Genomic DNA, 71,840 nt, shown 5'->3' with positions numbered 1-71,840 from the left:
GACTGTGTGTGACTACAATGCCTACGTGAAATCCCTCTTGGAAGACCTGCACTGTGCCATGGCACTGGCCCAGAAAAACTGCACAGCGGAGCAGAGACATCAGAGTGACCAGTATAACAAACGGGTCAGGGGCCAACCTCTGTCTGTCGGTGACCAGGTGCTGCTGGCGAACAAAGGCGCCAAGGGAAAATGCAAGCTTTCTGACAAGTGGATGCCTGTTGTGCACACTGTGGTGGCCTCAAAACCAGCCCTCCATATCTACCGGATCAGGGATCCAGAGGGACATGAGCGTGTTGTTCACCGAAACCTGCTGCTGCAAGTCAACTTCCTTCCGCTGGAGGAGGCCTCGGATGGTGAAGATGATGCTCCTGTGCCCGCACCTACCCCTAGCATGACCGATACCGCTCCGGCATCTGATTGGCATGGGACAGAGGTGTCCGAGTTAGACACAGCAGCTGCAACAGCTGGGCCATCCCTAGCTGGTTCCCTCTCGGATGTTGACGGGGAGGATGGCCGCACCGCCTCATGGGTCCTTGAGCAGTCCCCTTTTGATGACTCTGTTCATCCAGACCACCCACCACCTCCTTCTGTGTTGGTCACCCCCGTTTCTAGTGACCCTGCAACTGCTGTAGAGACCCCAATGGCTTTCCCAGCTCCTCTGCCACAACGGCCCCCTGCCAATAAGCGTCAAGCATCACATGTAGATGGCCAGGTTACCTCACGATTCGGCAGAGTCATTAGACCTGTGCGCCGCTTCATTGAGTCCATGGCACAACTTGAGTCCCTTCTTGAGGGTTGAGATAAGGCCGCGTGCTGTTATTAATGTGTGAAATGTGGCGTGTTAGCCATTATTTGTGCTCTGGTGATATACTGCTGTATTGAGCCTTTTTTTATTTTATTTTTCGCTCATCCACATCGTTTGGCCAGGGTGTGGGGTGTAAACTGCACCTCACCTTGTCTGTAGAGTACTGTGGGTTCTTGCTGGGCCCAAGCGAGTCCCTCATTCTCTTATCCTTTAGGTAGGAAGCTCTTATTGCTGTTTCATATGGTTTTGTTGCTTGTTGTAATGGCCAGTGTGTTTATATGTGGATTGTTTTGCGACCCAGAATTTTGCATAATTCTAGCGGGGTGAGTGTAACAGGGACAGTTATGTCTCATTTGTATATAATATATTATGTAAATATGTCTATATAATTACACAAAATCTGTGTTTATTCTTGTTTCATCTTGTGTTAATACCTGACGCAGTAGGACTCACATCAGTATGTGGAACTATAATTTTAGCGTGTACCCCTACGTTCCTTATGTATGTGACACTGTTCCCCTTTTTTTCGCGGGGTTCATGCATCGTTCTCCCCTTTTGATACTGATCTCTGTGGGAGAGGTAGGCGGCTCTTCAGCCAGAAGCAATTTCCGTGTTTTAGTGTCGACTTTATGCACTTTAAGTTACTTTTTATTACTTATTTTTGTTGTAGTGTCTCACGGGTGTTCACAATGTATTTCTGTGTTGTTTAATTTGTATAGGGGCACGTTAAAGAGAGTACTGACTGGAGAAATGTTTTCTTTCTGTCGCTGTTTCGTCAGGTATGTTGTGTTACTTTTTACGTTATGCCCTTTTGATACTGATCTCTGTGGGAGAGGGGCACGTTAAAGAGAGTACTGACTGGAGAAATGTTTTCTTTCTGTCGCTGTTTCGTCAGGAGTGAAAATAAATGTACATTCCTGAATGAAGCTACACGTCTGGGTCGTCGTCTTTCTACACAACACAACGCAGAGTCAGACACAGCCGGTTACACTTGTGTCATTCAAGCTCGCGGCTCTGTGTGTGTGCGGAAATAGCGCATTTAGTGTGTGTGAGAGAGGGGGAGAGAGAGAGGGACCGGTGCCAGCAGCAGGGATCGTGTTGTTAGCATCTGGTTAGCTAGCTGCACTAACGGACATACGGAGCTGTTTGTTCCACAACAAGCTGGAGGAGAGCTCTCCTCTCAGACTGAGACGCTCAGGTGAGCTAAAGGACTCTCTGAGTGTTTAGATAGTTAACTTTAGTCTAAGTTATCTCAGTGGGTCTCAAACGGTTTGGTCAAAAAATATTCAAAAGATTATTTCCGCGGCACACCCTCACATGATCATTATAGTTATAAAAAAAATAAGAGAATAAAGGAAAAACAGTTATGAAATACTATATGGCAGTAAAACAAGAATACAGTTTGAAAGGGGAGTGATTTGTAAAATATCCATAAAGAAAAAGAACATCTGCTTACAGTTGTGTTTCATCTGGGTGTTGAGAGATGTATCCATAGATCTCTTAATGTTGCTCTCAAAGTGCACCAGATTGATGCTTTTAACTTCAATATTTAAAAAAAATCTTCCCGGGGGAGCATCCCCCCGGACCCCCCTAGAGGAGGTGAGGTCCGCTCCCCACTCGTAAAAAATAGCACTTTACCCCTGCCTATATGCCGTGAGCTGATTATCGAGCCTTCATTGTAACAGTCGCGGGTTTACTGTGTGTTTGCGTGTGGGGAGTTTTTTTGTGCGTGCTCTATGGTGCCCGTAATACTGTTCACTGGAGTCCAGCACCTCCGCACCCCCACTCAAAATACCTTCCCGCGCCTCTGTCTGATTGGTTACTTTTTTTTTCTAACACAAAACCAATGAAATGCGTAGTTCATGGACCGAGAAGGACAAACAAATCAACATAACACTGTAATATTACAGATCAACAACACAGATATGATTCTAATTTATTCATTTTACGTATGTTATTTATATAATTAAATCGATTTTTTTGGGTTAAGTGTTCCAGGGTATTCTCTGAGTACCTTGAAGGCCCTGACGGTTCGTCACTGGTGCATGTTTATATAAAAGTTATTTCATTTGGAGCAATAAAAAGTGTGCAACCCTCTGACCTTTGAATGTTCTTCCTATGTTTGACGTGTAAGTGCATTAGCAAATTAATAATGCTCTATTTGTTTAACTACTGAGAGTAGCAGTGCAGGAACTCTCAGGTAGGCTAACCGATGATTTGGACGAGATGGTCATCTTATTTTAGGTGACAATGAAGACTGATCTGGCTGGCTGGCAGTGTAGATGGCTTACTGATGATCTGGGCATCCGCAAAGATGGCACGGTGAATGCTTTCTTCTATGAAGAACGTCCTGCAAATGGCAAGATTAGACATGTTGAGACATGGCCGAAGGATTTCAGGCTTACTGGTCAACAGGTCGACTGAAGGCTCGCATTGTTCAGAAAATACAAGATCAGTCAGCAAGTAGGTGGGCTAGCTGGCCCAGGGAAGGCATGGCAGAAGGCATGATCCGAATGGCTACCGAGGCCATCGGCTTCCTCTACTGCACATTTCCTGAGATCAATGTTATGCTTTTTTATTTATGCATTTTATATCTAATCCTTAGGTAGATTTCTTAAAAACCAAAACTGCTTACTGAAGTTGAAGCTGCCAAACCTAAAACATACCATCCAGGCCCGCCCCTCCCTACAAGGAGATCACGCAGACTGCGTGGGGCCTCATCTGAAGCACAAAAGCGGCGCAATTAAGCTCGCCAAAGTTCTGGCGCAGCGAGGCTCCTGCGCTCACAGTTCACGCGCATGCTCCACTAGCACTAGCTGGCTTCAACTATAAAAGGCAACTTGGAAATAATTCCATGGATTTTTGGTTAGAGAAGTTTCAAGATAGGATCTTTTGAGAAATAATTGAATAATAGTTGTTTTTTTAGCAGATAAATCGAGAGCACACAAGTACCAGTACGTTTGGTAAGGCAAATAACCCTTTTCCTGTTTGGCGCCTCCTTCCTTTGCCCCCAAGTCCACAGAGATAAAACATCAATGTTCCATTTTTCTTTCCCAAGTTTCTCCAAAATATATAAATACAAGTGCCCAATTTAAATTTACATTGGGGTTCATGTGATGCCACTGAATTGTGTTGGCTCACTCAAACAGTATGTCATACACACAGAGGTGGCCGGAGCAGGGATGGGCACTCTTACATCTGTTGCTGATGGCATCTTTCTCTCAGGCTGAGGAGCCAGTGTGCACACAGAGAGGGGACCCTGAGATCCCTCAGATGTTTAAGGATGGGGACATAATGTTGGGGGGAATCTTCTCTTTCCACAGCAGCTGGAAGAACAGACGGGATTCATACATGGACAAACCACTGCCACTGCAATGCACCAGGTAACAGTATACCATATCAATATTTTGCTTCAGATTTCTGAAAGGGTATAACATTGAATATTTAAATGAGGATATACTCCTGTTGTGTTTGATTTTATCATCAAAAACTTCCATGTACTGTGTCACTCTTTCTACTGGATGGACCTTTTGTAACTAATTATTATTAACTGTTTGCATCAAGCTTGAATTTCAGAGGGTTCCAGTTTGCCCAGGCTATGCTATTTGCCGTAGAGGAGATTAATAACAGCACAGACCTATTGCCTGGCATCTCTCTGGGCTATAGGATCTATGATTCCTGTGGCTCAATTGCCAAAAGTGTGAGGGTTGCATTGGCCTTTGCAAATGGTAATGAAGTTGTATCACAACCTTCTGAAGTACCATGTACAAGACCTGCCCAAGTGCAGGCCATTATGGGAGAAACTTCTTCCTCTCCCTGCATGGCTATGGCTACTGCCATCGGACCCTTTCATATTCCAATGGTGGGTAAGATTGTTGGTTATTATTAATATTCAACTATTGCAACTATGTATAGCAAAAGGGATTGTAGTTGGCTGTATAACTACTTTATATCCTGAATCTTTACGTTGGGATATAACTTGTTTTTTTTGTTTTAGATCAGCCACTTTGCTACTTGTGCCTGTCTCAGTGATAAATCCAAGTACCCATCCTTCCTCAGAACAATACCCAGTGACTACTACCAGAGCAGAGGCCTGGCACAGCTGGTTAAGCATTTTAGTTGGACTTGGGTTGGAGCTATTAGAACAAATAATGATTATGGAAACAACGGTATGGCCACATTCACAGAAACGGCCCAGCAGCTTGGCATCTGTCTTGAGTACTCGGTGTCCTTCTTTAGAACCGATCCACCAGACAAAATACAAAAGATAATTGACATTATCAAGGCTTCCACTTCCAATGTGATCATTGCTTTCCTTTCCCACAAGGATTTGGATGTGATAATACATGCATTTTCTCACCACAACTTGACTGGGTACCAGTGGATAGGCTCTGAGAGCTGGATCTTTGATTCACAAATTGCAGCCTTGGATAAGCGTCACATTTTAGACGGTGCTATAGGCCTGTCCATCCCCAAAGCACATGTCAGTGGCATGAGGGAGTTCATGTTGGATGTGAGGCCGCTCAATGTATCTAGTAATGAATTGTTTACAACGTTTTATGAGACGTTATTTAGTTGTAAGTTCAAGCAGTCAAAGTCTTCATCAAGAAATCAGAAAGAATGTACTGGACGTGAAGATTTGACTGAAGTGCAAAACAGCTTCACCGATATGTCTCTGATGCCTATCTTTAACAATGTCTATAAAGGAGTGTATGCTGCGGCCCACGCACTTCATTTGATCCTCAGCTGTAACAAAACATGTAACACCAAGGTGCAGCTAGATCCATTTACGGTGAGTTGAACACCAATGTTACTGAAGTTTTTACATCAAATCACATCAACAAGGAACATGTTTACAATAACGTAAATTAAACTTTTGCTGTCTATCATGCTGTTAAAACACTTGGACCACAACACATTCTTCAAATTATGTTCTGCATTGACAGATATCTGTTTTTCAGATTTTACAGCACTTAAGAACTATTCAGTTTAAAACAAAGGAAGGAGAAGAGGTTTACTTCAATGAAAATGGAGACCCAGCAGCAAAGTATGAAATTATAAATTGGAAGCCAAGAGAAAATGACATTGTGGAGTTTGTCACAGTTGGCCTTTATGATGCATCTTTACCTGCAAACAAACAGCTACATCTGCAAAATGAGTCTATAACTTGGACACAGAACTCCCAACAGGTAAAATACTGTAAGATCACTGTCGTTGCTAATTACATTCTTTTTGTTTCATTATAAATATGAAATTGACACTGTTAGTCATGCACGTCATAATGTGTGTTTGTTATGCATAAACATTTTAAATAGAAATATGCAAAGGCAACACATTAATCAAAGTGAAGGCCAATCTTTTTCTTTCTTCTCATAGTCGATTTGATCCCACAGGTGCCTGTGTCAGTTTGCAGTGAAAAATGTCTTCCAGGAACTCGCAAGGTTCTCCAAAAAGGAATGCCTGTCTGCTGCTATGACTGTATAAGATGTGCAGAGGGAGACATCAGCAACATTACAGGTGTAGTTACATGAATGCAAGACAAAACATGTGTTGTTCATTTTAAGAAATTGCAGTGGGTTTTTGGGGGATTTCAAAACCATGCAGTCCTTTAAGAAGAAAAAAACACAATATCGTTACTTATTACATGGCTTAGTTGAATACTCGATTCTGATTGGTCAATTCAGAACATGTGACACGTTGTTAATACCGAACAGACAGACCGCTGTCAAGCACTTATTGACCGTTGTTAAGGACGCTCACATCTGCACAAACAAGTCCGTTCGATTTAACTGTATACAGTTTGGCTGAAAAGCAAACTGCATGCAGTTTGCTTTTCTAACTGACAAGACAAGAGCGACAAGAAAACAGCGGAGAAGTAACGGGCAGAAATCCTCCCTTACGCAGCGGTCCAGACATAGACATCAAACGGCGACACATATTCAGTTGCCAGTTACTTTGGCATTAGGGCAGGGATATCTAGATACTTTCCAAGGTTTGACATTATGAATTTTGCTACTTTTAAAGCAAGCAGCGATGTTTTCAAATCTGTAATCAAAAAGCTCCTCAAAAACGCTATCGAAGCAGTTCCTGCCGTTGCTACGTTAGTTCAAACGGTAACAAAGGACTATTTGTCTTAGTGGATGCATGTCAATTTAAATCAATAGCCTACATACAACTATTTTTAAATCAATAAAATCATTTTCTAAATCCACAAAAGCATTTCAATTAATATTGGGAGTCAAAACAGTACTTTGTTGAGAATGTGGCCATGTAATAAGCGGGATAATGTGCAGCGACTTGGTCATTATGGGGAAAAGAACACCTTCATGCCGATCTAGATCCCTCCGCTTCGCGTCGGGCTCCTGATCAGCCTGTCGGTGTTCTTTTCCCCATAATGACCGCGCCACAGCACATTATCCCTTACATAACAAATAATTGCAAATGATACATATACAGATACTGAGACAGAATTCTGAAGTCAGCTATATAAATATATGCAAAAGTCTTACTAAGGATTAATGCATTATGTCAAAGCACCAATGGAAAATAAATGTTTCTAATTCAAGTCTAAAAATAAATCATTTCATTATTCATAGAAATCCCTGGGAATAACTTGTGATTGTACAAATAAGCAAAACATTGGATATACTTATTATGTGCTGTACTGTCTTATGTTTAGAAAATATCCAACGTAGGGACAAATACAACATTAAAAAAGAATTATTCATAATGTTTACCACATTTTTTTTTTAAGATTCTGTCACCTGTGTGCGGTGTCACCCCGAGTTCTGGTCAAATGAAAGAAGAGATGCCTGTGTAAAGAAGGAGGCAGAGTTTCTGTCATATGGAGAGATTATGGGAGCGCTGCTCACTGCAGCATCCTTATTTGGAACATGCATCACAGCTGTTGTGGCATTGATTTTCTTCAGATACAGGAAAACTCCAATTGTCAGGGCTAACAACTCTGAGCTGAGCTTCCTGCTGCTCTTCTCCTTGACTCTGTGTTTCCTGTGTTCTCTGACCTTCATCGGTCGGCCCTCAGATTGGTCCTGCATGCTGCGACACACAGCATTCGGCATCACCTTTGTCCTCTGTATCTCTTGTGTTCTGGGGAAAACTATAGTGGTGCTAATGGCCTTCAGGGCTACACTTCCAGGCAGTAATATGATGAAGTGGTTTGGGCCTGCCCAGCAGAAACTAACTGTTCTGGGTTTCACTCTAATACAAGTAATGATATGTATCCTCTGGTTAACAATTTCTCCTCCTTTTCCTTTTAAGAATTTTAAAGACTTCAAAGACAAAATAATCTTAGAGTGTGCTTTGGGCTCAGCTTTGGGCTTTTGGTCTGTACTTGGGTACATAGGACTACTGGCCATTTTATGTTTCATTCTTGCTTTTCTGGCTCGGAATCTGCCTGATAACTTTAATGAAGCCAAGTTTATAACCTTTAGCATGCTGATATTCTGCGCTGTATGGATCACTTTCATCCCAGCGTATGTAAGCTCTCCTGGAAAGTTTAGTGTTGCTGTAGAGATATTTGCTATTCTGTCCTCCAGTTTTGGACTGCTGTTTTGTATTTTCATCCCAAAATGTTATATCATCTTACTCAAACCAGAGAGGAATACAAAAAAATATATAATGGGAAAGGGAGCCCTAAAATAATTATGGAACCCTACAATTATATTTGTTTATTTTAATGTTTCCAACTGTGAGTTATTTTAATGTGTAACGTAGCATATTGAGATGACTCCTTTTAATAGAATGCTATGTACAATTATTTCAACCAATATGTATATATGCAAATACAAAAATAATACAATTATATGCAGACCCAAAATACCAATCTCCTATGTGATTTCAGATTAATTGCCAGAAATTGTTATTCAAATAATAAAATCAAAATTGTCTCGCATAAAACATTTGACTAAACTTAAATTTCATCTCGTCTCCTGAGGCTTCTTTTCAAGCAGGAAAATGCCCTTCTTGTTATTGATTGTGTATAAAGGGGTGTCATGAGATCTCAAGCAGATTGGCGTGACCTGAAGAGCACCGCCATGTCCTTACTGAGGCCGCTCCTTTTGGTTCTGCCAGCGCCATATAGACTGAGAGTTACGTCATCTCTGTTCACTCCAATGGACCACTTTTTTACAGCAATGGCGGATCGTGGAGTCTTTTAATCGTTCCCCGGAAGTTAGCGCCAAGGCTAGCAGAGCTGTAGAGTTGCAGCATAATAGACCGTTCGTGACAGACTTTTAAAGGTGTTTAAAGATTTATATTGCGGATATTATCAGTACATCTGATTCAAATTAACATGTGTATTAAAGGATGTCAGTGGATTATCACTAAATTAATAGATTTAGGGAACGTTTACAGATAACATATAAAGCTAGGATACCGGATCAAGTTAGCCACACACGTTGAACAGCCTTTTAATTGTAAATTCCGTTCTCTTAATGTCATTTCGTCCAACGTTGTTGAATTAGAGAAGAGGGGCTTCTAAACGGGATTGTATGCGTGGGTGGAGGGAGTTAAATATTTGATAAATATAACTTTGGTGCGTGTAAGAGTGAGTGTTTTTAGCAGAGCCATATTGTGTCCTTGTGATTATGTTGATTATTACCTGTCTGTATAATGTTGCAGCTCAGCTGATTTTGGATTGATGGCAAAGGGAGAGGGACTTAAGTGAGAGTGAAAACACAAGGTAAGTTTAATACTACTGTTTTATATAAGTAAGCATACTAAACATGTATTTATCACTGTATTATATAAGTAATCTTGTTAGTAACCTACTGTATGGCAGGTGGAGGGGCAGTGATGTTACAGGTGGAGGAGCAAAACTGCAAGACTGCAAACTCACAAGACAGAGAAATCAAAGTTTGTTCTCCAGAGAAGAGGTTGATTTCACTTCAATTTTTTATTTCATATTTTCTAAAGATGTGGAAATGGCACAAAAAAAAACTTGAGAGCTGTAACCAAGACAACTGTAAGAACATGAGTAGAGAGCCACCAAGGTTTTTCAAGTCCCTCTCTTACTCCATTTTGCCAACCCAAACTTCCAGGTACATGACGGGACACCTTGCTTGTTTTTGTTGTTTGCGCTCCTCTGGCTGGGTGCTGGCAGGTGGAGGGCAGTGATGTTACGGGTGGAGGGGCAGTGATGTTAGCTGTTACACACCAGGCCCAAACGTAATACATTGCATCCTTCTTTGCAGTGTCCTTATTCCTGGAAGGGGAATCTGCAATTCCTGCAGAGTTTTGTAACCCGTTGGTCCGCACGCAAAGCGAATTTTTAAAGCGTTCTTAATTGTCTCATTGTTCCATTTCATCCCCTTTGTGGTGAGTCTGCCTAATGCCTTAAGTTGGTCTTTTGAAAACGTTTTCTTATATTTCTTGTCCCTAATTTTTATTTTTTTCTTGAGAGCTGCATTTTCCTTCCTGATTTTTCTTAGTGAAGCTTTTGCTTTTTTGGTGATTCCTTCTTGGCTCTTTAATTTTCTCTTTAATTTTTTTAATAGATCTGTTTGACTGGCTGCTGGTTCCCTCGTATGCTGACTGGCTGCTGGTTCCCTTGTATGCTGACTGGCTGCTGGTTCCCTCGTATGCTGACTGGCTGCTGGTTCCCTTGTATGCTGACTGGCTGGTGGTTCCCTTGTATGCTGACTGGCTGCTGGTTCCCTCGTATGCTGGCTGGCTGCTGGCTGAGTGGGTGGTGTCCGCCCTCCCTGTCTCTCCTCACTAGCCATGTCCTCTCTTTCTTCACCCTCACTTTCCTTTCTCTCAGTGTCATCATCCCTTCTTCCCTCAATCTTTGAGACTAATGTAAGTAGAAGACATGGCACTTTAAATTTTCGAACATTTAAAATATTATACCACTTAACAATAAGAAATATTACTTTTGTTACTAAGAGTTCATACTTATTATACCTGTGTCACCTTTCACACTATAGCTGTGATCATGAGCTATGGGCTTTTTAGATACAGGTCCCGGGGTGAATCGTGGTGCAGGGGCCCTTCTCTTTTTGACCACAGGGCGATGCACGAAGATGGTGGGTATAGCCTCTGCTCTCAGCCTAGTCTTTCCCTTTTTTGTCTTGACAAACTGGTCTGCATCAAAATGTGCCTGCGGATTGACTTGAGGTTACTTCACACACAGAACAACTCAGTTTTGTACATATAGCCTACTGTATATAAAATATGACCAAGAATGTGAGACAACTTTATAGAAATTCATATCACATCTGTTACTGATGCCATTTGTCATACTTTGTTAAACTCACAAATAATAAAGTTCCATAACTTCAGTTGGGAACAAAGACCACACCTTATCTCCCCAAGGCAATTTCCCCTCCAATAGGTGTGCTATATAGGTGTGTATAACCCTTTCTCCTGTCTGTTACTCCCTCTTTCAGCACAAGAACCAGAGGGGGATTCAATGGAGCCTGAATACCTGCAGTGAGACCCTCACCCTGCACCCTGAGTCTCAACTCTCAGTGTTTTTCAAGCCTTTCCCTGTGTTTTTGTATTAAACAAAACATTAAGCTTTCCCAATGGTGTGGTTTTCGTTTTGTGAAAAAGTGCAAATGCAGTGTTTGTATATAATTACCTCACATATTTTTTTGCTTTTGGTCGTGAAATTGCTCCTGCTGACTTGAGCCAGCCATTTTTTCCTCCGCTCTGTGTCAGTGGGGAAGCCGTACATTCGTACTCCTTTCTCGGAGCGATTTGAGCATCCCCAGGCAGCACAGCAAACCAGGACAACACGGAGGAAAAGGCACAGACAAACTGCATGATATGCTATTCAATGTTTATTGAATTCCATGTATTTGCAATGGATGTTCCTAAAACAACACATTTAACATCATCATCTTCATGCTGCTCCTGCTGCTGCTAGTCCTTTGATAGTCACCTGTAAGTCTCCTGTCCTTTCTGAAAGCCATAAAGATGACATTAGTCATTTAGATAACTTGTGTCCTCAATTACCATTGGATTACTGAAACACCATGAATTTAAGAAAATGGTAGAAATTAATCTAATCTACATTTTGAAGCATTCTTTTAGATCCCCTCCTTCTAAATATATCAATAAACATTAGAAAGTGATGCTCCTGACTACCATACAAGTTTAAGAAGATAATATTGGTTTTAAAGAATTCAAAGCTATAAATAGCAACAGGCTCTTTAACCAAGGCACTGTTAGCCTAACATGTAAACTAGTTGTTCACACTAATCCTAATATTATCAATTAATATTAGCAAATTCAATTTTATTTTTTAAAACATATTGATGTAAATACATACACATATCGATTTGTTGTATAAATATTGCAAATCAAAACCTTTATTCACTAATAATTACCAAAAATCGTAGTTCTATCTCCTGTTATCAATGCATTCACATTGCCCGCCATGAACTTCCGGGGAACGATCCTCGTCTACATGAACCACGTGACGATAACCGTTTTTGGACTTCCGTTGTCGTAACTCTTCTATCTATATGGCGCTGGGTTCTGCTAATGGGGAAGAGGGACTCTGTGTACCGACTGCAAGACTCAGCACAACCACCTGAACTGTTCCAAGATGGTGACCTTGTTATTGGAGGCATTTTTTCCTTCTGCACAAGGCAGGATTACGTAATTAACACATTTCAGAAAATTCCAGGAGTACGGAAATGTAAAAACTATGGATTGTTAGGCAGATTTTCAACGTTGTATGTTCATTGCAACGCGGTATCACGGCAAGACATGAACATGTGACAATTTACAATGCTGGGAGACGTGAAGAAGTCATGATTTCGTCCCTTCAAACGTGACAGTTACACGGTATTGTTAACCCATGTTAACCAGTGGAGAAATAGCCGGAAATGCCGAGTAAATGCTACCCCGACGGTCGGTTGTTATTGTCAATATTAATATAATAATGATTTATTTTTTAATAGTCACACTCGATTACACCGATTTTCGTGTTGCCCCAGCTGGTCGACACCTCTTTTAGCAGAAACAAAGGCTACATTAATGTATTAAATTGATGTTAATCCATGCGTGTGGATGTGGAATTAACTAACTTGATGTTGTGCGATTGCGTTGCCAGGCCTGCTTCGGTTCATTTTAATTGACAAACTCTTCAACTACAACCGTAGTTATATTTAAAAACATTTTATAAAGGCCTCACAAAATACTTTAATGTAAATTAAAATGTAAATGTGAAGGAATGTGTGTATGAAAATAAATATATCCTTCATAAACAAAACCGGAAACAGACGCAGGCAAGATCCTCAGCTCGATGGTTTAGCCGCAATGCACGCTTGGATTTGGTGTGTCTGCGATGTGATGTTATCGCAGGTTCCTCAACAGTGCATTACAAGACATTTATCAATATGTGTGTATACCTCCACCATTAAACTGTCATATTCTGCACATTTATTATACTATCTACATACATCTTATAAGAGTACGTATAATATCAGTTCAAATAAGTGCTTAAACATAGTTAACATTGCAGGAAAGCAATATATTAGACGTTAAGTACTTTGTCAGGCTTAATATTTATCTGTAGATACAAATGTCACTCTGTGTGCTGTGTGCTCTGCATGTGTGACCATTAAAGAAGGTTTCATCCCTCAATATTCTTCTTCTATACACCCAAAGCTTCTTATTCAAAAGAAGACCTTAACCTAAAGTATTCATTAATGTTTAAATCAAGCCTTATTAGTTTGTCTGTTTTGCACACCCTCATATTAATATATAATAATACAATTTTAAAATTCAATAACGTGCTTTAACCACCAGGTGTCCCTTTCTATCAGCTGTGCACCATTATGGTGTAAATACAGCCTATCTACCAATTGGATCAAATATGAAAGTCAGCCGAATTACTGTTGATATTGCAAGGAGACGTATTGTGTGAAAAGAAATGTAAGATGTTGTTTAATTGCTTATATATTTATTATCCACGTCATTTCAGTTTTGGCGGCAGTTCTCCTGTTTGTCGAGAAGTCTTCTCAGCAGGGCTCTTAGAGAATTACGGCAGATATGTAATATGTAATGCAGCCGAACCATGCAATACAATGCCGTTATGTGATGACTTTCAAAGAGAAAGACAAGCACAGTCGGAATAAAGTATTATTTTATTTTTAAAAAATGTTTTCGGATTTCACATCGCATAAACACCAAGTCCCAGCATGCATTGCGGCTAAACCATCCAAAATCATCGAGCTGAGGATCTTGCCTGTTTCCGGTTTCGTTTATGATGGAAGTATTTTGTTATACACACATTCCTTCACATTTACATTTTAATTTACATTAAAGTATTTCTTGAGGCTTCTAACATGTTTTTAAATATAACTACGGTTGTAGTTGAAGAGTTTGTAAATTAACATGAACCGAAGCAGTTGCCTGGCAACGCAATCGCACAACCTCACGTCCGTTAATCCCACATCCACACGCATGGATTAACATTGATTTAATACATTAATGTAGCCTTTGTTTCTGTTAAAAGAGGTGTCGACCAGCTGGGGCAACAAGAAAATCGGTGTAATCGAGTGTAACTATTAAAAAATAAATCATTATTATATTAATATTGACAATAACAACCGACCGTCGGGGTAGCATTTGCTTGGCATTTCCGGGTATTTCTCCACTGGTTAACATGGGTTAACAATACTGTGTAACTGTCACGTTTGAAGGGACGAAATGTTGACATCTTCACGTCTCCCAGCATGGTAAATCGTCACATGTTCACGTTTTGCCGTGATACCGGGTTGGTTCATTGTACTGTATTTGAGACTTAACACAAATTTATTATTTTGTTCTATTTTTCACAATACCCTAGTTTCAATTTTTGAGAATTCAAATGTCCTCAAGCATTGATTTTTGCTATCAATGAGAACAACAACAATTCTGACATGCTCCCGAAAGTTAAACTTGGCTACAGTATCTATCATAACTGTGGAACTATGGACATACTGAGAGCTGCACTGGCACTGGTGTCTAATTTGCTTCAGACCAACCTCAGGCTATTTCCACTCGAAGCACTTTAACAAACTAACAAACTTCCTCTGTAGTTCAGTGTCCCCAGCCTGCCGCCACACCTGTCCCCTCTGCCTATAATGGCAACTTCCCCTCAGGCCTGTTGCATCATGATAATCATAATTGTGCCCTGGAGGATTTGACCATGATGTTGACTTTCGATATAAAACTTTCTACCCCTGAGTAAAGAAAGAAAGACTCATACTTTAAGTTTATATGCTTATGTTTTTAAACCTTTGGAAGCAATTAAGTTAGATATCAAATCATTCCAGACCACACTGTTAGGCTTTGACAGGAACTTCACAATAAGATACAAGTGAAAAATAAAAGTGATGGAACATTGACCAACGTTATAGTATTGGTAATGTTTCACAATGTGTGCATGTCAGTATTGAACCGTGTCTATCACAACTGGACCTTCTGTAGACACACACACACCCTCTGCTGCCGCGCCCCGCGCCATTATACTGTCCGTCTTTTCACTGAATTGTCGTCTTGAAAAGGGTACTCACAACAATTCCGCAACAACATCATCTTCACCTGTTGCACTTGCCATTTCAACGTTAAAAACAATAAAACGGCAAATTAATTGCTTCGTGGCATTTATCTAGATCCTCCGTCTCGAGCCAGTGAACTACCGGGCCTTCTAGAATACCCTGGAACCAGAGGCGAGGGAAGGTATTTTGAGTGGGGGTGCTGAGGTGCTGGACTCCAGTGAACACTATTACGGGCACTATAGAGCACGCACAAAAAAACTCCCCTCACGCAAACACACAGTAAACCCGCTACTGTTACAATGAAGGCTCGATAATCAGCTCACGGCATATAGGCAGGGGTAAAGTGCTATTTTTTACGAGTGGGGAGCGGACCTCACCTCCTCTAGGGGGGTCCGGGGGGATGCTCCCCCGGGAAGATTTTTTTTAAATATTGAAGTTAAAAGCATCAATCTGGTGCACTTTGAGAGCAACATTAAGAGATCTATGGATACATCTCTCAACACCCAGATGAAACACAACTGTAAGCAGATGTTCTTTTTCTTTATGGATATTTTACAAATCACTCCCCTTTCAAACTGTATTCTTGTTTTACTGCCATATTTTATAACTGTTTTTCCTTTATTCTCTTTTTTTTTTTTTAAACTATAATGATCATATGAAGGTGAGACCCACTGAGATAACTTAGACTAAAGTTAACTATCTAAACACTCAGAGAGTCCTTTAGCTCACCTGAGCCTCTCAGTCTGAGAGGAGAGCTCTCCTCCAGCTTGTTGTGGAACAAACAGCTCCGTATGTCCGTTAGTACAGCTAGCTAACCAGATGCTAACAACACGGTCCCTGCTGCTGGCACCGGTCCCTCTCTCTCTCCCCTCTCTCACACACACTAAATGCGCTATTTCCACACACACACAGAGCCGCGAGCTTGAATGACACAAGCACACTTTTATTTCCATGCAACTCTCTGATTGGTCTGGTGTCTTGCCTCTGTTGCATTCACTGAACACGGGAAATTACAGTCCTGCCGTCCTTTCTAGTGTCTTGATGAGGTTCACGTAAAGCACGGTTAATGTATTATATTATTGAGGTAGAATTGTCCGGGGCTACAGAAAAAACATTCTGGGCAGGCCAAAATTCTTATTTTACCAACAATGTGGAATTTAGATTATGCACAGCGGGAGCAGCAATAACCGTCAAATAATAATTCAGACAGGGGAGCTCCGCACCCACTGCCTGCCGCTAGGGGGTGCTGCAGCGCCCTCAGCACCCCCCTTCCCGCGCCCATGCCTGGAACCGAGGAAAACTCTGAAAGAATACGACCAAATGCAGCAAATCAATATATGATTGGCTGATCAAACTGTCAATCCAAAGGTACGCTCTCATTCAGTGCAACGGCCAGGGCATTCTATCAAGGATATAGAATACCTTGGTTGAAGAATATTCTACCCAGAGACCCAGAAAAATATCTGATTGGTTACTTTTTTTTTCTAACACAAAACCACTGAAATGCGTGGTGCTTGGTCCGAGAAGGACAAACAAATCAACATAACACTTTAATATTACAGATCAACAACACAGATACAATTCTAATTTATTCATTTTACATACGTGTTATTTATATAATTAAATCGCTTTTTTGGGTTAAGTGTTCCAGGGTATTCTCTGAATACCTTGAAGGCCCTGACGGTTCGTCACTGGTGCATGTTTATATAAAAGTTATTTCATTTGGAGGAATAACAAGTGTGCAACCCTCTGACCTTTGAATGTTCTTCCTATGTTTGACGTGTAAGTGCATTAGCAAATTAATAATGCTCTATTTGTTTAACTACTGAGAGTAGCAGTGCAGGAACTCTCAGGTAGGCTAACCAATTATTTGGACGAGATGGTCATCTTATTTTAGGTGTCAATGAAGACTGATCTGGCTGGCTGTCAGTGTAGATGGCTTACTGATCATCTGGCTGTGCATCCGCAAAGAAGGCGCAGTGAATGCTTTCTTCTAGGACGAACGTCCTGCAAATGGTAAGGTGAGACATGTTGAGATATGGCCGAAGGATGTCAGGCTTACTGGTCAACAGGTCGACTGAAGGCTCACAGGGTTCAGAAAATACAAGATCAGTCAGAAAGTAGGTGGGCTAGCTGGCTCAGGGAAGGCATGGCAGAAGGCATGATTCGAATGGCTACCGAGGCCATCGGCTTCCTCTTCTGCACTTTTCCTTAGATCAATGTTATGCTTTTTTATTTATGCATTTTATATCTAATCCTTAGGTAGATTTCTTAAAAAACAAAACTGCTTACTGAAGTTGAAGCTGCCAAACCTAAAACACACCATCCAGGCCCGCCCCTCCCTACACGCAGATCACGCAGACTCCGTGGGACCTCATCTGATGTGCAAAAGCGGCAAAATTAAGCGAGCCACAGTTCCGGCGCTGCGAATTACCGGCGCTCGCAGTTCACGCGCGTGCTCCACTAGCACTAGGCAAAACTTTAAAAGGCAACTTGGAAATAGGCCATGGATTTTGGGTTGGAAAAGTTTCAAGATATGATCTTTTGAGAAATAATTGAAAAATAGTTGTTTTTTTAGCAGATAAATCGAGAGCATACAAGTACCAGTAAGTTTGGTAAGGCAAATAACCTTTTTCCTGTTTGGCGCCTCCTTCCTTTGCCCCCAAGTCCACAGAGATAAAACATCAATGTTCCATTATTCTTTCCCAAGTTTCTCCAAAATATATAAATACAAGTGCCCAATTTAAATTTGCATTGGGGTTCATGTGATGACACTGAATTGTTTTGTCTCACTCAAATAGTATGTCATCCACACAGAGTTGGCCGGAGCAGGGATGGGCACTCTTACATCTGTTGCTGATGGTATCTTTCTCTCAGGCTGAGGAGCCAGTGTGCACACAGAGAGGGGACCCTGAGATCCCTCAGATGTTTAAGGATGGGGACATAATGTTGGGGGGAATCTTCTCTTTCCACAGCAGCTGGAAGAACAGACAGGATTCCTACATGGACAAACCACTGCCACTGCAATGCACCAGGTAACAGTATACCATATCAATATTTTGCTTCAGATCTCTGAAAGGGTATAACATTGAATATTTAAATGAGGATATACTCCTGTTGTGTTTGATTTGATCATGAAATACTTCCATGTACTGTGCCACTCTTTCTACTGCATGGACCTTTCGTAACTGATTATTATTAACTGTTTGCATCAAGCTTGAATTTCAGAGGGATCCAGTATGCCCAGGCTATGCTTTTTGCCGTAGAGGAGATTAATAACAGCACAGACATATTGCCTGGCATCTCTCTGGGCTATAGGATCTATGATTCCTGTGGCTCAATTGCCAAAAGTGTGAGGGTTGCATTGGCCTTTGCAAATGGTAATGAAGTCGTATCACAACCCTCTGAAGTACCATGTACAAGACCTGCCCAAGTGCAGGCCATTATGGGAGAAAGTGCTTCCTCTCCATGCATGGCTATGGCTACTGCCCTCGGACCCTTTCATATTCCAATGGTGGGTAAGATTGTTGGATATTATTAATATTCAACTATTGCAACTATGTATAGCAAAAGGGATTGTAGTTGGCTGTATAACTACTTTATATCCTGAATCTTTACGTTGGGATATAACTTGTTTTTTTCATTTAGATCAGCCACTTTGCTACTTGTGCCTGTCTCAGTGATAAATCCAAGTACCCATCCTTCCTCAGAACAATACCCAGTGACTACTACCAGAGCAGAGCCCTAGCACAGCTGGTTAAGCATTTTGGTTGGACTTGGGTTGGAGCTATTAGAACAAATGATGATTATGGAAACAACGGTATGGCCACATTCACAGAAACGGCCCAGCAGCTTGGCATCTGTCTTGAGTACTCGGTGTCCTTCTTTAGAACCGATCCAGCAGACAAAATACTAAAGATAATTGACATTATCAAGGCTTCCACTTCCAAGGTGATCATTGCTTTCCTCTCCCACAAGGATTTGGATGTGATACTACTTCATCTTTCTCACCACAACTTGACTGGGTACCAGTGGATAGGCTCTGAGAGCTGGATCTTTGATTCACAAACTGCAACCGTGGATAAGCATCACATTCTAGACGGTGCTATAGGCCTGTCCCTCCCCGAAGCACATGTCAGTGGCATGAGGGAGTTCATGTTGGATGTGAGGCCGCTCAATGTATCTAGTAATGAAATGTTTACAGCGTATTATGAGACGGTATTTAATTGTAAGTTCAAGCAGTCAAAGTCTTCATCAAGAAATCAGAAAGAATGTACTGGACGTGAAGATTTGACTGAAGTGCAAAACAGCTTCACCGATATGTCTCAGATGCCTATCTTTAACAATGTCTATAAAGGAGTGTATGCTGCGGCACACGCACTTCATTTTATGTTCAGCTGTAACAAAACATGTAACACCAAGGTGCAGCTAGATCCATCTACGGTAAGTAAATGGATCAACCAACCAATGTTACTGAAGTTTTTACATTAAATCACTTCAACAAGGAACCCGTAAATTAAACTTTTGCTGTCTCTCATGCTGTTAAAACACTTGGACCACAACACATTCTTCAAATTATGTTCTGCATTGACGGATATTTGTTTTTCAGATTTTACAGCACATAAGAACTATTCAGTTTAAAACAAAGGAAGGAGAAGAGGTTTACTTCAATGAAAATGGAGACCCAGCAGCAAAGTATGAAATTATAAATTGGAAGCCAAGAGAAAATGACATTGTGGAGTTTGTCACAGTTGGCCTTTATGATGCATCTTTACCTGAAAACAAACAGCTACATCTTCAAAATGAGTCTATAACTTGGACACAGAACTCCCAACAGGTAAAATACTGTAAGATCACTGTCGTTGCTAATTACAGTTTTTTTGTTTCATTATAAATATAAAATTGACACTGTTCGTCATGCACGTCATAATGTATGGTTTTTATGCATCAACATTTTAAATAGAAATATGCAAAGGCAACACATTAATCAAAGTGAAGGTCAATCTTTTTCTTTCTTCTCATAGTCGATTTGATCCCACAGGTGCCTGTGTCAGTTTGCAGTGAAAAATGTCTTCCAGGAACTCGCAAGGTTCTCCAAAAAGGAATGCCTGTCTGCTGCTATGACTGTATGAGATGTGCAGAGGGAGACATCAGTAACATTACAGGTGTAGTTACATGAATGCAAGACAAAACATGTATCGTTCATTTTAAGAAATTGCAGTGGGTTTTGGGAGGATTTCAAAATCATGTAGTCCTTTAAGAAGAAAAAAAACACAATATCGTAACATAACAAATCATTGCAAATGATACATATACAGATACTGAGACAGAATTCTGAAGTCAGCTATATAAATATATGCAAAAGTATTCCTAAGGATTAATGCATTATGTCAAAGCACCAATGTAAAATAAATGTTTCCACTTCAAGTCTACCTAAAATAAATCATTTAATTATTCATAGAAATCCCTGCAAAGAACGTGTGTTTATACAAATAAGCAAAACATTGTATATACTTCTTATGTGCTGTACTGTCTTTTATGCTTAGAAAAGATGCAACGTAGGGACAAAAATACATAAAATAAAAAAAGGAATTATACATAATGTTTGCAACATTTTATTTTCTTCAGATTCTGTCACCTGTGTGCGGTGTCACCCTGAGTTCTGGTCAAATGAAAGAAGAGATGCCTGTGTAAAGAAGGAGGCAGAGTTTCTATCATATGAAGAGATTATGGGAGCGCTGCTCACTGCAGCATCCTTATTTGGAACATGCATCACAGCTGTTGTGGCATTGATTTTCTTCAGATACAGGAAAACTCCAATTGTCAGGGCCAACAACTCTGAGCTGAGCTTCCTGCTGCTCTTCTCCTTGACTCTGTGTTTCCTGTGTTCTCTGACCTTCATCGGTCGGCCCTCAGATTTGTCGTGCATGCTGCGACACACAGTATTCGGCATCACCTTTGTCCTCTGTATCTCTTGTGTTCTGGGGAAAACTATAGTGGTGCTAATGGCCTTCAGGGCTACACTTCCAGGCAGTAATATGATAAAGTGGTTTGGGCCTGCCCAGCAGAAACTAACTGTTCTGGGTTTCACTCTAATACAAATAATGATATGTATTCTCTGGTTAACAATTTCTCCTCCTTTTCCTTTTAAGAATTTTAAAGACTTCAAAGACAAAATAATCTTAGAGTGTGCTTTGGGCTCAGCTTTGGGCTTTTGGTCTGTACTTGGGTACATAGGACTACTGGCCATTTTATGTTTCATTCTTGCTTTTCTGGCTCGGAAACTGCCTGATAACTTTAATGAAGCCAAGTTTATAACATTTAGCATGCTGATATTCTGCGCTGTATGGATCACTTTCATCCCAGCGTATGTAAGCTCTCCTGGAAAGTTTAGTGTTGCTGTAGAGATATTTGCTATTCTGTCCTCCAGTTTTGGACTGCTGTTTTGTATTTTCATCCCAAAATGTTATATCATCTTACTCAAACCAGAGAGGAATACAAAAAAATATATAATGGGAAAGGGAGCCCTAAAATAATTATGGAACCCTACAATTACATTAGTTTATTTTATTGTTTCCAACTGTGAGTTATTTTACTGTGTAACTTAGCATATGGAGATTTCCTTTTAATAGAATACAAGTTTAAACCAATATGTATATATGCAAATAAAAAAATAATAAAATGATATGCAGATCCAAAATACCAATCTCCTATATGATTTCAGATTAATTGCCAGAAATTGTTATTCTGTGGTGCAGAGAGACGGGAGTCGGAGGCGAGGTATCAAAGGTACAAGCTAAACTTTTATTAAGCATCTGCAAACACATGTAAACACTTCAAGCCCGGGAAGCGAAGACCGGCGGAAACAGGAAGTCCGGCTCACTCAAATGCCCGTCCAGAAAAATACCCCAACCCATAGATCCGCGGGTGAATAATGTCGATCACCACACAAGCCCCCCCAGTATTCACCCAGAGTCAAAATCCTCGTGCCTTGGAGGAAGTACCACCCGACCATGGCGCGTACGGACCACAGGGTCCGAGGAGGGCGGGGCCGCAGGTGAGTGCAGGGGCATAGGCGCCAACGAGGGCGAGGGCTTCCCACAGGGGGCGGGGGGCGGGCCATGGGAGGGCGGCCCCGACGTGAGGGCAGAGCCAACTCCAACTGCCTGGAAACGTCCACGTGAGCAGGCTTAATCCGATCAACGGACACAGTCTCAGGCCTGCAACCAATGTCCACCACCAGGCTCTTGTCCTTGTGACGTATGAATCTGAACGGACCGTCGTAAGGGGGCCGCAGGGGACCGCGGTGGGCGTCGTGGCGAATAAAAACGAAATCCGCCGACCGTAATCCGGGGGATATCCGGAAAGCTGGGTTGCTGTGCTGCGACGTGGGGAAGGGCGCAAATGTCCCGGTGGTCTCCAGCAGGGAGGAGCGCTGCCCGGCCGCAGACCAGGGCACAGTGGCGGTGGGAATGAATTCCCCGGGGACCCGTAGCGTCTGGCCATAGACAAGCTCCGCCGACGAGGACTGCAGGTCTTCTTTGGGGGCACACCTGAGGCCGAGCATAACCCACGGGAGCTTATCCACCCAGTTGCCGTCGGTCAAGCCGGCACGCAGTGACGCCTTCATGGACCGGTGAAACCGCTCACACAATCCGTTAGCCTGGGGGTGATATGCGGTGGTGCAGTGCAGTTTGACCCCCAAACCCACAGCAACAGCGTTCCACAGCTCCGAGGTGAACTGAGAACCGCGGTCAGAGGAGAGGTCAGACGGGGTCCCAAAGCGCGCCACCCACGTGCCGATGAAAGCGCGGGCGACGTCGGAAGCTGACGTCGAGGCGAGGGGAACGGCCTCGGGCCAGCGGGTCGTCCTGTCCAGCATCGTAAACAGGTAGCTGAAACCGTGAGAGGGGGGAAGCGGACCCACAAGGTCGACATTGACATTGTCAAACCTCCTCTCTGGAACCGCATAAAGTTAAAAAGGGGCCCTAGTATGGCGGTGGACTTTGGCCCGTTGACAGGCCACGCACGAGTCGACCCAGGACCAGGACCGTGTTAGCGAGTGCTGTCTGTACATGTGGCGGCATGTGCCGAAGAAACAGTTCTATGAACAAAAAAGTAGGTTCCTCCGTACCCAGCAGGCTGAGCATCATCTCCATGTGGTCAGAAGGCTTGTTGTCCCCCAGGCTTTGAATAGCGAGCAGGCGTCGGGCCCGTTCCGACTGTGACAGCTCGAAAGTCTTTAGCAGGAAAGCCTTGAACGCTGCATATTTATCCTGGGCAGGAGGAGATGTAATAAAGCCCACCGTCCGGGTCGCAGTGGAGCTCCCCAGCGCCGAAACGACGTGAAAATAGAGTGCTGCGTCGTCAGTCACTCCGCTGAGGGCGAACTGAGCCTCCGCCTGAGCAAACCATGCAGCCGCAGATGTCTCCCAAAACTCCGGCAGTTTGAAACTTACTTGACATGCCATGCTCGGTTCAGTCTCGGATCCTTCAACAAGACTTATGTCGGGGTCACCAATGCGGTGCCGAGAGATGGGAGTCGGAGGCGGGGTATCGAAGGTACAAGCTAGACTTTTATTAAGCATCTGCAAACACATGTAAACACTTCAAGCCCGGGAAGCGAAGACCGGTAGAAACAGGAAGTCCGGCTCACTCAAATGTCCGTCCAGAACAATACCCCAACCCATAGATCCGCGGGTGAATAATGTTAATCACAACAATTCAAATAATAAAATCAACATTGTCTTGCATAAAACATTTGACAAAACTTAAATTTCATCTTGTCTCCTGAGACTTCTTTTCAAGCAGGAAAATGCCCTTCTTGTTATTGATGGTGTATAAAGGGGTGTCATGAGCTCTCAAGCAGATTGGCGTAACCTGAAGAGCACAGCCATGTCCTAACTGAGGCCGCTCCTTTTGGTTCCAAGATGGTGACCTTGTTATTGGAGGCATTTTTTCATTGTGCACAAGGCAGGATTACGTAAATAACACATTTCAGACAATTCCAGGAGTACGGAAATGTAAAAAGTATGTATTATCAGGCATATTTTCAACGTTGTATGTTCATTGTACTGTATTTGAGACAAAAGTATTATTTTGTTCTATCTTTCACAACACCATAGCTTCAATTTTTGAGAATTCAAATGTTCTCAAGCATTGATCTTTGCTATCAATGAGATCAACAAAAATCCTTACATGCTCCCTAATGCTAAACTTGGCTACAGTATCTATAATAACTGTGGAACTATGGACATACTGAGAGCTGCACTGGCACTGGTGTCTATTTTACTGCAGATCAACCTCAGGCTATTTCCACTCAAAGTGCTTTAAGAAAACTAACAAACTTCCTCTGAAGTTTACAGTATCCCCAGCCTATCTCCACACCTGTCCCCTCAGCCTATACTGGAAACTTCCCCTCAGGCCTGTTGCATCATGATAATCATAATTATGCCCTGGAGGATTTGACCATGATGTTGACTTTTGATAAAAAACTTTCCACCCTGAAGTAAAGAAAGAAAGAATCATACTTTAAGTTTATATGCTTATGTTTTTAAACCTTTGGAAGCAATTAACTTAGATGTCAAATCATTCCAAAATAAGACCATACTGTTAGGCTTTGACAGGAACTTCACAATAAGATACAAGTGAGAAATAAAAGTGATAGAACATTGACCAACGTTATAGTATTGGTAATGTTTCACAATGTGTGCATGTCAGTGGCGAACCGTGTCTATCGCAACTGGACCTTCTGTAGACACACACACACCCTCTGATGCGCACCCTGCACCATTATAATGTCAGTTTTTTCACTGAATTGTCATCTTGAAAAGGGTACTCAAAACAATTCCGCAACAACATCATCTTCACCTGTTGCACTTGCCATTTCAACGTTAAAAACAATAAAACGGCATATGAAATTGCTTCGTGGCATTTATCTAGATCCTCTTTCTCGAGCCAGTGAACTACCGGGCCTTCTAGAATTAGAGATGGGCGAGTCCTGATTCATCCGGATCATTAACCCGGATCCTAGAAATGAGCTGGTCGTGACGAGTCTCCCCTCTCCATTAACCCTTTGAGTCCTACACCTGGTGTGACGTGCAAATTAAAACTATCAATTGCGTCACTCGCTACTCTCTTTATAACATGTAAAATAACATTACAACGTACCCCAGTCCATCTGCCTACCCTTTAGCAAGTAGGATAGCTTCCATAAGTTATCGTTTGGCTCAGGGGAGGGGACGCGGATCAGTGAAACTTCCTGCAGACTCGTGGGGATTCAGAGCCGCGGGAGCCGGGAGCCGCGGGTCAACAGCAGACTCAGAGATACGCAAATCCTGACTCACTGTGCAAAACATAGCAGACTCGTGCGGACTCAGAGCCGTAACCGTATAGCAGCAGATCCAGAGATCCAGCAGACGCGTCCTCATGCACGAGTCAACAGCAGACTCAGATTCGCCAAATCGCAAAATAACCCTTTTTTTTTGTGATCAACATTTTTTATTAAAGCAAAAGGCACTGTGTAGCGGAGGTTAATATAACATCAGTTTAATATGCTCGTGAAATGCAACAACTTTTCGGTTTCACCGGTAGGATTTCTACTGTCTTGGTGATGCTGACTCATATTACTCAAATGACTCGTATGATCCGAATCTCTTCAATGACTGACTCATAATAGTCCGACTCCATAAAAGGATCCGGATTTGCCATCTCTATCTAGAATACCCTGGAACCGAGGAAAACTCTGAAAGAATACGCCCATTGGCTGCAAATCAATGATTGGCTGATCAAATTGTCAATCCAAAGGTACGCTCTCATTCAGTGCAACGGCCAGGGCATTCTATCAAGGATATAGAATACCTTGGTTGAAGAATATTCTACCCAGAGAACCAGAAAAATACCTGATTGGTTACTTTTATTTTCTAACACAAAACCACTGAAATGCGTGGTGCATGGACCGAGAAGGACAAAGAAATCAACATAACACTGTAATATTACAGATCAACAACACAGATACTATTCTAATTTTTTCATTTTACATACGTGTTATTTATATAACTAAATTGACTTTTTGTTTGTTTTATCTGAGTGTTCCAGGGTATTCTCTGAATACCTTGGAGGCCCTGATGGTTCGTCACTGGTGCATGTTTATATAAAAGTTATTTCATTTGGAGCAATAAAAAGTGTGCAACCCTCTGACCTTTGAATGTTCTTCCTATGTTTGACGTGTAAGTGCATTAGCAAATTAATAATGCTCTATTTGTTTAACTACTGAGAGTAGCAGTGCAGGAACTCTCAGGTAGGCCGACCGATGATTTGGAAGAGATGGTCATCTGATTGTAGGTGACAATGAAGACTGATCTGGCTGGCTGTCAGTGTAGATGACCTGTGCATCCGCAAAGATGGCACGGTGAATGCTTTCTTCTCGGAAGAAACTCCTGCAAATGGCAAGATTAGACATGTTGAGACATGGCCGAAGGATGTCAGGCTTACTGGTCAACAGGTCGACTGAAGGCTCACAGGGTTCAGAAAATACAAGATCAGTCAGAAAGTAGGTGGGCTAGCTGGCTCAGGGAAGGCATGGCAGAAGGCATAATCCGAATGGCTACCGAGGCCATCGGCTTCCCCTACTGCACATTTCCTAAGATCAATATTATGCTTTTTTATTTATGCATTTTATATTTAATCCTTAGGTAGATTTCTTAAAAAAACAAACTGTTTACTGAAGTTGAAGCTGCCAAACCTAAAACATACCATCCAGACCCGCCCCTCCCTACACGCAGATCATGCAGACTGCGTAGGGCCTCATCTGATGTGTAAAAGCTGCGAAATTAAGCCCGCCACAGTTCCGCCGCTGCGAGACTCAGGCGCTCGCAGTTCACACGTGTACTCCACTAGCACTAGCTGGCATTAACTATAAAAGGCAACTTGGAAATAGGCCATGGATTTGAGAGGGGTCTGCCTGCAGACCTCCACTCTCAGGACAGTTCCGGTGCAGACCTCCACTCTCAGGATACCTCCACTGTCAGTACAGGAAGTGACGATTCTGACGTGTGCTAGCTAATAGTGATGCGAATGATAGCTAATTCCTAATAGCAGTATGTGTGTTGTTTGTACAGTGCTACTTATATGTTATGTAAGGCCTGCATACTTATATGTGTTTTATTTCTGTTTTGTTACAGTTTTACAAAGTAAAAGAAGAACAGTAAAGTCAAGAAAGAAAACCTTGCATCTTTATTGGAGGACTTTTAAATGTTAGCTAACTGTCTTGCTACGCATAGGGATACGCGCTATAAGGGCAGAACAGTTCAATCAATCTCAGTGATGAAAAGTGATACTGTACTGATATTAACTACAATACAAGGTGTCCCTATATATATATATATATATATAGGGACACCTTGTATATATATGGACACAGGCCGCGGGGGGGACACCCGAGACCGGGCAATGTCCCCGGTAGAAACCGGGTGAAATAGCCAAAAATAATAATAATAATAATAAAACCGGGGAAAATAGGGGGGAAAGTGAAAAAAAGTGTCCAAAAATAGGCACTCGTGAGGCGGGCAGAGTCCCCTGTCAACTCCCGTAACATTCCTCCATGGTGTCATTTGAGCTAAAAACTTTTACGAGAACCAGGCTGGGGGGGTCAAAAGGGCTTGACCAAGGCCGACCCAAAGTGCACGGTGGGCGGACTCATCACCTCCATGATGACTCTCCATTGTGATTTGAAAAATTCCATCAAACGAGTCTTTCGGTGGGAGGGAAAAAAAAAGTGTTCGTCAGAATCGTCAATTCCTGTACTGACAGTGGAGGTGTCCTGAGAGTGCAGCCTACACCGGAACTGTCCTGAGAGTGGAGGTCTGCAGGCAGGCTCCCATGATGGATTTTGGGTTAGAGAAGTTTCAAGATATGATCTTTTGAGAAATAATTGAATAATAGTTGTTTTTTTAAGCAGATAAATCGAGAGCACACAAGTACCAGTAAGTTTGGTAACGCAAATAACCCTTTTCCTGTTTGGCGCCTCCTTCCTTTGCCCCCAATTCCACAGAGATAAAACGTCAATGTTCCATTATTCTTTCCCAAGTAGCTCCAAAATATATAAATACAAGTGCCCAATTTAAATTTACATTGGGGTTCATGTGATGCCACTTAATTGTTTTGTCTCACTCTAACAGCATGTCATCCACACAGAGGTGGCCGGAGCAGGGATGGGCACTCTTACATCTGTTGCTGATGGCATCTTTCTCTCGGGCTGAGGAGCCAGTGTGCACACAGAGAGGGGACCCTGAGATCCCTCAGATGTTTAAGGATGGGGACATAATGTTGGGGGGAATCTTCTCTTTCCACAGCAGCTGGAAGAACAGACGGGATTCCTACATGGACAAACCACTGCCACTGCAATGCACCAGGTAACAGTATACCATATCAATATTTTGCTTCAAATTTGCGAAAGGGTATAACATTGAATATTTAAATGAAGATATACTCCTGTTGTGTTTGATTTTATCATCAAATACTTCCATGTACTGTGCCACTCTTTCTACTGCATGGACCTTTTGTAACTAATTATTATTATCTGTTTGCATCAAGCTTGGATTTCAGAGGGTTCAAGTTTGCCCAGGCTATGCTATTTGCCGTAGAGGAGATTAATAACAGCACAGACCTATTGCCTGGCATCTCTCTGGGCTATAGGATCTATGATTCCTGTGGCTCAATTGCCAAAAGTGTGAGGGTTGCATTGGCCTTTGCAAATGGTAATGAAGTTGTATCACAACCCTCTGAAGTACCATGTACAAGACCTGCCCAAGTGCAGGCCATTATTGGAGAAACTTCTTCGTCTCCTTGCATGGCTATAGCTACTGCCATCGGACCCTTTCACATTCCAATGGTGGGTAAGATTGTTTGATATTGTTAACATTCAACTATTGCAACTATGTATAGCAAAAGGGATTGTAGTTGGCTGTATAACTACTTTATATCCTGAATCTTTACGTTGGGATATAACTTGTTTTTTTCTTTTAGATCAGCCACTTTGCTACTTGTGCCTGTCTCAGTGATAAATCCAAGTACCCATCCTTCCTCAGAACAATACCCAGTGACTACTACCAGAGCAGAGGCCTGGCACAGCTGGTTAAGCATTTTGGTTGGACTTGGGTTGGAGCTATTAGAACAAATGATGATTATGGAAACAACGGTATGGCCACATTCACAGAAACGGCCCAGCAGCTTGGCATCTGTCTTGAGTACTCGGTGTCCTTCTTTAGAACCGATCCACCAGACAAAATACAAAAGATAATTGACATTATCAAGGCTTCCACTTCCAAGGTGATCATTGCTTTCCTCTCCCACAAGGATTTGGATGTGATACTACTTAATCTTTCTCACCACAACTTGACTGGGTACCAGTGGATAGGCTCTGAGAGCTGGATCTTTGATTCACAAACTGCAGCCGTGGATAAGCATCACATTCTAGACGGTGCTATCGGCCTGTCCATCCCCGAAGCACATGTCAGTGGCATGAGGGAGTTCATGTTGGATGTGAGGCCGCTCATTGTATCTAGTAATGAAATGTTTACAACGTTTTATGAGACGTTATTTAGCTGTAAGTTCAAGCAGTCAAAGTCTTCATCAAGAAACCAGAAAGAATGTACTGGACGTGAAGATTTGACTGAAGTGCAAAACAGCTTCACCGATATGTCTCTAATGCCTATCTTTAACAATGTCTATAAAGGAGTGTATGCTGCGGCCCACGCACTTCATTTGATCCTCAGCTGTAACAAAACATGTAACACCAAGGTGCAGCTAGATCCATATACGGTGAGTTGAACACCCATGTTACTGAAGTTTTTACATCAAATCACATCAACAAGGAACATGTTTACAATAACCTAAATTAAACTTTTGCTGTCTATCATGCTGTTAAAACACTTGGACCACAACACATTCTTCAAAATATGTTCTGCATTGGCAGATATATGTTTTTCAGATTTTACAGCACATAAGAACTATTCAATTTAAAACAAAGGAAGGAGAAGAGGTTTACTTCAATGAAAATGGAGACCCAGCAGCAAAGTATGAAATTATAAATTGGAAGCCAAGAGAAAATGACATTGTGGAGTTTGTCACAGTTGGCCTTTATGATGCATCTTTACCTGAAAACAAACAGCTACATCTTCAAAATGAGTCTATAACTTGGACACAGAACTCCCAACAGGTAAAATACTCTAAGTTCACTGTCGTTGGTAATTACAGTCTTTTTGTTTCATTATAAATATGAAATTGACACTGTTCGTCATGCACGTCATAATGTATGGTTTTTATGCATCAACATTTTAAATAGAAATATGCAAAGGCAACACAGTATTCAAAGTGAAGGCCGATCTTTTTCTTTCTTCTCATAGTCGATTTGATCCCACAGGTGCCTGTGTCAGTTTGCAGTGAAAAATGTCTTCCAGGAACTCGCAAGGTTCTCCAGAAAGGAATGCCTGTCTGCTGCTATGACTGTATAAGATGTGCAGAGGGAGACATCAGCAACATTACAGGTGTAGTTACATGAATGCAAGACAAAACATGTATTGTTCATTTTAAGAAATTGCAGTGGGTTTTTGGGGGATTTCAAAACCATGCAGTCCTTTAAGAAGAAAAAAACACAATATCGTTACATACCACATATAATTGCAAATGATACATATACAGATACTGAGACAGAATTCTGAAGTAAGCTATATAAATATATGCAAAAGTCTTCCTAAGGATTAATGCATTATGTTAAAGCACCAATGGAAAATAAATGTTTCTACTTCAAGTATAAAAATAAAAAATGTAATTATTCATAGAAATTCATAGAAATCCCTGGGAAGAACTTGTGATTGTAAAAATAAGCAAAACATGTTATATGCTTATCATGTGCTGTACTGTCTTGTATGCTAAGAAAATATGCAACGTAAGGACAAATACAACATTTAAAAAAAATTATTCATTATGTTTACCTCATTTTTTTCTTCAGATTCTGTCACCTGTGTGCGGTGTCACCCAGAGTTCTGGTCAAATGAAAGAAGAGATGCCTGTGTAAAGAAGGAGGCAGAGTTTCTGTCATATGAAGAGATTATGGGAGCGCTGCTCACTGCAGCATCCTTATTTGGAACATGCATCACAGCTGTTGTGGCATTGATTTTCTTCAGATACAGGAAAACTCCAATTGTCAGGGCTAACAACTCTGAGCTGAGCTTCCTGCTGCTGTTCTCCTTGACTCTATGTTTCCTGTGTTCTCTGACCTTCATCGGTCGGCCCTCAGATTTGTCGTGCATGCTGCGACACACAGCATTCGGCATCACCTTTGTCCTCTGTATCTCTTGTGTTCTGGGGAAAACTATAGTGGTGCTAATGGCCTTCAGGGCTACACTTCCAGGCAGTAATATGATGAAGTGGTTTGGGCCTGCCCAGCAGAAACTAACTGTTCTGGGTTTCACTCTAATACAAGTAATGATATGTATCCTCTGGTTAACAATTTCTCCTCCTTTTCCTTTTAAGAATTTTAAAGACTTCAAAGACAAAATAATCTTAGAGTGTGCTTTGGGCTCAGCTTTGGGCTTTTGGTCTGTACTTGGGTACATAGGACTACTGGCCATTTTATGTTTCATTCTTGCTTTTCTGGCTCGGAAACTGCCTGATAACTTTAATGAAGCCAAGTTTATAACATTTAGCATGCTGATATTCTGCGCTGTATGGATCACTTTCATCCCAGCGTATGTAAGCTCTCCTGGAAAGTTTAGTGTTGCTGTAGAGATATTTGCTATTCTGTCCTCCAGTTTTGGACTGCTGATTTGTATTTTCATCCCAAAATGTTATATCATCTTACTCAAACCAGAGAGGAATACAAAAAAATATATAATGGGAAAGGGAGCCCTAAAATAATTATGGAACCCTACAATTATATTAGTTTATTTTAGTGTTTCCAACTGTGAGTTATTTTACTGTGTAACTTATCATATGGAGATGACTCCTTTTAATAGAATGCAATGTACCATCATTTCAACCAGTGTGTATATATGCAAGTAAGAAAATAATACCATTATTTGCAGACCCAAAATACCAATCTCCTATGTGATTTCAGATGAATTGCCAGAGATTGTTATTTGAATAATAAAATCAACATTGTCTCGCATAAAACATTTGACTAAACTTAAATTTCATCTTGTCTCCTGAGACGTCTTTTCAAACAGGAAAATGCCCTTCTTGTTATTGATGGTGTATAAAGGGGTGTCATGAGCTCTCAAGCAGATTGGCGTGACCTGAAGAGCACCGCCATGTCCTAACTGAGGCCGCTCCTTTTGGTTCCGCTAATGGGGAAGGGGGACTCTGTGTGCTGATTGCAAGACTCAGCACAACCGCCTGAACTGTTCCAAGATGGTGACCTTGTTATTGGAGGCATTTTTTCATTCTGCACAAGGCAGGATTACGTAATTAACACATTTCAGACATTTCTAGGAGTATGGAAAGGTAAAAAGTATGTATTTTTAGGCCTATTTTCAACGTCATATGTTCATTGTACTGTATTTGAGACTCAACACAAATGTATTATTTTGTTCTATCTTTCACAACACCCTAGCTTCAATTTTTGAGAATTCAAATTTTCTCAAGCATTGATTTTTGCTATCAATGAGATCAACAAAATCCTGACATGCTCCCTAATGTTAAACTTGGCTACAGTATCTATAATAACTGTGGAACTATGGACATACTGAGAGCTGCACTGGCACTGGTGTCTAATTTACTCAGGCTATTTCCACTCGAAGCACTTTAACAAACTAACAAACTTCCTCTGAAGTTCACAGTGTCCCCAGCCTGCCTCCACACCTGTCCCCTCAGCCTATACTGGAAACTTCCCCTCAGGCCTGTTACATCATGATAATCATAATTATGCCCTATAAGATTTGACCATGATGTTGACTTTCGATCATAAACTTTCCACCCTGAAGTAAAGAAAGAAAGACTCATACTTTAGGTTTATATGCTTATGTTTTTAAACCTTTGGAAGCAATTAACTTAGATGTCAAATTATTCCTAGATAAGACCATACTCAGGGTTGCCAACTATTGGTACCTGGCTGGAGTGAGATTTTGATATCATGGGTTTGATTACACATATGCGCACTAAATGACTGCTATCGTGTCAGCAGCGGGACCTTAGCAAATATATAGGATATATATACAATATATACAAATACACAATATTGGACACAGACTATAAAGGGCACAAAGTTTCATTCGCTAATGAAAGTCAAACACATGTTTGTTTCCACTGTTTTATTGTGTGCCTGTCGTGATAAGCAATCAATTGACTTATCGTACTCTAAATAAAAATGAACTCGATAAATTGCTATTTACATGAGGATGTGACTAGCAGTTTGAAAGGATGTACTTGGTTTATTATTATATATTATCATTATGCCAGTGGTCTAAAATGGTCATACAACGGTGCCGACAATATTATCGTTTATCGCAATAATTTCCGGTAAAATGTATCCAACAAAATTAATTATCGTGAGAGGCCTATACATGAAACACACACACACAAGCAAATCTACAGACTTACTCCAAACTGCCAAATCTATTAATTAACACACTCTCACTCTCATATACTCTTTGACTCTATTTTGGCCTAGTAGAACAATAAGCAGCAGACTTTTACTTTTTTATCATTTCTACTGGATCTTAGATCTGCGCATGCCCAATACTTGCTGCTAGCTGCTATCGCTGCTATCGCTGCCATCACACTCCTCCCATTCCGCCTTTCATCATGCTGAAATACTCCATCTCACAGCTGCTGTCATTGACCAACTCCTCAGTCATCAGACATCTTGGACTCCTTCGTCGACCCCGCTACATTCACCGAAGCACCCGCCGCAGTTTTGTTTACCTTCAGCACGGACAATCCATTGCATCCATCTGCTCCACGCAACGCACTGTTGCACACATGACGCGTCACCAGAACGCAACTCCTACTGCTTCTCTTACACTCTCCCCCGCTCACCTACACTCCCAGCTGCACGGAATACCTGGAGCGGATCCCACTCCCCTCCGCCTCCCAACACATATCACAAGCCATTTCTCCCCACCATCAAGCCCCCCTCCTCTGCTCCACTGCCCCCCCTCTCATGCCCACCCCCGCGCTGCTAACCTAGACAACCTCATACCTCTCCAGCCTGCCACCACCCCTACAACCCCCCACTTCACCAATTTTGCCCTTCTAAATATACGGTCACTCAACAATAAAGCCCACATCCTTCACGAACTCATCCTGGACAAATCCATCGACTTCCTTCTGCTCACTGAAACCTGGCAACAACCCAATGACTTCTTCTCGCTTAATCAAACATCCCCCCCTGGTTTTAATTACATCACTAAACCCCGCCCCTCACGCCGTGGTGGTGGGCTGGCTGTCATCTACAACCAGAACATCCAGACTACAGAACTCACCCTCCCCTCAGTACCATCCTTCGAATTTCTCGCCTTCAAAACCCCTCCCTCACTGACAGTTATCCTCATTTACCGCCCCCCTAAACCACACCCCTCCTTCCTCTCTGATCTCACTGAACTCCTAACCATTGCTTCATCCCTCTCCCCACGTCTGTTACTCCTCGGTGACCTTAACATCCACATGGACTCCACCACCTGCAAACACGCTTTTGAATTTTCCTCCCTTCTGGACAATTTCTCATTTACACAACATGTCACCTTCCCCACCCACGATAAAGGACACATCCTTGACCTTGTCTGCTCCACCAACCTCACAGTACTCGACCTCCACCCCTGCCCCTTTCCCCTCTCTGACCACAAACTCATACAGTTCACCACCGCCTCCCCCGTCCGCCGCCCCCCTTCATCCAGGAACATCACTTTCCGTAATCTACGCTCTGTTGATCCCCAGCACCTCTCCGACGTGCTATCCTCTACTCTCCCCCTGGACTCGAACCTCAGCTCACCCGATGATCAACTCAACCACCTTAATTCAACCCTACTCGCCTCCCTCAATAGCTTGGCCCCTCTCAAAAGGAAAAATTTAATTTTTAAAACCTCCTCACCCTGGTTCACCCCTGCACTCCGTAAACTGAAGCAAACCGGCCGCCAGCTTGAACGCCTAACCATGAAATCATCCCTCACAATTCACCATGATTCCTACAAACTCCATCTCACTACCTACAGAGATGCCCTCAATGCCACAAAATCTGCTTACCTCTCCACCATCTTCATCGACCCCTCCCGTAACCCCAGGACCCTCTTCTCCACCGTCAACAAGCTCCTCAAACCCCGTGCTGACACCCTCTCTTCCTCCACTTCCACATGCAGTTCATTCCTCCAGTTTTTCTCTGACAAAATCACTGCCATTAATCACTCCCTATCCGCTGCATCTGACACACAAACATCTCCCCTAACATCCACCGCCACAATTCCTCCCTCCATCTCCCTTGACCTCCCGAGCCCTCCTCCCCACGGCATTCTCTCCCAGTTCACTCTGGTTACCCCCCCTGAAATACTCCAACTGATCAGCTCCTCCAAACCCACAACCTGCTCGCTTGACCCTCTACCCACCCCTCTTCTGAAGTCCTGCCTCCCCGTCCTTTGCCCCTACATTGTCAACCTTTTCAACTCCTCCCTGTCCCAAGGAACCGTTCCCTCTGCCTTCAAAACTGCTGCTGTCACTCCCATCCTCAAGAAACCCGGTCTGGATCCCTCCTCCCTCAGTAATTACCGCCCCATCTCCAACCTCCCCTTTCTCTCTAAAACAATAGAACGCATCATCTCCAAACAACTCCACCGCCATCTCCAAAAAAATGACCTTTTTGAACCCCTTCAGTCTGGTTTTTGTCCTCACCACAGCACAGAAACGGCACTCATCAAAGTCCTCAATTCCCTCCTCACCTCTGCTGACACCTGTTCCCTCAACATCCTCATCCTCCTTGACCTGAGTGCAGCCTTCGATACCGTGAGCCACACCATCCTGCTTACCCGACTCTGGGATATCGGTATCGAAGGTACTGCACTCAGGTGGCTCCAGTCCTACCTCTCCGACAGATCCCACTTCATCTCCCTCAACAATCACTCCTCTACCACAGCTTCAGTCACCGAAGGTGTTCCCCAAGGTTCAGTACTCGGCCCCCTCCTCTTCATCATCTACATCCTCCCCCTTGGTCAGATTCTCCGCCATCACAACCTGGACTTTCACTGCTATGCTGACGACACACAGATCTACCTCAGCACCAAATCCCCCCACAACCCCCCTCTCACACACATTGAATCCTGTCTGACTGCAATAAAATCCTGGATGCAACACAACTTCCTCAAACTCAACAACAATAAAACTGAACTCCTCCTCATCGGCTCCAAATCCACCCTCAGCAAAACCCCCAACCTGACACTCACCATCGATGGCACCCCTGTTTCCCCCTCCACCCAGGCACGCAACCTTGGCGTGATATTCGACCCCCCCCTCTCCCTCGACCCCCACATCCGCCAAGTTGTAAAAACCTCATTTTTCCACCTCCGCAATATCGCCAAACTCCGTCCCTCTCTCACCCGCCCCGCAGCTGAGCGACTCATTCACGCCTTCATCTCCTCCCGCCTTGACTATTGCAACTCACTCCTCTTCGGCATCAGCACAACATCCCTCAACAGACTCCAGCGTGTCCAGAACGCAGCCGCCAGACTCCTCACCCACACCAAATCATGGCATCACATCACCCCGGTCCTCAAAGAACTCCACTGGCTTCCCGTCTCACACCGCATTCACTACAAACTCCTGGTCCTCACCTATAAAGCCCTCCACCATCTGGCCCCCCCCTACCTCACTGAACTCCTCATCCTCTACCAACCACCCCAGTCCCTCAGATCCACCTCAGCCGGTTTGCTCTCAATCCCCAAGGCCAAACTCCGGAGCTTCGGGGACAGAGCCTTCTCTGTGGCAGCCCCGAAGCTCTGGAACTCCCTCCCCCAAGACCTCCGTGAGTCTGATTCCCTCACCCTGTTCCAGTCCCGTCTCAAAACCCACCTCTTCAACTCTGCTTATCCTTAAACCCGCCCCTCCCCCCTCTGAACCAACATCCTCCTGACTGCTTTTCTGTTTTTGTTTTGTTTTTGTTTGTGTTTTTGTTCTTGTTTTGTTTGTCGACCTGACTCATAATGTAAAGCGTCTTTGGGTCTAGAAAAGCGCTATATAAATCCCATTTATTATTATTAATACGGGTCGGGGATAAACCAACCGGCTCCCACTGCTCTGCTGTCTGTTAACGTTGTTAAGAGTGGTAGGGGTGGGGAGGGAGCGGATCGACAGCTTGGGCAGCTGTCAAATCAACATTGTAAATAAACAACCAAAAACGATCGCCGGTCCATTTTGTTTTTGGCGTGAGAATAGTCTGGGCAGCGTGAGAGCATGAAATTGAGAGTGAAAGCGTGTGTCACACGCCAGATGCGTGAGAGTTGGCAACCCTGCCATACTGTTAGGCTTTGACAGAAACTTCACAATAAGATACAAGTGAAAAATAAAAGTGATAGAACATTTACCAACGTTATAGTATTGGTAATGTTTCACAATGTGTGCATGTCATTGGCGAACCGTCTCTATCACAACTGGACCTTCTGTAGACACACACACACCCTCCGCCGCCACCGCCGCTCCCGCGCCATTATAATGTCCGTCTTTTCACTGAATTGTCGTCTTAAAAAGGGTAGGCCTACTCACAACAATTCCGCAACAACATATTTTTCACCTGTTGCACTTGCCATTTCAACGTTAAAAACAATAAAACGGCATGAATTGCTTCGTGGCATTTATCTACATCCTCTGTCTCGAGCCAGTGAACTACCGGGTCTTCTAGAATACCCTGGAACCGAGGAAAACTCTGAAAGAATACGCCCATTGGCTACAAATCAATATATGATTGGTCGATCAAACTGTCAATCCAAAGGTACGCTCTCTTTCAGTGCAACGGCCAGAGCATTCTATCAAGGATATTGAATACCTTGGTTGAAGGATATTCTACACAGAGACCCAGAACAAGATCTGATTGGTTGCTTTTTTTTCCTAACACAAAACCACTGAAATGCGTGGTGCTTGGACCGAGAAGGACAAACAAATCAACATAACACTGTAATATTCAGTGTTGGGCAAGTTACTTTTAAAAAGTAACTAGTTATAGTTATAGTTACTGCTCTAAAAAAGTAACTAGTTACTTTATTAGTTACTAAATTATAAAAGTAACTAGTAACACGTTACTTTACTTTAAAAATAATAACAATAAAAATACAAGTTTTTGTGTTGTTCTGTGGCACAGTAAGAGAAAAGACAACTCCCCATCATTGTAGCAATTATCATTATGAAATGTAGTGGAACAATAAAACACAAAATATATGTTTAGACATTTTGACAGGCATCTTTATTGTAGCCTCAACAATCAAGTGGACAATGCTTTCTGTCCTGCACACAGTTTACATTTGACCGTAATATTGTTTACGTCCTTTATCCCCACAAATTGAAAATAGTGGTTATATTTCCAAGTTGCAAATGCGTTGCTGCTCTCGCTGATAGGCCTACTTGCATCTGCCATTGTGTGTGTGTGTGTGCTGGTGGTGAGCGTTGCAGTGTGTGTGTGTGTGTGTTAGCATTAGCAAGTGTTCGTGCGTGTGTATTTTCCCCATAAGGCAAGACCCGCCCAACTCTGTCTCTGATTGGCTTACCCTGAAATGTTACCCCGCGTTAACCAATCATCACTCCTCTCTGGTTACTTTCACTTTTCCATGGTGCTGTGAGAGGACATCGCTGTATTCGCCTGTAAGTTACATCCGCAGGGAGATTCGGTTCAGTTCCATCACATAATGTAACACAGTAACGCACCCATTTAAATCACAGTAACTATAACGGCGTTACTTAATGGGAATAGGTAACTAGTAACGCTATTAGTTACAGCAAAAAGTAGTTAGCATATTAATAATGCTCTATTTGTTTAACCTGTTCTACACCGCACCCCTGATACTGGGGGGAAAAACGGGTCATCAGCAGGAAACAGCGTCTGAGGGCATCTTAATATTCAATAAACTATGAATGTTTTATATCCATGTAACGGGAAGAAACTCAGCTAACTTATCTTCTTCTTTTAAAACACAAAGCTAGCGCTGAGCCTATGAATTAGCCATGAGCGAAAAATGCTAACAGCGTTTTGCACAGAAACTCACTCATAATACCCTTATTACTTACCGTAGCTGCACGTCCAATCCATCGATCTGATCGTGAGGATACACAGAATCGATTGGTACCTACATTATCACTCCATGATAAGAACTCGAAGATATTAACACTAGGACCGCCAGAGGTTGCTGTATACCTAAAACCGCCAACGGGTAAAATGTACCCGCTATTGATTTTCAAGGCACAATGTTCTTTTATTTATCATACAGAACAGTGAGTTTTGATCGCACAGGGATGAAACTTATACCAATATAATCTGTGGACTCTCAGCTTTTCATATGATATAGGTTGTGCAGTTAACATGACATTTAAAATGTCGCTAAGAGTGCTGATTTAAACGCTTGGTGTTAGACTTGTGTTTTGTTTAGGTACACATCTCTCTATCGCTCTCTATCGATATATCTGTAATGTTCTGTTCTATGAACATATAATTGTCTACATAAATAGACGACGCAGACTACTTCTCTCATTCCTAGTGTCCATCTTTATTCAACTGGCACGTAACCTGCACGCATGCATTACGTCCTCAACGTGAGCTCAGTCATCCAAGATCTTGTATTCTCCAAGATGTTACACTATCTATTACTATCTATCTGTCTATCTCTCTCTCTATCCATCTATCAATATATCTATCTATCTATCCCTCTCTCTCTCAATCTATCTCTCTATCTATAAGGAACCGCAGTAGACAAAAGGCGTTGCTATAGCAACACGTCAGGTTTACGCTGTATTTTCTATGAGGTAAATATTACCCGCTGGCGGATATAGGTATAAATGGAATTTTTTTGGGCGATTTTTTCAATCTGACTTCATATTGACAATTTTCAACAACAGAGGGTGCTACATAACACACTTTCAGGAAAAGACACGGACTGGGAGACTTTAATATGTTATTGAACAAAAGTTACATACAATCAAAAAACAGCTGCGGGTAAAATGTACCCGTTGGCGGTTCTAGTGTTAACAAGAACAGACATCAAAACATGTGGCGCTAGGTAGCTAGAAACGGCAAAATGGCTCACCTTTGTCGTTGTCTGGTCAAAAGTGGTCTTCAATGGCATTAAAACGATAAAAACGCTGCTGAAGTTAATCCATAGGTTAATACAATGTGTATGTGTCCCTTTGACATGATTTCTGATAATCCATATGCAATAAACCTGCTTTTCCGTTTCCAGATGTCAGAGCGAGAGATAGGTTCGCTCTGATGCAAACCTACATGCGTGAAGCCCCCGCCTTTTTTTGTTAACATTGGGGTGTATGTGGAAATCCCCCTTCGATTCTATTGGCTCTAGTGGTCAAAAAGAGATGTCAATCACCAAAATCAACAAATGGGTTCCAGAGAAACGGTAAAAACGCCCATTTCCACCCAAATCACCTCAGAGGTGGAGTTTTGTTTGCTAAACCTCTCTAAAAAGTTCAAATGTCACTTGTTTTGCATCAATCTTGATACAGGGTACTTATCATATGTTATACTTTGGATTCCTAAAGCTTTTAGTCTACCTTACCAAGGGTAGTTTTCACTATAAGTAAAAAATAAGTTTTGGATGGACACTATAATTTACAGTTTTTTACTATGTTCAATCTGAATTTTCTTTAAAATAAAAAACATCTATATTCATTCTGAATTTTCTACATCCAACTCACAGGTTTATCATTACTTTGAGAAAAAAGATTATTAATTTAACCCTTTTAGAAGGGAATATATGGTCATTTGTTCTGGGAATGTCATTGTGGAGCCTGAGACCTGAAAAACAGGTTCAGTGCTTGCTTAAAGGTTAACTGCTGAGAGTAGCAGTGCAGGAACTCTCAGGTAGGCTGACCGATGATTTGGAAGAGAGGGTCATCTGATTGTAGGTGTCAATGAAGACTAATCTGGCTGACGGTCAGCATAGATGGCCTACTGATGATCTGGCTGTGCATCCGCAAATATGGCATGGTGAATAGCTTTTTTCTAGGAAGAACCTCCTGCAAATGGCAAGGTGCAGGGGCGGACTGGCCATCGGGACGTTCGGGACGAATCCCGATGGGCCGATACTGAAGTGGGCCGGTTGGACGATATGGGACGGTCGGATAAGACCCCCCCCCCATCGACAATTTACTAGCGGTATTTACTTGCGGACCGAGGTGGGCCAGCGGTACCGAAGTGGGCCGGTCGAGAGTCCCGGGCGGATTTGTAGCCCCAGTTTTTCCCTGGCAAGGTGAGACATCGCCGAGGGATGTAAGGCTTACTGGTCAACAAGTCGACTGAAGGTTCACAGGGTTCAGAAGATACAAGATCAGTCAGAAAGTAGGTGAGCTAGCTGGCTCAGGGAAGGCAAGGCAGAAGGCATGATCCGAATGGCTACCGAGGCCATCGGCTTCCTCTCCTGCACATTTCTTTAGATCAATGTTATGCTTTTTTATTTATGCATTTTATATCTAATAATTAGGCAGATTTATTAAAAAACAAAACTATTTACTGAAGTTGAAGCTGCCAAACCAAAAACATACCATCCAGGCCCGCCCCTCCCTACACGCAGATCACGCAGAACTGCGTGGGGCCTCATCTCAAGTGCAAAAGCGCTTAAATTAAGCGCGCCACAGTTCCGCCGCTGCGAGGCTCCGGCGCTCACAGTTCACGCTCGTACTGCACTAGCACTAGCTGGCTTTAACTATAAAAGGCAACTTGGAAATAGGCCATGGATTTTGGGTTAGAGAAGTTTCAAGATATGATCTTTTGAGAAGTAATTGAATAATAGTTGTTTTTTTATGCAGATAAATCGAGAGCAAACAAGTACCAGTAAGTTTGGTAACGCAAATAACCCTTTTCCTGTTTGGCGCCTCCTTCCTTTGCCCCCAAGTCCACAGAGATAAAACATCAATGTTCCATTATTCTTTCCCAAGTTATAAATACAAGTGCCCAATTTAAATTTACATTGGGGTTCATGTGATGCCAATGAATTGTTTTGGCTCACTCAAACAGTATGTCATCCACACAGAGGTGGCCAGAGCAGGGATGGGCACTCTTACATCTGTTGCTGGTGACATCTTTCTCTCAGGCTGAGGAGCCAGTGTGCACACAGAGAGGGGACCCTGAGATCCCTCAGATGTTTAAGGATGGGGACATAATGTTGGGGGGAATCTTCTCTTTCCACAGCAGCTGGAAGAACAGACGGGATTCCTACATGGACAAACCACTGCCACTGCAATGCACCAGGTAACAGTATACCATATCAATATTTTTGCTTCAAATTTCTGAAAGGGTATAACATTGAATATTTAAATGAAGATTTACTCCTGTTGTGTTTGATTTTATCATCAAATACTTCTAAGGACTTCTACTGCATGGACCTTTTGTAACTAAATATTATTAACTGTTTGCATCAAGCTTGGATTTCAGAGGGTTCCAGTTTGCCCAGGCTATGCTATTTGCCGTAGAGGAGATTAATAACAGCACAGACCTATTGCCTGGCATCTCTCTGGGCTATAGGATCTATGATTCCTGTGGCTCAATTGCCAAAAGTGTGAGGGTTGCATTGGCCTTTGCAAATGGTAATGAAGTTGTATCAAAACCCTCTGAAGTACCATGTACAAGACCTGCCCAAGTGCAGGCCATTATGGGAGAAACTTCTTCCTCTCCTTGCATGGCTATGGCTACTGCAATCGGACCCTTTTATATTCCAATGGTGGGTATGATTTTTTGATATTACTAATATTCAACTATTGCAACTATGTATAGCAAAAGGGATTGTAGTTGGCTGTATAACTACTTTATATCCTGAATCTTTACGTTGGGATATAACTTGTTTTTTTTCTTTTAGATCAGCCACTTTGCTACTTGTGCCTGTCTCAGTGATAAATCCAAGTACCCATCCTTCCTCAGAACAATACCCAGTGACTACTACCAGAGCAGAGCCCTGGCACAGCTGGTTAAGCATTTTGGTTGGACTTGGGTTGGAGCTATTAGAACAAATGATGATTATGGAAACAACGGTATGGCCACATTCACAGAAACGGCCCAGCAGCTTGGCATCTGTCTTGAGTACTCGGTGTCCTTCTTTAGAACCGATCCACCAGACAAAATACAAAAGATAATTGACATTATCAAAGCTTCCACTTCCAAAGTGATCATTGCTTTCCTCTCCTACATGGATTTGGAAGTCATACTACATGAATTTTCTCACCTCAACTTGACTGGGTACCAGTGGGTAGGCTCTGAGAGCTGGATCTTTGATTCTCAAACTGCAGTCGTGGATAAGCATCACATTCTAGACGGTGCTATAGGCCTGTCCATCCCCAAAGCACATGTCAGTGGCATGAGGGAGTTCATGTTGGATGTGAGGCCGCTCAATGTATCTAGTAATGAAATGTTTACAACGTTTTATGAGACGTTATTTAGTTGTAAGTTCAAGCAGTCAAAGTCTTCGTCAAGAAATCAGAAAGAATGTACTGGACGTGAAGATTTGACTGAAGTGCAAAACAGCTTCACCGATATGTCTCTGATGCCTATCTTTAACAATGTCTATAAAGGAGTGTATGCTGCGGCCCACGCACTTCATTTTATCCTCAGCTGTAACAAAACATGTAACACTAAGGTGCAGCTAGATCCATCTACGGTGAGTTGAACACCAATGTTACTGAATTTTTTACATAAAATCACATCAACAAGGAACATGTTTACAATAACGTAAATTAAACTTTTGCTGTCTCTCATGCTGTTAAAACACTTGGACCACAACACATTCTTCAAGTTATGTTCTGCATTGACGGATATTTGTTTTTCAGATTTTACAGCACATAAGAACTATTCAGTTTAAAACAAAGGAAGGAGAAGAGGTTTACTTCAATGAAAATGGAGACCCAGCAGCAAAGTATGAAATTATAAATTGGAAGCCAAGAGAAAATTACATTGTGGAGTTTGTCACAGTTGGCCTTTATGATGCATCTTTACCTGCAAACAAACAGCTACATCTGCAAAATGAGTCTATAACTTGGACGCAGAACTCCCAACAGGTAAAATACCGTAAGATCATTGTCATTGCTAATTATACTTATTTTGTTTCATTATAAATATGAAATTGACACTGTTAGTCATGCACGTCATAATGTGTGTTTTTTATGCATCAACATTTTAAATAGAAATATGCAAAGGAAACACAGTAATCAAAGTGAAGGCCGATCTTTTTCTTTCTTCTCATAGTCGATTTGATCCCACAGGTGCCTGTGTCAGTTTGCAGTGAAAAATGTCTTCCAGGAAGCCGCAAGGTTCTCCAGAAAGGAATGCCTGTCTGCTGCTATGACTGTATAAGATGTGCAGAGGGAGACATCAGCAACATTACAGGTGTAGTTACATGAATGGAAGACAAAACATGTATTGTTCATTTTAAGAAATTGCAGTGAGTTTTTGGGGGATTTCAAAAACCATGCAGTCCTTTAAGAAGAAAAAAATACAATATTGTTACACAACTAATAATTGCAAATGATACATATACAGATACTGAGACAGAATTCTGAAGTCAGCTATATAAATATATACAAAAGTATTCCTAAGGATTAATGCATTATGTTAAAGCACCAATGTAAAATAAATGTTTCTACTTCAAGTCTACCTAAAATAAATCATTTCATTATTCATAGAAATTCATAGAAATCCCTGGGAAGATCTTGTGATTGTACAAATAAGCAACACATTGTATATACTTATTATGTGCTGTACTGTCTTGTATGCTTAGGAAATATGCAACGTAGGGACAAATACAACATTAAAAAATAATTATACATAATGTTGACCACATTTTTATTTTCTTCAGATTCTGTCACCTGTGTGCGGTGTCACCCTGAGTTCTGGTCAAATGAAAGAAGAGATGCCTGTGTAAAGAAGGAGGCAGAGTTTCTGTCATATGAAGAGATTATGGGAGCGCTGCTCACTGCAGCATCCTTATTTGGAACATGCATCACAGCTGTTGTGGCATTGATTTTCTTCAGATACAGGAAAACTCCAATTGTCAGGGCCAACAACTCTGAGCTGAGCTTCCTGCTGCTCTTCTCCTTGACTCTGTGTTTCCTGTGTTCTCTGACCTTCATCGGTCGGCCCTCAGATTTGTCCTGCATGCTGCGACACACAGCATTCGGCATCACCTTTGTCCTCTGTATCTCTTGTGTTCTGGGGAAAACTATCGTGGTGCTCATGGCCTTCAGGGCTACACTTCCAGGCAGTAATATGATGAAGTGGTTTGGGCCTGCCCAGCAGAAACTAACTGTTCTGGGTTTCACTCTAATACAAGTAATGATATGTATCCTCTGGTTAACAATTTCTCCTCCTTTTCTATTTAAGAATTTTAAAGACTTCAAAGACAAAATAATCTTAGAGTGTGCTTTAGGCTCAGCTTTGGGCTTTTGGTCTGTACTTGGGTACATAGGACTACTGGCCATTTTATGTTTCATTCTTGCTTTTCTGGCTCGGAAACTGCCTGATAACTTTAATGAAGCCAAGTTTATAACATTTAGCATGCTGATATTCTGCGCTGTATGGATCTCTTTCATCCCAGCGTATGTAAGCTCTCCTGGAAAGTTTAGTGTTGCTGTAGAGATATTTGCTATTCTGTCCTCCAGTTTTGCACTGCTGTTTTGTATTTTCATCCCAAAATGTTATATCATCTTACTCAAACCAGAGAGGAATACAAAAAAATATATAATGGGAAAGGGAGCCCTAAAATAATTATGGAACCCTACAATTTTATTTGTTTATTTTAGTGTTTCCAACTGTGAGTTGTTTTGCTGTGTAACGTAGCATATTGAGATGACTCCTTTTAATAGAATGCAATGTACCATCGTTTCAACTAATATATATGGAAGCCCATTTCCGCCCCTTAAAAAAATTATAATCCCCATGAAAAGTCATAATTATGAGTTAAAAAAGTCGAAATTATGAGATAAAAAGTCATAATGATGAGATAAGAAAGTCGAAATTATGAGATAGAAAGTCATAATAATGAGATAAAAAGTCATAATTATGAGATAAGAAAGTCGAAATAATTAGATAAAAAGTCATAATTATGAAATCCCCACAATGCTTTGCGCATTGACCAATTTTCAAATCTTTGGCGGAAATCGCGCTCCATTTAAGGCGGGGCCTCGCATATGACACACACCTGCACACCTGTTAGCCTGTTCCACAATTCTTAATTTTCCGAGGCTAGGAAGGATTCTTGCCTCGCTTCTGAAGGACCTGACTCAGAGGGACATGTGCTACCAAGCAAGCGTCCTCGACATTGAGAAACACCCCGATGCCGTGTCTCAATGTCGAGTAAAGCTGCTGCAGTGCCACTATTTCAAGTATACTACGTCATTGAGTGGCGCCAGAGCTGCTTCTTGCTTAAAATCCTTTCAAAGGTGCGTTTGCTTAGTACAACTCCATGTGAATCAGCAAGCAAATTAAGTCTTTCATCTGTTGTAAATCCACGTTTAAAGTAGTCCTCAATGTACTCACAATCCATTTCCGTGTCAAGATAAATAGGATAACTCGAGCCAAATAGCTGCTAGTTTGTCAATCAATCAATCAATGTTTATTTATATAGCCCAATATCACAAATGTTACATTTGTCTCAGTGGACTTCACAGTTTGTACAGAATATCAGTATGACAACACGACACCCTCTGTCCTTAGACCCTCACATCGTACAAGGAAAAACTTCAGGAGAAAACCCCACAGTTTAAAGGGAAAAATGGGAGAAACCTCAGGGAGAGCAACAGAGGAGGGATCCCTCTCCCAGGACGGACAGACGTGCAATAGATGCCGTGTGTAAATTGAAAAGATAATACATTTGTAACATAGGTAGTCCAAATGTTTGGAAATGCATGTGTGTATAATAGGAAGATGAATCCACGAGGATATCCATCCAGGACTTATGATCCAGGACCAAAGCCACGACTCAAGATCCAGGACTCGCGATCCATGACACAAGACCGCAGGATCATCCATGACTCCGGATCCCGGCGTATATAAACACCAAAAAGAAAGAAATTTGGGGAAGCTGGGTTAATCGGAACATGAGAGTACACAGGTATAGACAGAGAGAAGGAAGAAGTAAGATGTCCCCCAACAAACTAAGCCTATATCAGCAAAACTAGGGGCTGAATCTAATCAGCCCTAACTATAAGCTTTATCAAAAAGGAAGGTCTTAAGCGCACTCTTAAAAACGGATAGGGTGTCTGCCGTCCGAACACAAACTGGAAGCTGATTCCACAAAAGTGGAGCTTGATAAGAAAAGGCTCTGGCTCCCATTGTACTACAACCCTGCATTCTTGGAACGCAATGCACTAGTAGGACAGTAGGGTATAATGAGTTCTTTAAGGTAAGATGGCGCCGGCCCATTAAGGGCTTTGTAGGCGAGAAAAATAATTTTAAATTCTATCCTGTGTTCTATAGGGAGCGAGTGTAAGGCAGCCAGAACAGGAGTAATGTGGTCCCTTTTCCTAACACTGGTTAGTACACGAGCTGCAGCATTTTGAATCAGCTGAAGCGACTTGACTGACTTCTTGGTACACCCTGATAATAAGGAGTTACAATAATCCAGCCTTGAAGTAACAAATGCATGGACTAGTTTCTCTGCATCGTTTTGAGGCAAGATATGCCTGATTTTTGCAATGTTACGTAGATGGAAGTAGGCGGTCCTTGAAATTGATTTTATGTGGGCGCTAAAGGATAAATCCTGATCAAATATAACACCAAGATTCCTTACAGTCTCACTGGAGGCCAAATTAACGCCATCCATAGTTAGTATATCTTTAGATAATTTGTTTCGTAGATTCTTTGGGCCAAGTACAATAACTTCAGTTTTGGTCGTGTTTAACATAAAAAAATGTAAGGTCATCTACGTTTTTAAGTCCTTGAGGCAGTCTTGAATTTTATTTAGATGATTAATTTCTTCAGGCTTGATTGATAAACATAGTTGAGTATCATCCGCATAACAATGAAAGTTTACAGAATAATTCCTTATAATATTGCCTAACGGAAGCATATATAATGTGAACAAAATAGGTCCGAGCACTGAGCTCTGTGGCACTCCATGGCTAACTTTGGTTTGAGTGGAAGATTCATCGTTTACACGTACAAACTGAGAGCGTTCAGATAGATAGGACCTAAACCAGCCTAAAGCAGTTCCCTGTATGCCAACTAAGTGCTCTAGTCTTTGCAATAGGATATCATGGTCGATAGTATCATGCTGCACTGAGATCGAGCAAAACAAGAATAGAGACAAGTCCCTTGTCTGAGGCTATTAGAATGTCGTTTGTGACTTTAACCAGAGCTGTCTCTGTGCTATGATGTGTTCTAAAGCCAGACTGAAAATCTTCAAATAAATCCTAGTTTTTTAATTAATCACACAGCTGTTTTGCGACTGCTTTCTCAAGAATCTTTGAGAGGAACGGAAGATTAGAAATAGGTCTATAGTTGGCTAAAACCTCTGGATCGAGGTTGTGCTTTTTAAGAAGTGGTTTTATCACTGCTACTTTGAATGATTGTGGAACATAGCCTGATAATAAAGAAATATTCATAATATTTAATAAAGAAGTGCTAATTAATGGAAAAACTTATTTTAACAGCTTAGTTGGAATCGGGTCTAAGATACACGTTGATGGTTTAGAAGAGAGAATCATTGAATTTAATTGTTCAAGGTTTATGGCTGAAAAGCATTCTAGTTTACTATCTAGTGTAATATTAGAACTTACGTTTCCGGGAGCTGTTGATAACACTATACTGGTCAAAGGCAAGAGGTCATTAATTTTGTTTCTAAGAGTAACAATTTTATCGTTAAAGAAGCACATACAATCATTACTACTGAGTGCTATGGGAATAGAAGGCTCAATCGAGCTGTGGCTCTCTGTCAGCCTGGCTACAGTGCTGAAAATAAATCTTGCATTATTCTTATTCTCATCTACTAATGAAGAGTATTAGGCTGCTCTCGCTTTACGCATTGCTTTCTTATATTCATTGAGAGTAATATGCCAAATTAAACGAGATTCTTCAAGTTTAGTGGAACGCCATATCCTTTCAAATTGTCTCGACTTTTGCTTTATTTGGCGGGTTTCGGCATTATGCCATGGAGCTAATCTATGTTGTTTTATTTTCTTCTTTTTCAAAGGAGCAACAGAGTCTAATTTTATTCGCAACGCATCTGTAGCACTATCAACAACATGATCAATTTGGGGTGGTGTACATTTTGTATACATTTCCTCCCTTACATGCAGACATGCTATCGAGTCAAGTATTGGTGGAATCTCTTCCTTAAATTTGGCTATAGCACTAACAGATAGGTTTCTGCTGCAGGAGCTTTTGACTAATGCTTTGTAGTCTAGTAACAGTAATTCAAAAGTTACTAAGAAATGGTAGGATAAAGCAGGATTATGCGGTTCGACTAATAGTTGCTCAATTTCAATACCATAAGTCAGAACAAGGTCGAGAGTGTGATTATAGCAGTGGGTTGGTTTATTTACACTCTGACAAAAACCAACAGAATCTAATATAGAGTTAAATGCAACAGTAAGGCTATTTTTATCATCGTCAACATGAATATTAAAGTCACCTTCGATAATTACTTTATCTGTTTTGAGTACCAAAGCTGATAAAAACTCTGAGAATTCTGATAAGAATTCTGAATAAGGACCTGGTGCACGGTACACTGTAACAAATAAGATTCGCTGCAAAGTTTTCCAGGTCGGATGCGTAAGATTAAAAACAAGGCTTTCAAAGGAGGTATAATTTAATTTTTGTTTAGTATTGATAAGTAAACTCGAGTCAAATATTGCTGCAACTCCACCTCCTCGGCCCGTGCCTCGGGCAATATGAGTATTGATATGGCTGGGTGGAGTGGCCTCATTTATGCTGACATATTCTTCATGTCTCAACCAAGTTTCAGTGAGACAGCATATATCAGTATTATAATCTGATATTAAATAATATACCAATATTGCTTTAGATGCTAGAGATCTTACGTTTAAGAGACCACATTTAATCTTCCTGTTCTGTTGCACTGTAGTAGTTGTTACATTTACTTTTGTTAGGTTATTATTAGGGCCGGGACTCGATTAAAAAAAATAATCTAATTAATTAGAGGTTTTGTAATTAATTAATCGAAATTAATCGCATTTTTAATCACATATAAATATTTGACCTGAGAACAGTGAGAAGATGTCAATAAAGTGTGCCGTCACACAGAGGTAATTTGAATTGCTTACCGAGGTACAATGATCCCCAGTCAGGGCAACACATTCGGCTTTCTCCAATACATTTTCTTTATCTTCCTTTTCATTGTCATAAAGCTGCTGGATTCTTTTTGTCACTGTCTTTCTGCATGGCAGCTCATATGTTGTGTCAGACGATGCAATCTGTAGTACCTTTTGCAGCCCCTTATCTTCTACCACTCCAAGTGGTTTACAGTCGAGTGCAATCCAGTGAGCTGATTATTTTTTCAGACGTGGATTTAGTTATCCTGGCCCTGAAACCAGTCATCTGGTTGAGTATGGGTCATACTTGTCAACCCTCCCGATTTTCGCGGGAGACTCCCGATTTCACTGCCATCTCCCGGTTTCCTTCCGGGGTCATATTTCTCCCACATTTCTCCCGATTTCTGAGAAATAAGATTTACACACGACTGTTTCCACTCGGACTTTAATACAGCTACACCATTGTTTGGTTTCCATGGTAACACGTCTCTTTAGTAGCGCGCGCAACTCAAAGTCTGAGAGGATGAGGCAGATATTCACAGAAAACAGATCGAGAATCGACAACTACTCTACTCTCTGCTCGCTCCTTTCCTGTAAAGTGCAGGTCCAGTCCACACATATGCTCCATCAAGGACGGTGCTACAGGTCGCAAGGCAGTGCACTTACAACTACAATAAGCATGTTAATGTTAATCTAACAGCTCCGGCGATCCACGGGGCCAACCAAAGCGGTCTCATCAGCTTCTTCGTTCATGTTTGACTATTGTTCACTGTGGTTTGTTGTTGTCTGAAGTCATGAACGTTAGTTGGTGCTCCAGTATAATCGGTACGTCTGAAACTCATCCAGTGAGAAACGTTCCGCAGGGCAAAAATAAGTGCGATTAAAATGCGTTAATTTTTTTAACGCGTTAAAGTCCCGGCCCTAGTTATTATGTATGACACCTCTATTAGGTTTTACCTTAAATTGTCCTTGGGCAGACACACACACCGTTAATATTGGGTATTTTATTGGGTTCGGGATTCTTATGGATGACTGCCTAGGAGAGAGCGCAGAGAAGCGTGTAAGACTGCGACTCCGCCTCCTGGTCTCAACTCCAGTTTGTCATGGATTAAGTCCACAAAGCCCTGAAATGTTTGCCGAAATGAGATTTGCACCTTCCAAAGTAGGATGAATGCCGTCTCTCTTAATCAGACCAGGTTTTCCCCGGAAGGCTGTCCAATTATTTACGAAGCCCACATTGTTTGCTGGGCATCACCAAGACAACCAGCGCTGAAATGATGACGTTCGGCTATACATGTCATCATTGATCAGATTGGGGAGGGGACCAGAGAAGATTACGGTGTCCGACATTGTTTTAGCATAACTACACACCGACGCCACATTAACTTTGGTGCATTCTGATTGGCGTAAACGAACATCATTACCACCGACGTGAATAACAATCCAACTGTATTCACGTTTATTTTTAGCCAGTAGTTTGAGATGCGCCTCAACGTCGCCCGCTCTGTCACCCAGAATGCATGTGACTGTGGAGGCTTCGGTCTCTAAATTCACATGTCTCATAGCCTAATAGAGCTACCAATAATCAGAGTTGGCTTCTCAGCGGGTGTCTCGCTGAGTGGGGAATATCTGTTAGATACGTGAACGGGTTGGTGGGGACCTGCGGGTTTCGCGTTATGCCCCTTCTGAACAGTCACCCAATCTCCCTGCTGCTCGGGAGTTGCCGGGGGACGGCTAAGAGGAGCTACCTTTTGCCGGTCCGCACCGACTAACATGGGCTTTACTTTAGCTGAGTTACTTTCTAAGATGCGGAGCCGGGCTTCTATGGCTATGATTCCCGCCTCCAACCTAACAACTATACTACATTTAACACATGTATTGGTACCAGTAAAGGAGGTAGGGAAGTAACCAAACATGAGACAGTTAGAGCAGGAAATAGCACCGGAGGGTGGGGAAAGAGCCATGGCTAGCTATCAAGCTAAAGTAGCTACCGTTAGCAAACCCGAAAAGAGTCTAGGCAAATGTGGAGTTACAGTCGCTAAGAGAAGGAGAGTTGTGAGTGCTTAAGCTGTAGTAACGGGTGATTACAACGTCAGGCAGTTGCCGTGATCAAGAGTTTTAAAACGATCGATTAAGTTTAAGATAATAAGCTATCAGCAACAGAACAGGCACACGGGATACCCGGAGATGACAACAACAACAACCGGAAGTTACAACATGCTTACCGCAATAGTTGTCTGTTGTTACAAAGTATCTCATAATGTCTTTTTATCTCATAATTATGACTTTTTATCTCATTATTTCGACTTTCGTATCTCATAATTATGACTTTTTATCTCATAATTTCGACTTTTTTGTCTCATCATTATGACTTTTTATCTCATTATTTCGACTTTCTTATCTCATAATTATGACTTTTTATCTCATTATTATGACTTTTTATCTCATAATTCCGATTTTTTTATCTCATAATTATGACTTTTCACAGGGATTTAATTTTTTCAAGTGGCGGATGTGGGCTTACATAAATATGTATATATGCAAATACAAAAATAATACAATTATATGCAGACCCAAAATACCAATCTCCTATGTGATTTCAGATTAATTGCCGGAAATTGTTATTCAAATAATAAAATCAACATTGTCTCGCATAAAACATTTGACTAAACTTAAATATCCTCTCGTCTCCTGAGACTTATTTTCAAGCAGGACAATTCCCTTCTTGTTCTTGATGGTTTATAAAGGGGTGTCATGAGCTCTCAAGCAGATTGGCGTGACCTGAAGAGCACCGACATGTCCTTACTGAGGCCGCTCCTTTTGGTTCTGCTAATGGGGAAGGGGGACCCTGTGTTCTGACTGCAAGGCTCAGCACAACCGCCTGAACTGTTCCAAGAAGGTGACCTTGTTATTGGAGGCATTTTGTCCTTTCGCACAAGGCAGGATTACGTAATTAACACATTTCAGACAATTCCAGGAGTACGGAAATGTACAAAGTAAGTATTGTTAGGCATATTTTCAATGTTGTATGTTCATTGTACTGTATTTGAGACTCAACACAAATGTATTATTTTGTTCTATCTTTCACAACACCCTAGCTTCAATTTGAGAGAATTCAAATTTGCTCAAGCATTGATTTTTGCTATCAATGAGATCAACACATATCCTGACATCCTCCCTAATGTTAAACTTGGCTACAGTATCTATAATAACTGTGGAACTATGGACATACTGAGAGCTGCACTGGCACTGGTGAGTGGACTTAAGAAAGAAGTCAGGGACAACAACTGCACCAGAGCTGAAACGGTGAAAGCTATCTTTGGACATTCAGGATCAGTACCAACTATTGCATTTGCAAAAGTTGTTGGAAGGTTTCACATACCTGTGGTATGTAAAATAAAGGCAATTAAAGTTGTTCTGAAGTGTTTTTTAACATTGTGTGTACCTTTAACCTGTTAAGCCCTGAGCCTGTTTTTACAGGTCTCTGGCTCGAAAATGACATTCCCAGAACAAATGACCATATCTTCAATTATAAAAGGGGTAAATTAATAATATTTTTTCTCAAAGCAAGGTTACATCTGTGAGTTGGATTTAGAAGTGTCAGAATCAATATAGATGCTTTTATTTTGAAGTAAATTCAGATCGAACACGTGAGACGATCTCCCTTGTTTGCTCGGTAATGCTACGTGTTGCGATGTCTATGTTTGCTTCCCCTGTCGCGATTTCTGATCGCTCGGTGATGATACTAATACCTATATAATCTGTTGAATCTCAGCTTTAATTGGATATCTTGTATGTGCAGTTACGATAAGTAATAAGGGTATATTTACCTTGAGTTCTGTGCAAAGTGCGTTTGCATTTTTTCGCTCAGGGGTCATTTAGACGCTTCTTATGTTTGTCTATTTTACTGCAGATCAGCCATTATGCAACCTGTGGCTGTTTGAGCAGAAGAAAAGAGATCCCATGTTTTTCAGAACAATTCCAAGTGACGATACCAGAGCAGAGCACTGGCAAAGCTGGTCCATCACTTTGGATGGACCTGGATTGGTGCTCTTGCTGTTGATAATAGATATGGCCTGAATGGCATGGCTTTATTTATCAAAGCTGCAAAAGAATATGGAGTGTGCATTGAGTATTCTGAAGCATTTTCTAGTCGGGTCCACCTGATAGCCTACAGAATATAATAGAGATCATTACGCATGCCACTTCCAAAGTGATAATGGCTTTTATGTCTCACAGAGAAATTAAGTTGCTGGCGACTGAGTTTTACAAACAGAACATTAAAGGAATGCAGCTGGTTGGCAGTGAACCCTGGATCACAGATCACTCTCTCACTGACAGCGAGGGTCGCAGCATCCTTGTGGGCTCACTGGGCTTCGTTGTGAGCAAAGCTCAGATCCCGGGGCTGGAGGAATACCTGAGGCAGATCCATCCCTCACAGTTTCCAAACAGACAGTTTTTAAGAGATTTCTGGGAGGATGTGTTCAACTGCGCCCTGAATGACTCAGAAATAAAGCCATGCAGTGGCTTTGAGAGCTTGCTGAATGTTGAATCATATTTAGGGCCCGAGCACGGAGCGCTAGGACCCAATGGCGTCCTAGCACAAAGTGCGAGGAACCTATTGTTATTGATGGTATTATTATTATTCCACGCCATCATTCTCGTTTTTGAGGGCTTTAGGACGCTCAAAAAGTTCTATAATTTTGCACGGACACCAGGACCGGTAAAAATAGCAGCATTCTGGAGTCAATGGGTTCAAATTGTGCAAAATACTGGCTTGCGCCACCTATGGCCTTTCCCATTTTGTGAAAGATTTACGAAGTTGCACCGTAAGTCCAAATGACCTGAAATGTTGCACACTTATGCGGGTTAGCCCCGCCCCCCAAGATGTCGGCCATTTTGAAAAATGTGAATTTTTCATGCGTTTTAAGGACATTCTTGCGAACTCCTTCTTGGGGAATGATCGGAAAAATTCCAATTCAGCACAAGTTCAGCCCCTATCCAATATGATGCTAAATTATGAAGAACATTTTTGATAGCTCCATAATGGAGGTCTTAAGCTAACAGCGAATACACCATTTTTGACGATTTACATGTTGTAAATTACCCCAAACTACTCGCATATAGTTTTTCTGATATTCACGAAACGCTGTATACACATTGCTCTTATGATTGCAACATATTTCACATTTGCTTTTATTAGCCCCGCCCTCCAGAAAGTCGGACATTTCTGCAAACTCCTCCTAGGGGAATGATCGGAAAAAATCCACTCCAGGACAAGTTCAGCCCATATCCAATGTGATACTAAGTTGCGAAGGAATAGTCAATCGCTCAAACGATGAGCTCGTAAGCGAACAAAGAATTTTCAATTTTTTACGATTTACATGTCACAAATTACTCCAAATTACTCCAAACTACTCGCATATAGTTTTTCCGATATTCACGAAAAGCTGTTTACAAATTTCTCTTATGATTGCGGACACATTTACAATTTGCTTTTATTAGCCCCACCCCCAGAAAGTTGGCCATTTTGAAAAATGTGCGTTTTTTATTCATTTTAAGGAAATGTTTGCGAATTCCTCCTAGGGGAATGATCGGAAAAATTCCAATCCAGGATAAGTTCGGCCCCTATCCAATATGATGCTAAATTACGATGAACATTTTTGATAGCTCAATTGTGGAGGTCGTAAGCTAAAAGCGAATACACCATTTTTGACAATTTACATGTCGCAAATTACTCCAAACTACTCGCATACAGTTTTTCAGATATTCACGAAACACTGTATACACATTGCTATTATGATTGCACACATATTTCAAATTGCTTTCCATTAGCCCCGCTCCCGAGAAAGTCGGCCATTTTGAAAAATGTGCATTTTTCATGCATTTTAAGCACATTTTCGCAAACTCCTCCTTGGGAAATGACCGAAAAAATTCCTATACAGCACAAGTTCAGCCCATATCTAATGTGATGCTAAATTGTGAAGGAATAGTTGATCGCTCCAACGAGTAGCTCATAAGCTAACGAAGAATGTTCCATTTTTGACGATTTACATGCCACATATTACTCCAAATTAATCCAAACTACTCGCATATAGTTTATCCAATATTCACAAAACGCTGTATACACATTTCTCTTATGAATCTGGACATATTTCAAATTGCCTTCCATTAGCCCCACCCCCCAAAAACTCTGCAATTTCCAAATATGTGCGTTTTTCATGTATTTTAAGCACATTTTTGCAAACTCCTTCTAGGAAAATGTTGGGAAAAATTCCAATCCAGGACAAGTCAAGCGTATATCCAATGTCATGCTACATTGAGAAGAAATAGTCCTTCGCTCAAACGGGGAGCTCGTAGGCTAACGGAGAATGTACATTTTTTTACCAATTATATGTCAGATAAGCTAATCAGACCTGCCTGTCTGCCTGGCACATCAACTCACACACACACACACACACACACACACACACACACACACACACACACACACACACACACACACACACACACACACACACACACACACACACACACACACACACACACACACACACACACACACACACACACACACACACACACACACACACACACTCAACTTCTGTTAGTCAAACAATGCCCTTTGCTGGCGGCATATTCATTGCAACAGACACCTATACACTCCCTAACCCTAACCCTACTGTTTATTTGTAGATACCTCCTAAAGCCTACAAATAAAGTGTGAAATGTAGGCAAAATGTAGACACCTATACGCTCCCTAACCCTAACCCTAACCCTACTGTTTATTTGTAGATACCTTCTAAAGCCTACAAATAAAGTGTGAAATGTAGGCATGTTACACATATTATTGAGCGATATATATTATACACACTGTTCTGCTTTCTGCACTGACCTCAGCAGCTGTTCTCACTGTAAACATTGCGTCACAATGGAAGCAGTTGTATAATAGATAGCCTAACATCCAGGGGAGATGTGATTAGTGAGTAAACAAACGGTAAAGGGCAGAAAGTCTGATGCACATTTGATCATCTTAAATAACTTATAATCACAACGGGAACAGTTTGCAGAGCTGTGCTTCGTTGACATAAGTCCAGCCATGCGTCACGCCTCTTTTAAACATCACTGTTGGCTGAAATTGTCTCCGGAGAATACTTCAGTGTACCCTCGGTTATAGCTCCTCCAGAGATACTCCTCTCTCCTCTCTCCTCCACGTCTTTGTACCCTCGGTTATAGCTCCTCCAAAGAGACTCCTCCCTCCTCTAAATCAGGGTATCCTCGGTTACGGCTCCTCCTCGATAATCGATCCTCGACGAGCCTTTAGAGTAATTTGTTTTCCTTCGAGACGGCACGCCAACATCCATTTCCGGGTCGCTGCCGGAGGACCTGGGAGTCTGGGACGCGAAAATGATAGAAATCACAAACGGCTCATTTTGGAGCCGAGACGACCGGCTGCCCTCCCTGACAGGCGCACGGACGCGAGGGCCCGCTCATCACTGCGCGCACTTCTGTGACCGCAGCTTTAATTTACAGATGCTTCTGAGCTTCGATTCACTTATTATGTATACAAATCAGTTTATGCAGTGGCTCATGCTCTTGACAACCTGATTAAATCTGAGGAGGGTAAAGGGCCTTTTTTAATGGGACCTGTGCTAATACCAAATGCATTCAACCATGGCAGGTGAGGAATACTCCTTTGGATATAATTTGCCATTTAATCTCCGCACAATTTCTTTAATAGGTCTTGCAATATTTGAACACTGTGAATTTCACCACCGAGGAAGGGGAACACGTTTATTTTGACAGTAATGGAGACTCTCCAGCACAATATGAACTTGTTAACTTACAAATGACAAGCAAGGGAACCATGGAAGGAATAATAGTTGGCAATTATGATGCTTCTCTTCCAGAAAGTCATCAGTTTATCAAGAAAAAAATCCCAGTTGTATGGGGAAATGCACAGACCAAGGTAGAGCAGATGCTCCTGTTTACTAACTCACTGATTTACTGAAAAACCTTGCCAGGTATGTTTAAGATTTCAACAAAATTGTGTTGACAAATTGTGTTTATGTGTGTAGGAGGTTCCTGTGTTAGTCTGCAGTGAGAGTTGTCGTCCTGGAACTCGTAAGGTCCTCCAAAAAGGAAAGCCAGTCTGTTGTTATAATTGCATTCACTGTCCAGCAGGAGAGATCAGTAAAACAACAGGTGAATACAAAATATATCAGTATTTCATGACTAAATGGGATTTTAAATAATATAAAAAACCCATTTTGTGCCTCTGAAACCCTGACATCAATTTCACACTTCGTTCCTCTTTGTCCTTTTTTGTTTTGCAGATTCAATACACTGTATGAAATGCCCACCACTGGTCCAACAAGCAGGGAGATGCTTGCATACTAGAATAAATAGAATGTTTAGCATATGATGAAATCCTGGGATCATTGTTAGTTTTATTTTCCTTGCTGGGAGTTTTTCTAACTATGATCACAACACTAGTCTTCTACTGCCACAAATAAACCAACAACTCTGAGCTGAGCTCCCTGCTGCTCTTCTCCTTGACTCTGTGTTTCCTGTGTTCTCTGACCTTCATCGGCCGGCCCTCTCAGTGGCCCTGCATGCTGCGACACACAGCGTTCGGCATCACCTTTGTTCTATGTATCTGGGTTTATCCTAATAAAGAAATTTGAATATATCTCTTGTGTTCTGGGGAAAACAAAAGTGGTGCAATGGCCTTCAGGGCTTCACTTCCAGGCATTAATATGATGAAGTGGTTTGGGCCTGCCCAGCAGAGACTCAGTGTTCTGAGTTTCACTCTAATACAGGTTATAATTTGCATACTTTGGCTGACAATCAACCCTCCATTCCCCTTTAAAAATATGAAACATGATAAGGATAAGATTATTCTTGAGTGTGCCCTGGGATAACCTGTAGGGTTCTGGGCTGTGATAGGATACATATGGCTCTTAGCTGTGTTGTGTTTTGTTCTTGCTTTTTTGGCTAGAAAGCTGCCTGATCATTTTAATGAAGCTAAATTTGTCACATTCAGCATGTTGATATTCTGTGCGGTCTGGATCACCTTTATCCCAGCATATGCCAGCTCTCCTGAGAAGTTCACTGTGGCCGTGGAGATATTTGCTATTCTGGCCTCCAGTTATGGAATGCTGTTTTGCATTTGTATGCCAAAATGTTACATCATTTTGTTCAGGCCTGAGCAGAACACTAAAAAACAGCTAATGGCAAGGACAGCTCGTAATGATGTACGTTATTAACCATTGCCCAAATCCGTTGTAATGTCGTTTTTATCTCAAACAACTAAAAGGAAAAATGTGCTTCTTCTTTTTGTATCATAGTGTTTTCCTAATACAATGTACTATTTATTTATATTAATACATATTTAATCAAATACGATTTTGTACACGCGTATTGTTTTTACACATTCATTCAATAATAACAATTACAGATTTATACAAATGTTTTTATTTAGTCATAGTGTATTCATGATAACAAAGCTTGACTTTTAATTTAAGTTTGTGATAGGTATGATACAAATGATGCCATTAATCATTGAAATATCAATCAATCAATCAATCAATGTTTATTTATATTGCCCAATATAACAAATGTTACATTTGTCTAAGTGGACTTCGCAGTTTGTACAGAATATCAGTATGACAATCCGACACCCTCTGTCCTTTGACCCTCACATCGTACAAGGAAAAACTTCCGGCGAAAACCCCACAGTTTAAAGGGAAAAATGGGAGAAACCTCAGGGAGAGCAACAGAGGAGGGATCCCTCTCCCAGGACGGACAGACGTGCAATAGATGCCGTGTGTAAATTGAAAAGATAATACATTTACAACATAGGTAGACCAAGTGTTTGGAAATGCATGTGTCTATAATAAGAAGATGAATCCACGAGGATGTCGGCAATCTTGTGGGAGCCATCAGGGAAGTAGTATGGTGAGAGTCTGACAGGACCGCAGAGATAGGTTCAGTCACGACTCGAACTCCAGGACTCAGATCCAGTACTCAGGATAGAGGATCCAGGACACACGACCACAGCAACAGGATTAGCCTCGACTCAGGATCCCGGCGTATATATGGACACAAAAAAGAGATTTGGGGGAAGCTGGGTTAATCGGAACATGACAGTACACAGGTACAAACAGACAGAAAGACAGAGTAAGGTGCCCCCCCCAACAGTCCAAGCCTATAGCAGCTAAACTAACATGTCTACAAATGCACTCCCTTAGGATAGGTTGAGGGAAAAGGGTAGCAAGTAAGAAGTAGGAAACAGAGGTGGAGAGGCACACGAAGGGAGAGAGGTCCCCACTGGAACCTGAATTGGTTAGAGGTAAGGAGTAGGTCTGTGGCTACGTTCCACACTCCCGGGCCGGGCTAGGCCTTTTCTGCAACCTGTTACCCTCTAATAGAACCTCGAGAGGTCAGAGAGGGGAAAGGTTTTGTATACAGTTTTAAATATAAGATCTAAGTTTTTAGGATTTAAGTGAAAGAGTAAGAACTAAAATGTAAAGGTGAAGAGGCACAACGTATCTACCAGTGGCAGCCGGCCCATAGGGGTGCTAGGGGCGCCGCCCCACCTCTTCCCACATTACAAATTACAATTAAAAAAATTAAAATTTAAAAATATATATATTTTTTAAAATATATATATTTTTTAATATATTTTTTAAATTTTAATTTTTAATGAACAAGGTAAATATTATATAATTGGTATCAGTAAAATGTATAATCTACAATAAAATCTCGTTTAAAATCTCGTTTAAAATGGGCGCTAAGAGAGGAGCCCTCAACCAGTGCAGCAGCAGCCACTAGCAGCTGACTGTTGCTATCTGTAAGCTATGGCTCTGAAACATAATTTCCGCCAATCAGCGTCGTCAAATCTTATGATCACCGGGCGCCAATGTCAGCGCCCGGTGCGGGGTTATGGCTCGAAAGGATCCGAATTGTGTAAAACTCTCGCGAGAGTTTGCGAGTCACGTGTGGCTGAATGTTTACGTTTGACACGCAGCCTTTCAGTTACGATCGTTAACATCAGTGGGCCACAGCAAATTATGGTGAGAAGCTAAACTATCTATTAATTATGTCAATTACAGGGAGTGTGATTGTAACTGTGTGTGTGACTAGCTGGATGCAAAGAGGTAAACATTGTCTTTTGTTTCCCATGCTTGCTCTTCAAACAGCCGGGGACTGATACTATGTGCCCGTGCTAAATAAACACACACACACACACACACACACACACACACACACACACACACACAGACACACACACACACACACACACACACACACACACACACACACACACACACACACACACACACACACACACACACACACACACACACACACACACATTATTGTAGTTGAGTTTTGACAGCATCCATCAAACTAGATGTTTTGCCTTAATGGTCTGTTTTTTAATATTTCTGTGTTTCTGAACCACGTCTGTGTCTGCATATAATGTTCGTATTTAGTCTCCTCAGGGTTCCCGCGGGGTCTTAAAAAGTCTTACATTTGATAATCTGAATGTAAGGCCTTAAAAAGGTCTTAAATATGACCAAAAAAATAAGAAAGGTCTTAAATATGATTTAGAAGGTCTTCAAAATGATCGGATTTGAAAGGTACCTCTGTGTTGCGATAGCGTCTAAATGTGTTTTGGGGGAAATGTCCAGGCTGCAAAGTAACCAGTACGGTAAGAGCCTTTCAGTTCCCCACAACAATTTGTATTGAATTAAATCAACATGGAACCAGTAATCACTAACTTTGTTTCCCCCGGCCCCTTATTGGAGAACACCCAGCTAGTAACCTAGCAACCAAGCTTCAGCTTGCGGCAGTCAGAAACTCATGTATCTTCGAATCTACTTACAAATTAATATGGGGAAGTGTCAGTTCAAACGTATTTGGTTGGAAAATATCTAATTTAGTGCTTGGTTGAAACCAGTGGAGGGAATGTGTTTGAAGCCCGCCGCACCATTTGCAAAATAAATAAGCGTTTGTTTTGCTAATGTAGTGTTAGCTAGTGCAGCGTTAACTAGTGCAGCAGCTCCCGCAACAACACCGGGGGACAGCCGGGCGACGTTTGGGTCTACGTCAACCCTAAAAGCGGAGGTGCTGTAGACTCTAAATACCGTAGTTAAACACCAATCATACAACAGCAACGATGAAATAGTGTAGCCAATTTAATTTAAGGGGTAATTTCTCAAAATGTTCCCTTTGTGGTTTATTCACCATTACAATAGCCCCACCTAAAATAATTTCCACCAGCCACCACTGGTATCTACGTCAATGCACTCTTATTAGATTGTTTTATTTTATCACTATAAGCTTTATCAAAAAGGAATGTCTTAAGCATACTCTTAAAAACGGATAGGCTGTCTGCCGCCCGAACACAAACTTGAAGCTGATTCCACAAATGTGGAGCTTGATAAGAAAAGGCTCTGGCTCCCATTGTACTTTTAGAGACTCTAACCAACAACCCTGCATTCTTGGAACGCAATGCCCTAGTAGGACAGTAGGGTATAATGAGTTCTTTAAGGTAAGATGGCGCCTGCCCATTAAGGGCTTTGTAGGCGAGAAGAAGAATTTTAAATTCTATCCTGTGTTCTATAGGGAGCCAGTGTAAGGCAGCCAGAACAGGAGTAATGTGGTCCCTTTTCCTAACTCTAGTTAGTACACGCGCTGCAGCATTTTGAATCAGCTGAAGCGACTTAACTGACTTCTTGGTACACCCTGATAATAAAGAGTTACAATAATCCAGCCTGGAAGTAACAAATGCATGGACTAGTTTCTCTGAATCGTTTTGAGGCAAGATATGCCTAATTTTGGCAAAGTTGCGTAGATGGAAGTAGGCGGTCCTTGAGATTGATTTTAGGTGGGCGTTAAAGGATAAATCCTAATCAAATATAACACCAAGATTCCTTACAGTCTCACTGGAGGCCAAATCCATCCATAGTTAATATATCTTTAGATAGTTTGTTTAGTAGATTATTTGGGCCGAGTACAATAACTTCAGTTTTGGTCGTGTTTAACATCAAAACGTTTAAGGTCATCCACGTTTTTAAGTCCTTGAGGCAGTCTTGAATTTTATTTAGGGGATTGGTTTAATCAGGCTTGATGGATAAATATAGTTGAGTATCATCCGCATAACAATGGAAATGTACAGAATGATTCCTTATAATATTGCCTAGTGGAAGCATATATATTGTGAACAAAATAGGTCCAAGCACTGAGCCCTGTGGCACTCCATGGCTAACTTTGGTTTGCATGGAAGATTCACGTTGACACGTACAAACTGAGAGCGTTCAGAGAGATAGGACGGAAACCAGCCTAAAGCAGTTCCCTGTATGCCAACTAAGTGCTCTAGTCTTTGCAATAGGATATCCTGGTCGATAGTATCAAATGCAGCAATGAGATCGAGCAAAACAAGAATAGAGACAAGTTCCTTGTCAGAGGCTATTAGAAGGTCATTTTTGACTTTAACCAGAGCTGTCTCTGTGCTATGATGTGTTCTAAAGCCAGACTGAAAATCTTCAAATAAATCTTTTTTTTTTAAAGTAATCACACAACTGTTTTGCGACCGCTTTCTCAAGAATCTTTGAGAGGAATGGGAGATTAGAAATAGGTGTATAATTGGCTAAAACCTCTGGATCGAGGTTGTGCTTTTTAAGAAGAGGTTTTATTACTGCAACTTTAAATGATTGTGGAACATAGCCTGATAATAAAGACATATTCATAATATTTAATAAAGAAGTGCTAATTAATGGAAAAACTTCCTTTAACAGCTTAGTTGGAATCGGGTCTAAGATACACGTTGATGGTTTAGAAGAAAGAATCATTGAATTAAATTGCTCAAGGTTTATGGCTGAAAAGCATTCTAGTTTACTAGTGTAATATTAGGGCTTACATTTCCGGGAGCTGTTGATAAAACTATAGCGGTCAAAGGCAATAGGTCATTGATGTTGTTTCTAAGAGTAACAATTGTATCATTAAAAAAGCACATGCATATAAATGCGTATATAAATATAATGCGCCCGGAGAGAGATTATGGTTTAATGTCCATTACCTACTGACAAATATTATGAACTTGATGCGTAAGATCCTCAATCAAAAGATAACAAATTACATTTTAAGGATTAAACATTTTAAATATTACATGACTCAATTTGAAATAATACGGCTCACCACTAAACAAACTACCTTAAATTGTATTTATTCATATTCCTGTATTTGGTGGCAAATGTTTGATATCCTCAGATCTCACAGTAAATTCAAGTTGCACACATAACATCCATCACTATATTTATTCTCTGATTTCTTTCAAGAAGGTTAAAGTTTTCTTAACAAATATTTAAATCAAATAAATAACAGTTCAATGAAACAGCAGTGGATGCAGGAGAGATGAAGGGATATTACATTAATTTGTGTCCCCTTCAAACGTGAAGCTCTCAAGTTCAAAAATACAATGATGCAATACACCAGAAATAAAGGTAACACTTGTACATAATTAAAAACAACACAGAAGAACAACAATGAAAGATAAATGAATCCCCATCTGTTTAAAGCAATACTTTATCACCCAGCGGCTTGCCTCCAGTGGGGAAACTCCGGCATGGACATGGACACTGGAGGGTAAACATTGCAGATTGCTTCATCCTTTTACACAACAACAGGAACAACAAGTGGCATATCGCTTCAAGCTGAAAAATAGGGTCTAAAAGGATTGACAATCGTGTCACAACATGTAAATGTGACATGTTAAATAAATTAAGGGTTTGTTTTGATCCTTCCCTTCCATCCTTTTTTTTTTTTTTTAACTCTCCTGTTATCTTTGGGGTCAATTTCATCCCATTCAATGTTTAACAAATCTAAAAAAAATGGTTCACATCATTTTTTTTTGCTTAGTATTTCATGACTTTTCCTAATTTAGTGAGGACTAATGGTTAAACATAAAATGAACATCAAGATCTTTTTTAAATGTCCTGTACGCAGTTTGTACGCATCGGTGTTCCTTGGGGTCAATTTGACCCCAGGTTCTTTTAGTAGTATAAAACATCATTTGTTTTCAATATTTTAGACATATTTGTGTTGATTGTGTAGGATGATATTGAGGTGACCATTACATGCACATGTATCATTTTAAAACAAAACTACCCTCTGCTTTAGTTATTTGTCCTTTAACAAAATCAAAAATATCTTACTTTAACATTTTATTTCAGTCGGTAAGATTTAATGGTGATTTATATATTTTTCGATAGTCACATAATAGGAATTCTGGATGTATAAAGGGGTCTGTAGGGGGGAAGGTTGGAGTAGTGTTTTATTGAAATGGTCATTTAGGTAGTCAACTAAGATACCTAAATCATCAGAGACTTTGGAGACAAACATTTGGAATATGATCATTGTCTTGATTTTTAAACTACTGGGTTCAAATTGACCCCAGAGGATAAAGGGTGTAAAGTAAATCTGAGGATAACAGGATTTAAAGAAAACAATAGTTCCTGTTTATTTTAACAGCAGGCCTGTTTGAAACCACATTAGGAGCATTATGGCATTTTACATAATTTAATACTAATTGGCTTGCTATTTCATCCCTTTTCATTCATTCAAGTTTTATTTTGAGTTTTCCTGAAATTGAATTTTTTTTAAATAATAAGTGAATGGGCCATTCAATATTATGTTTCCCTTACAATTACACCCTACAATGTTCCTGTAGTAATTGAGAACAAGTTGTTTTTGTGTTAAAGTGAAAATATGATCAACTAACCAGTTCATATATTTCTGAAGTAATACAAGTTAGTTAGATCGCACAACCACTGCCAACATACAGAAAACCAATACAAATGGTATGATCTGTCCACCCAGCATGGTGAGTCCTGGCGGCGAGAAGATAGGACATGTTTACAGACCGTTTTCTAGTTTCTGATACAGCCCCAGGTTAGAAGTACAGCGGACACAAACGTGGTTAATGCAAATTATAGGCCAACGCCAAACGACTCAGAGTTTCTCCAATTTGGTCATATTTTGTGTATTCCTGCCAATCCTTACACTTTAGTAGTTTAACTAACTAATAAGTATACATACTGTATGGACCAGGTAAAAGTGAATTATTGTCCCATGTTTATTTCTTTCATCATGGGAATCAGATGCAGTATTTCTTTATCGTTCGCATTACATGTGAAAATTGTGAAGTTGTTATGCCTGTACATGTTACAGTTTTACTTTGAGTCATGACTTGCCACTTTGCCAAAATAAGGATAAAGGCCTAAGAAACAGACAAACAAATAATTGTGTCAGGAACTATGACTTGTGATACAGAAAGAAAAACTTGGATAGAAGATATTGATACTTAATTTTGCATTTTGTATTATCTTTGATTTGCTTTACACGCCAAAACCTTGACTTCAATCCCTGGGGCCCTCTACTCTGTGTCATGTGCTTCATACCCTAAAGCTGTCTAGAATAAGAGCATTGACACATTGAAAAGGTTTAGGTTTGAATATAAAAGTCTCATGAAGGCATTGAGGCCAGTCTGCAGAGCGAAGAAATGCCTCTACTGAAGCTGTTGTTCCTGGTTCTTCTTACCAGGAGGGTGATGCCTGTGTGCCGGCTGCAGGGGAGGGCACAACCCCCCGAGCTGTCCAAGGCTGGAGACTTTGTCTTAGGTGGCATCTTCACATTTCAAACTGGATACAGAGGCAGCATACCCAGCTTTCAAACCTTACCTGATCCTCCAAAATGCCTGAAGTGAGTATGTCTTTTGTTATTTTACGCGTTTTCTTTTTCAATACATTTTTGTGCAAATAAAATAATTTAAATAAATGTCTTGTTTTTCTAGCATCAATGTAAGAGAATTCAAATTTGCCCAGACTATGATCTTTGCAATTGAGGAAATAAACCAAAACCCTGCTTTTCTTCCGAACCTGGGCTACAAGATATACAATTCCTGTGGAATGACAAATATGATTAAGTCTGCGCTAGATTTAGCCAACGGGCAGAGGGAGATCATAGATGAGAGGAACTGTACAAAGGCTGACACTGCTCTGGCTATACTAGGCCACTCTGCCTCTGCACCTACAGTGGGATTTGCTCGGATTATGGGAAGGTTCCAGATACCAGTGGTAAATATTTTACTTTTATTGTCTGCATATAAATAATTCTAAAACACACAGAATAAGAGGATGTTTCTGAATCAATATGATTCGACTAAGAGGTTGTTTTGGAAATATATTTAATTCTGTATTTTAGAGGGCTTCTCGATTAACTTGTCTTATAATATAGATCCTTAATATTTTTCATTATATGACAATGTTATATGATGCATTTGTAATCAACATTATTCGATTCTGTCTAACTTTCCTTCAAACAGATCAGTCATTTTGCAACCTGTGCTTGTCTCAGCAACAGAGAGGAGTTTCCATCCTTTTTCCGAACTATTCCCAGCGACCTCCGCCAGAGCAGAGCCCTGGCAAAGCTGGTCAAGCACTTCGGCTGGACCTGGGTGGGGGCAATTAGTAACAAAAATGACTATGGTGTCGACGGTATGGCCTCTTTTATACAAGCTGCACAAGAAGAGGGGGTGTGCATTGAGTATTACGAGGCATTTGATCAAACAGGTCCTTTCCATGACTTAAACAAAGTAGTTGAAACTGTGAAGCACTCCACCTCTAAGGTTATTGTGGCATTTATGTCCCACAGAGAAGTTAATGTGCTGGCGACTGAGTTATACAGACAGAACATTACAGCACTGCAGCTGGTTGGCAGTGACGCCTGGATCACAGATCACTCTCTGACTGACAGCGAGGGTCGCAGCATCCTTGTGGGCTCACTGGGCTTCGTTGTGAGCAAAGCTCAGATCCCCGGGCTGGAGGAACACCTGAGGCAGATCCATCCCTCACAGTTTCCCGACAGTCATTTTGTAAGAGATCTCTGGGAAGATGTGTTCAACTGCGCCCTGAATGACTCTTCAAACACACACACAAAGCCATGCAGTGGCTTTGAGAGCTTGCAGAATGTTGAATCGTATTTTACAGATGTTTCAGAGCTTAGATTCACTTATAATGTATACAAGTCAGTTTACGCAGTGGCTCATGCTATACACAACCTTGTCACATGTGAAGAGGGGAGGGGCCCCTTCTACAACGGGAGCTGTGCTGATACTAAAAACATTCAACCATGGCAGGTGAGGAAAGAAAACTTTAATTGATCCTTTGAAATAATTTATTTATATCCCAAAAAACTAAGATGGAATTTGAAATAACCCAAAGCCCCCTCTTTTCTTTGCAGGTGCTACATTACTTACAGAATGTAAACTTTACAACAAGTCAGGGGGAAAGAGTGACCTTTGACCAGAATGGAGATTCGCCTGCAAAATATGAGCTCATTAATTTACAACATGTGACCTCAGGGACCATACATTTTGACACAGTTGGGGTTTTTGATGCCTCTCTGCCCCATGATCGTCAATTTATAATGAATGGCATGAAGATAGTGTGGGAAGGAGGAAGTCACACGGTACAAATTCATATTATTTTATACTCACATTTCTGGATTGTTAGTCATAATGCAATACTGCATAACATTTAATGTTCCAAATAAATGAAGCTAAGCATAACTAGATTGATACATAATTTATAATGTTTCCAAATTCAAATTACATGTAAACAACAATAAAATAAAAAAGTGTACACACTGTAAGTCACATACAATTCCTCCACATATTCATGTGCCAGGTGCCTGTGTCAGTGTGCAGTGAGAGCTGCAACCCGGGGAAACGCAAAGTCTTTCAGAAAGGAAAACCTGTTTGCTGTTATGACTGTATACCGTGTGCAGATGGAGAAATCAGCAACATCACAGGTTTGATCTAGAAAAATACTGTATCAGGATTTGTGCTTTTCTCTTTCCATGATCAGATTATGACCTAATTGTTTGTCTCTTTCAAAAACAGACTCTATGGAGTGCTTCAAATGTCCCATTGATTATTGGCCAAATACCAGAGGGGACACATGCATCCTGAAGGAAATAGAATTTCTGTCTTTTGAAGAGATCATGGGGATCATTTTAACATTATTTTGTTTGATGGGGGCGATTTTTACAACTCTTATAGCATCAATTTTTTTTCACTTCCGGGAAACTCCCATTGTAAGGGCTAACAACTCTGAGCTGAGCTTCCTGCTACTCTTCTCCTTGACTCTGTGTTTCCTGTGTGCTCTGACCTTCATCGGCCGGCCCTCTCAGTGGTCCTGCATGCTGCGACACACGGCATTTGGAATCACCTTTGTCCTCTCTATCTCTTGTGTTCTGGGGAAAACTATAGTGGTGTTAATGGCATTCAGGGCTACACTTCCAGGCAGTAATATGATGAAGTGGTTTGGGCCTTCCCAGCAGAGACTCAGTGTTCTGGGTTTTACTCTAATACAGGTTATAATTTGCATACTTTGGCTGACAATAAGCCCTCCATTCCCCTTTAAGAATATGAACCAATATAAGGATAAGATTATTCTTGAGTGTGCCCTGGGGTCACCTATAGGGTTCTGGGCTGTGTTAGGATACATAGGGCTCTTAGCTGTGTTGTGTTTTGTTCTTGCTTTTTTGGCTAGAAAGCTGCCTGATAATTTTAATGAAGCTAAATTTATCACATTCAGTATGTTGATATTCTGTGCTGTCTGGATCACCTTTATCCCAGCATATGCCAGCTCTCCTGGGAAATTCACTGTGGCTGTGGAGATATTTGCCATTCTGGCCTCCAGTTTTGGGCTACTATTCTGTATTTTTATCCCTAAATGTGTTGTTATTTTACTCAGGCCAGAACAAAATACCAAAAAGCATGTAATTGGCAAAACAAAAGATATCCACCATTAATTGTACAATGTTGTGACGACTTCCATTTAAACCATGTTTTGGATTGTTAATTAATTACTCAATGAAATATTTATTTCCCAACCAATCACTTTCTTTTTTGAGTCTCCCAACTTAATAACACCATTGCACGTGTACATGTTCATTTGTATTATAACATGTTTGTTAAGCAAATACAAATAAATTATTTGAAAAATTGTTGAATTTTACTCCAAACTGCCATGAAATCTGTATCTTTTAAATACCTTAAATCGTCAAATTTCTGCTGCCATCCATAGCCCAGAAAGTTTAGTGATACATGGTTGAAGTGTGATTAAGGGATATGATCATACCTTAATAGACAATTTGTATGTATTTTACTTCACAAAATCAAGTAAATAAAACATGATTAAGACACGAGTGCAGAGCCTGGTGCATGTGGTTGTGACAGACAAGAATACAAATCTTTCCTAAGTGTAAACACTATAAAACATCCTACATGGCACATATGATAATTAAATACATGGTTTATTTGAATTTAATCAGTGTTTGCAGGCATTTAACCATCACATGCATTAGGTATTTAGTTCTGTCAAGATTTTTGTTGGGATAAATCTATAATAAACATTGTATTTCTGTTAGGCGCCTATTCAAATTTCCAAGCATTTCTGTATAAGTCCTTAGAACATTTGGATCCATACCATTTGTTACACTGTTTTGGTGGCAAATTTAAATATTTTTGACCAGAATTAATACAAATGTAAAAAAAAAAAACTGCAATCCTAAGACATTTGTCGGTTTCTTCAAGAATAAAATACATTTCGCTAAATAGTTTTTTAGCGCTTCTGTTGAGGAAACTGCTCAAAAAACCCCTTTATGGACAATAAACATAGGAGAATTAAGCTAATCGAGCAAAATAACACATGCATCTACACCAATCACTGCAGGCCTTTGTCCAAAACTGCGTTTGATTAGCATAACGTTGCCATGGCTGCTAAGGGGAAAGTTGTTAGCTTGAGGTTAAAGGTCGCGGGTCCCCTGTGAATATATTGCCAATTCAGACACTCTGCACCAAAATGTTGCTTTACTTTGGAAATGTATTTGTTTATACGGAGGTGTGTGGCGCAATGGGTTGTGCGTTGGTGTTTGGATCAGGGGGTCACAGGTTCAAACGCCACTGCAGTCATGTCGTTGTGTCCCTGGGCAAGACA

General features: G+C 41.3%; 6 protein-coding genes, 1 long non-coding RNA gene and 1 pseudogene across 35 annotated transcripts; 6 read left to right on the top strand and 2 right to left on the bottom strand.

Annotated features, from left to right (window-relative positions):
* Positions 1-1,820: 1,820 nt before the first annotated feature.
* LOC307037450 (extracellular calcium-sensing receptor-like) lies at positions 1,821-11,348 on the top strand (the record flags this gene model as incomplete). Of its 27 annotated transcripts, none has more annotated exons than XM_079678331.1 (8): positions 1,821-2,003; positions 4,129-4,188; positions 4,370-4,667; positions 4,803-5,597; positions 5,752-5,994; positions 6,199-6,322; positions 9,446-9,506; positions 10,018-11,348. In XM_079678331.1, 6 exons carry the CDS (start codon positions 4,157-4,159, stop codon positions 9,463-9,465), a joined length of 1,512 nt encoding a protein of 503 aa, XP_079534457.1. In that variant the 3' UTR covers positions 9,466-9,506; positions 10,018-11,348. The 27 variants fall into 27 exon arrangements, 6 of the variants coding, with proteins under 6 accessions (XP_079534457.1, XP_079534455.1, XP_079534456.1 ...); XR_013807684.1 differs by lacking the exon at positions 1,821-2,003 and adding an exon at positions 7,560-9,063 and having other exon boundaries at positions 3,956-4,188; positions 5,767-5,994; positions 9,451-9,506; positions 9,606-11,348; XR_013807685.1 differs by lacking the exon at positions 1,821-2,003 and adding an exon at positions 7,560-9,063 and having other exon boundaries at positions 3,956-4,188; positions 5,767-5,994; positions 9,451-9,506; positions 9,588-11,348.
* Positions 9,973-16,438, bottom strand: LOC307037476 (uncharacterized protein; the record flags this gene model as incomplete). The annotated part of the gene is made up of 4 exons (XM_079678365.1): positions 16,054-16,438; positions 11,409-11,731; positions 10,730-10,925; positions 9,973-10,619 (listed from the first exon to the last, which is right to left on the bottom strand). Exons 2-4 carry the CDS (start codon positions 11,502-11,504, stop codon positions 9,973-9,975), a joined length of 939 nt encoding a protein of 312 aa, XP_079534491.1. The 5' UTR covers positions 11,505-11,731; positions 16,054-16,438.
* A 1,688-nt stretch (positions 16,439-18,126) lies between these two features.
* On the top strand, positions 18,127-21,860 carry LOC307037455 (extracellular calcium-sensing receptor-like; the record flags this gene model as incomplete). Its single annotated transcript, XM_079678339.1, has 6 exons — positions 18,127-18,359; positions 18,541-18,838; positions 18,973-19,767; positions 19,934-20,161; positions 20,366-20,489; positions 20,953-21,860. 6 exons carry the CDS (start codon positions 18,127-18,129, stop codon positions 21,858-21,860), a joined length of 2,586 nt encoding a protein of 861 aa, XP_079534465.1.
* Positions 21,861-28,503: 6,643 nt separating this feature from the next.
* On the top strand, positions 28,504-32,241 carry LOC307037462 (extracellular calcium-sensing receptor-like; the record flags this gene model as incomplete). Its single annotated transcript, XM_079678346.1, has 6 exons — positions 28,504-28,736; positions 28,918-29,215; positions 29,350-30,144; positions 30,314-30,541; positions 30,746-30,869; positions 31,334-32,241. 6 exons carry the CDS (start codon positions 28,504-28,506, stop codon positions 32,239-32,241), a joined length of 2,586 nt encoding a protein of 861 aa, XP_079534472.1.
* LOC307037484 lies at positions 30,426-34,310 on the bottom strand. Of its 2 annotated transcripts, none has more exons than XR_013807707.1 (3): positions 34,246-34,310; positions 31,317-31,391; positions 30,426-30,958 (listed from the first exon to the last, which is right to left on the bottom strand). It is a non-coding gene; the product is annotated as an uncharacterized lncRNA (long non-coding RNA). The 2 variants fall into 2 exon arrangements; XR_013807708.1 differs by having other exon boundaries at positions 30,426-30,828.
* An 8,220-nt stretch (positions 34,311-42,530) lies between these two features.
* Positions 42,531-46,264, top strand: LOC307037463 (extracellular calcium-sensing receptor-like; the record flags this gene model as incomplete). The annotated part of the gene is made up of 6 exons (XM_079678347.1): positions 42,531-42,763; positions 42,935-43,232; positions 43,368-44,162; positions 44,332-44,559; positions 44,764-44,887; positions 45,357-46,264. The coding sequence occupies 6 exons, from the start codon at positions 42,531-42,533 to the stop codon at positions 46,262-46,264; spliced, it is 2,586 nt and encodes an 861-aa protein (XP_079534473.1).
* A 7,492-nt stretch (positions 46,265-53,756) lies between these two features.
* On the top strand, positions 53,757-60,038 carry LOC307034922 (extracellular calcium-sensing receptor-like; annotated as a pseudogene). Its single transcript has 7 exons — positions 53,757-53,765; positions 53,923-54,156; positions 54,683-55,376; positions 58,303-58,450; positions 58,511-58,738; positions 58,848-58,974; positions 59,106-60,038. The product of its transcript is annotated as an extracellular calcium-sensing receptor-like (transcript).
* A 247-nt stretch (positions 60,039-60,285) lies between these two features.
* Positions 60,286-70,946, top strand: LOC307037457 (extracellular calcium-sensing receptor-like). The gene is made up of 7 exons (XM_079678341.1): positions 60,286-61,847; positions 67,381-67,539; positions 67,631-67,913; positions 68,162-68,974; positions 69,079-69,306; positions 69,525-69,648; positions 69,740-70,946. The coding sequence occupies exons 2-7, from the start codon at positions 67,388-67,390 to the stop codon at positions 70,651-70,653; spliced, it is 2,514 nt and encodes an 837-aa protein (XP_079534467.1). The 5' UTR covers positions 60,286-61,847; positions 67,381-67,387; the 3' UTR covers positions 70,654-70,946.
* The last annotated feature ends 894 nt before the right edge of the window (positions 70,947-71,840 follow it).

This window comes from Notothenia rossii, assembly GCF_949606895.1.
Source record: "Notothenia rossii genome assembly, chromosome: 4".
NCBI classification, from domain to species: domain Eukaryota; kingdom Metazoa; phylum Chordata; class Actinopteri; order Perciformes; family Nototheniidae; genus Notothenia; species Notothenia rossii.
The sequence above is the reverse complement of the archived record's forward strand: the minus strand, read 5'-3'. Positions and strand labels throughout refer to the sequence as shown.

Coding starts and splice junctions, on each gene's coding strand:
- LOC307037457 (XM_079678341.1), top strand. CDS start 67,388: ATGCCTGTGTGCCGGCTGCAGGGGAGGGCACAACCCCCCGAGCTGTCC. Junction 67,540..67,630: donor GATCCTCCAAAATGCCTGAA/GTGAGTATGTCT, acceptor TTGTTTTTCTAG/CATCAATGTAAGAGAATTCA. Junction 67,914..68,161: donor GAAGGTTCCAGATACCAGTG/GTAAATATTTTA, acceptor TCCTTCAAACAG/ATCAGTCATTTTGCAACCTG.